The sequence below is a fragment of the Amia ocellicauda genome, chromosome 5 (genome assembly GCF_036373705.1).
Source record: "Amia ocellicauda isolate fAmiCal2 chromosome 5, fAmiCal2.hap1, whole genome shotgun sequence".
NCBI lineage: Eukaryota > Metazoa > Chordata > Actinopteri > Amiiformes > Amiidae > Amia > Amia ocellicauda.
Window position 1 is genome coordinate 21878427 of NC_089854.1, and position 72089 is coordinate 21950515.

The window sequence follows — 72089 nt, forward strand, 5'->3', positions numbered from 1 at the left end:
TCCCGTAATATTCTTTTCCTCGAACTTCAGAAAAACGAAATGTCTGTAAACGATAGGTGGCCTTTGCAAATCAAAAACAAACAAAAAAAACAAACAAAAAACAAATGTAGGCACCTCTGAAATGAGTCTCGTTCATCGAACTCCAGTCCCGACTCGTTTGCTTCTTCACCTCCGGCCAAACGCAACAGAGAGCTCTTGTCCTTCTAAGCAAATCTATGGCCACAGTTCTTCGAAAATCCTTTTTTTTTTGTCTTTTCTGTTTTTTTCTGTCTTTTTTTTGTCCATTTTTGTATTTTGTTTTCTGTTTATAATCCGAGAGAAAAAAAATGGTGCAATACTCATAATTATAATCCTTTTTCTTGGATTATTCCACAATAAAAGCCACTATAAGGTAGATAAACATCTTACAGATTCAGGAAAAAAAAAAACACACACACCGTTATTTTTTTTCGTTAAGTCCTTGAGTAAACATTTACACGTGAATTGCCCAGGCCTCCCCTCTGTACTTTGTGTCGTCGTGTACGATTAGCTAATTGAGGGGGTGCCGACACTCAGTGCAACGTTAGAAGCTAGTAACAACAATAACAATATCCATCATTATAGATTTTTCTGATGAGCAAAAAGAAAAATTCAAAAAAAGAAAACATACTTGAAAAAAAATAAAATACATATACGTACATCCCAAATGTTCACAAACACACTTTTGTTTTAACCCACACACACTCTCATACATACATTTTGTGCAAACTCACATACAACAGATGTAATTTTTGCCATGTTGTAGACTTTTTTTTTTTTTTTTTTAAACATTTTCTATATATATAAGTTTTGTTTTTCTCTATTTTTTTTTACTTATTTCATTTCACTTTGAACTGGTGTCATTGAAAGCTCGGAAGTGTATGAGTGAGACAAAATAATTACAAAAAAAAGTTCACATTTCATTATTGGCGCTTCTTTTGATTCAAGTATTTGTATTTTTTATTTTATTTATTTTTTATGTTTTTGTTTTGATATGTTTATGATCTTTTATTCTTCTGGGAGAGGGATGGAGAGAGAAAACAACTCAAAAAATAAAAGAGGGTGGGGTTGGGGTCGAAGAGGAGGGGTGGGATTTAGATGTTAAAATATATATATAAATATATATATTTGATCAGCACGTGCATATTCAACCCAGGCCCTTACAAAATAAAATAAAAATGTAGCGTTTGATAACAACTCATCAAGTTTCAGAGACGGCCCACACCCCAGATCCCCTCCCCCAACCCCTGCTCAATATACATGGGGAAAATACATGTGTTGAAACTGCGGTTGCATCAACTTACAGATGTTGGAAAAGCCCCAGAACTCGGACAGTGAGTTTCCGTGATGTGCTACTAGACTTACTCCCCGTATTGTCTTCCTCAGACAGCCAAGACAGTTTATCAGTGCTGGTGCAGCCAGTCAGAGTCCTGGAGACAAAACAGGACACAATCCCAAGCCCCACCCACCCTCAGAAACACAAAAATGAACACAAATAAAAACCAAACACCTGCGCCCCCCAATAAAGAGTACAATCCACGGAGTCCGAGAGCGACGGGCCGAGTTGGGATCAAAGGCAGTTTTAAAGACACAGGCAATAGTGATTCGCTCTAGTGTCACTCGGGATAACAGCCCTGGGGGGGGGGCGGTTCCCCTGCTTTTTTTAAGACTGTGAACCAATTAAAATGCGTCCCCAACTGAAATTAAATCGTCTGCTGATCAAGTCCTTCTGCGGACCTGTGTTTTAGTAAAAGCGCAGTTTCTGCAACCCCTCTCGGAACTGGGGGGGGGCAAAGTGAATACGGTTAATACAGCATCCCCAAAGACATCTCCATCTGCTCCCCCCCTCCGTGGAGAGGAAGAGATCGCTGCTTCGGGAAGAGAAAAGGCTTCAGACCAGGAAATTCAGCTGGAAGTGCAGAGCTGAAACATACATAGATTTATATATATTTTTATATATATATATTTTTCTCAAAACCTCATAAAAATGACAATAAATGTTTTTGGTATAAAAAAATATGTACCCGGGATAGTCCATCTACAGTGCACCTAAGCATACTGGAATCCCCACATTGGAAACAAAAAAACACAACCTTTATCAAGGGTCTTCCCCATGAATATCTTTCAGTCACTGGGACGAGTTACCCGTCCATCTCAGGCCACCTTCCTCCCCCCCCGTCCATAGTGTCAACCTAAGTGCCACCCGCCACAGGAACTGGAACTAAAAGTGCAGCGAAAACAAAACCTAAAAAGAGCTAACAGCTTAACTAAGCTTAAGATCAAATCTGTAATAAGTCGTGGGGCCGGAGAGAACTGCAGATCAGGGGTGTCTGTTGGCATCCAGGGTCAAGAGGGACAAGAGGCCAGAAGTCACAAACAAGAGCTTGCCCCTCAAAGGCAGCCCGTCAGACAGTGTGCAAAACGTCCAGCGAGGCGTCAACAAGCGGTCAGGAGTCATGAGGGGAACAGCTCGGTGGAGAAGAGCAGTCTGTGCGGTGTAGTTTTATTTAATTCTGAAGCTGCTTTCCATCTGGGAGTTTGAAAAGAAGGGCCACCCTCCCCTGGGTTGTTTGTCTTTCCCTTTAGAAAGGGGCAGTAAGCACCCTGCCAGCCGTGTCTCCTGCCTCTATCACTTAGGCCTCTTCCCCATTCGGCATCTAACACTTAGGCTCCTCCACCACCCTGCCTCTAGTAGCCAGGCTGCTCCCCCACCATGCCAGTTTGCCTTTAGTGTACTCTGTAATTCAGAATGGTGTAAAAACAGGAAGCTGCATTTGCCAATTTCTTCCGTGTCTTTTTGACACAGCTGAAAGTGTAAATTGAAGTCATAACCCTCCCCTGAGATTAGTTCAGTTTCTATTTTTTTTTGTTTGTCTTTAAGATATTGTTCGGCAAGTAAACAGTACAGACCCCACCATTGCAACACCTGATTTAAATAAAACAAAACGTTTTTACAGTTTGTTGCCAACCCCAGTTTTAAAAACTAGTTATATAAGACATCAACATCACATTGAACACTACTGAACATGAGCCCAGGGCCGTGTTCAGCACGAAGAGCAACAGGAGCTGCTCGGAGAAGCTGCCATCCCACACTGGCATTGGCACTGATCACAGGGAGGCAGTGTTTAGGAACATTTGCGCCATTGCATAGAAACCGATGTCTGTCAGTTTGTGATTTTAACATATATGTATTTACTATTTCTCCAGACTGAGCACAATCTACAGCCGGCACACTGCCCTTAATGTTGTCCAAACCTTCTGAAGCACCAACTAGATTTATCTAGTCCAATATAAAGGTTTGTCTCTATTCCTCTGACAGCACGGCTCGGCTGTGGCTTGGCGGGGGGCGCGGTGGCCGGAGACGGAGGCAGGAAAGAGGGCTTGAGCAGGGGATTCATTTGAGCAGCTGTGGAGACTGTAGACTTGACCAAGGGAGTGTGGCCCACTGATCTGACCTCTATAGTTTAGTTTCCTCTTGTCCCTCCATCAAGGTGCCTCGTGATACAGCCAGGAGGATTTCAGAAACACTTTTTAAAAACAATATATCAGCAAAAAACTAAAACAAAAATCACACATTGGAGTTTTAACCCCATTCCTTCCCCATCCTGCCCACCCGCCCTCTGATACCGAGCGAGCAAACTGCCCTTCCCCAGGGCAACCGCTTGGCCGAGCGTTTCTGCTCGACAGCAGTCGTGGACTAGCAAGCAGCCACCCTGAAAAACAGAGCGCGAAAACCAACAAAAAAGACGACAAAAACACTGGCGATTCCTGAAAACTGACCGTCTGAACTTCAAGCTAAAGTGATCTTCGCACGAGCGATAGAAAAGATAAAAAGAACAACAACACTCAGTCGAGGGCCGGGGCAGCCCTCCGCTCTGCCCAGCCCCGACACAACCACACCCACCCACCCCAGAGTCCAGTCTCAGTATGCAGAAGGATGCATAGGCGACACGTCGGCTTCGAGAGGGAGCGCTGGACACCGAGCGGCTCCAGATTAGGCACTCAATGGCCAAACTATTATACAAGTCGTGGGGCCCGGAGGAGGGGCCCCGCTTTTTTCTATGTAACATTGCATGTCTAGCATCTCAAAACACAAAAGGCTAAACATTTTGGAGTAACAGTGATATTTACTTTGATATACTTAAAGCGTGACGCTTCTTTTTCTTCTTCACCCCAATTCAGTCTTTTTTCCCCCTTCAACCTGCTGGTTTCCCTCCTCCCCCACCCCATCCACACTGCTTGTTCCGGTCCCCAGATCATGGAGGGACAAGAAAAAGGGAAAAACAAAATACAAATACAGTACAAAAAAAGAGCAAGGAGAAGCCATCAGATAATCCATTTCGCGCTCAGCTCGTGAGTCTACAGAAGTGCCCGTCATTTCGGATGTGTTGGCTTAGTAGAGAGGGAGCGTCGTGCTCTCGTAAGTGCTATGATAATTCACCCCTTAAAAACAGGTCTTCATTCCATACTTTTGTACCAAAAACCACAAAACAAATACACTTTGTCTACTGCATTGTAAGAAACACTTCTCATTTGGTATAACAGCAGATTTCACCCACGCCGGCCGTGTAGTCTCTCTTGCGTGAGGCGGGGTGTGAACGGGCGAGCCGTCGCGGTCTCGGCCGTGTAGTTAGCAACCCGACAGAGGCAGGGGCGGGCTGTGAGGTGAGGGGGCGGTTCTGACCCGGTAGAGGCAGTGAGGTGGGGTGCGGTTCTTTTCGGTATCTGGCGAGCGTGACAGTGGACGGAAGAGTCTGTCAATGAAGCACATTGCACATCATCTGCAGATTGTTTTCGTTGGTTTGTTTTTCTCGAAACTGGCAGCCGGTGTCGAACTGGGGTCTCCCAGCATAATGACTTCAGGAAAACAAAACGAACACAATGCACCCAAAAAACAACATTAACAACAAAAAAAAACAACAGCAGATCTCAGATAAGCTGCAGTGATAAAACATTTTCAAGAAGTGTTTCTTACAGATGGGTAGATCAGTGGTACTTGGATTAATACGCATTCACACACACACGCGCACACACACACAATCAGTTCATCCACACAACTCCTCGAATCATTTCCTCTCAGCTTATTTTGCGATAGATATAGAGACGGCTTGAATGTGCGAGACAAACAGCAGTGTAAATGCCTTTCAGAAAAGACTCGTCAGGTCGGTTTGACAGACCCCCAACAGAGCGGATTGTTCAGACGTGTTCTCTGTTCCGTGTGCTGGCTCAGAAACGGGACTGTGCAATTTTAAAAACAAATTTCTTCAATAAGTAAAAAGCAAGTGTAGGACCTGGGCTGGAGAGCAGTTAAGGCTAATATTAGTGCTGAAAAAACAACAACAACGAGGACGACAAACAAAGAAACAAAAAAAAAGTACTTGAACCATTCCTACTGGGCATGCTCGGAATGATGTAGTTTTGGAGGGGAGGGGCTTGGAGGAGCAGGGTCATGAGGTGGGCGGGGCCAACATGAAAGGTTAAAATGGCAGCTTGTTTGTGTCTATTCTCCTAGAAACATGGTTTTCACACTGAACGTCAAAACTAGAAAAAAGTCATTAATAAAGGTTCTCTTTCCTTTTGTTTGATTCATCCTCTTCTTCACTCTTCTTCGTCTTCAAAAGTTTTGAATACTTTAAAACCCTTCCCCCCGCCCACCCCATCCCAAATAAAAATAAAAAATGAAATAAAAAGGTGGTGGTCAGCAGCCTGTAGACGAGTTTCACCCCCAAACCTTCCATTTATAATTCCAAGGTGAGACTGAGCACGCTCCAACACATCATGGTTCATTGTGTCTACTGATTATCTCCACATGATTAGCTTGGTTTTTGCTCCTGTTTTTAGATATATATGAATACATATATGTTATATATATATATATATATATATATATATATATATATATATATATATATATATATATATATATACGTTTTGTAATCCTACATGGACTCTCCGCTCAGCAGGTCCCCAGGCAGCAGCGTGTTGATGGGGGTGGGGCTCCCGATGACCCGGGCGTCCTCTCCACTGGGCGGGCCCCACAAGCTCGAGTACTGCGGGACCCCCCCCCACAGCAGGTCGCTGCCGGCCTTGGCGCCCCCCAGCCCGCTGCTGTTCCAGTGGCCCATGCCGTGCGATGCCCCCGCCCCCCCCAGCCGGGTCTGATTGGTGCCTGGGTTGGCCTGCCAGCTGGTGGTGGGCGTCAGAGACTGACCTTGTGCAAAGAATCGGTTCACTTCCTCCTCCCCGGCAAACTCGGCGAGGATGGTCGTGTTACCCAGCACACACCTGAGGGGGGGGAAGGAAGGGAGGTTACCAACGGGGAGAGGTGAACGTGTCGGTTATGTCGGTCAGTGATTCAATGCAGTATGTTTTGTCAGTCACCCTAAAATCGCTAATTTCAACAGACTGGGACCACATGGAAGTTATTGATCAATTAAGGAATTCTGGTCATTGAGGGCTGAAAAGGGTAGTTATTTTTCTTTATACCAAATCTCTACATCTCTAATCTCTAATTGATCACATTGAAATGGTTCCAGGTGTTCAGAAATTAATCATTAAAGGTTACCTATAAAAGCTGTTGGATAAGGGCCCTCGAGCATTGGGTTTGGGCAGCACTGTTATAGGGCAGTGGTTTTCAACCCGTGTGAGGACTCCCCAAGTGTGCCGTGAGATTTTTATCCCCTCAAAAATATTATGCAATTTTGTTTTTGGCAACTTCATACATCTTTTATCAAATCAATGTTATTCAAAGTTGTGAAAATGTAACATCCACTGTATACTTTATTATATTATATATCCAACTGAAGTCAATGTCTAAATAGAAAGGGAGAGCTGCGGCAGTCGGTGGCGCTGGTTTGTTACTGAATGCGCTCCTGCGCTGAGCTGCAGCGCTATCAGTGGTACTGAAACGCAGTTGATTGAATGGACAGATGTTGAATTCGATTTTATCTTACACTCTTGCTTGTCCTTTTTCTAGGTTGGACTTGTGAATTAAATAGATTTTATAAATATCATTTAATGTTTGTCCTTTTCGTAGGCTTATTTATTTGAGATGAAACTGCTTAAATTAACTGTAGATATATTTTTATCGTGCTCAGCTCAGGTGTGCATTCAGTCCGCAAACAAAACATTTCAGTTCAAATAGAATAAAACAGAGAGGACGCCATGTTTGATCCGTGTGCTATTGTTTTTCAACAATTGTAATGCACTTTTACATTTAATGACTTAGTTGAATTAACTTGTTATAAGATATTATGAACTGAACATATTTTGCTATTAATTTATATTTACTGAGAATAGTTTTTAGTGTCTGGTCTTGGTCTGCCTGCACTAAATACATTATTTGCATTAATTACAAGTAATTATTTAGTATGTCTGTTTCCTTTCTTACCATACCACTAAAGGCCACTCCTTGCACTTCACACATTTGCCCTTTTAATGACTATTCTACTGACATATGTGTGTGTGATAATAGTTTTAACAACCCGTTGCCATTCAGGTAAGACAATACCTAGTAAATTCCGTTTTTTTTTTATGTTGGTGTGCCGCAAGGTTTTTGGTCTTAGCAAAGTGTGCCGTGGCATTAAACAGGTTGGGAACCACCGGTATAGGGCATGCTAATAATAAACTATCGTTTATGTAGAACCTAACAAATCAATAACTGGATGACATCAGTGTTTCCAGAGTGAGGGCAACCCGGTCAATATCCATCAGGAGGAGTTACACATCTATAAACCAGCTACACTCGTGCCAGTTATCCATCAACCACTCATTTGCGCTCACAGTTTGCCTACACTGAGCTGAACTTCCAAAAAGCTTCCCAGAATATAAATAGTTTTTTTTCCTGCCGTACATGTGCAAGGACTTCTGGGCTTTGGCCGCCTCCTCCTTGGAGCTGTAGCGTACGACGGCATTGCCTTGGGTCAGGTTCAGGTGGAATGTAATGAGAGGCCCGTGCTGCATGCACAGCGTCCGCAGCGTCGAACCGTCGATCTGCAACAGAGGCAAAGCAAGATCCATGTCATGTGGGGGGGGGATAAGCATCTGACCATCACTCAGGTTCTCATTGGGTTTGCAAGTGATAAAACAACACAGGGGAAAGTAGTTTTGGGGTCCTATGTACAGACAAACTGAAAACAAAACTAAAAAACTCTCTCAACAAACAAAACAATAAAAATTCTGACACCGCATTGTCAATTTTTGACGCTAGACATCAAAGTATATTTATAAATGTGCGTGTAAACACAGGGGAATGTATTTCATGGGGAATTTTGCATGTAGACCACAATACAAACTGAAAATGAAGTTAAAATCTTTCACACAGAAAAAAAAAAAACATCTCCTCACACCACGCTGTCAACTTTTGTTGCTAGGTGAAACAGAAGAAAAATATTTGTATCATTGTGCGTGTGAAGCATTCTCATGCCAAAAAGTATTGGCACAGATTTCCTTCCTTTTATCATCAATCACTAACGGTGCACGTTGAACATACGGGACCAAAACAGGGAAGACAGGCCATCCGTAGTAGGGATCTGGGTCGCCACTTAGCAGATGTTTCATCCACAGTGACTCATCTGAAGAGAGGAATTGAGGAAGTCAACCTCGTTGCCCAAGCAGCCGTAACAGCGTTGCCGTCTCGTTTCCTCCTCTGTGCGGCCCGGGACTCTCAGTGTCACCATTGTGTTTTTCTGTAGTTAGAATCTTTTGTTTCATTTTGAAACTCAGAAGCCAAGGGCCAGTTCTTGAAGGAGGACCGGTATCAATGAGTGGCTACAGCTCAGTGGGGACACAAAGTAAGTCAAGAGATTGTCGATGTTCAGTACCTGGGGGGTGAGGTTCCTCAGCACCAGCCAGCTGCTCGTCCTGGCCGAGCTGTCCGTGCTCCAGGTGGTACCTGGGAAAGGCAGTGAACATCAGCACACATCAAACAAACCCTCACCCAGCTGCGAAAACACACAGTGGTTTGCATACCAATACAAAAGATGACATGCCAGTTAAGTGAAGAGAAGAGGAGACCATTTGCCTTCTAGGTCTTTTAAAACTTGATGGTTCAGGCAACCGTGATGTACTAAGAGACACATAAATGTTTCAAATCTGAACACAAACGCATATTTTGAGGAGAGAAGGACGTTTTAACCAAGGTCACGTTCGAAGGAGGGAGCTGAACCCTTTACCTTCACCTCAAAATTTCAGTTGATCATATTTCAAACACAGGGCGTTGACTTCACAGACAGCACAACGTCTTTGATTTCCCCGTGTGTGTAGACCACACCGAGGCTTCCACAACAGTGTCAGGGGTGTAACCAACCGTGTAACCTGTTCTAGACCCTTTAAAGTGTCAAACTACACTAATCACACTTTTAACTGAAAATATTACTTTCTGTATTATGAAAAAGGGTCACTGTTACCCTACAATTGTTCTGCTCACTACACAACAGGACTTATATCACTTTTGTTTTGTTATCCTGATTAAAACGTGGAGCTCAGCATCAACACAAAAGGTGACGCATTCATTAGGTAACTTGACTTAAATACAACAGGTACTGAATAACCAAACACTGTTGGACCGGGACCTGCAAATCCTCTCAGAGCCGAGGCAAGGGTCAGGCATACCCGAGTAAGAGCTGCTCCAGCCGGGCACCAGGCCCAGCGCGCTGCCGCCCCACGTCGAGGACGGCTTGGTGTTGGTAAGGCCAGGAGGGGGCCGGGTGGGAGCCGTAGTGTTTCGGGGGCCTTGCGGCACTTTCCACAGCTCGTGAGATAGCGAGGCCTGGGTGTGGGAGATGGGGCCGGGAGACCAGGTGGACTTCATGTCCGAGAGTTTACCTGCGGGGGAGCGAGAGAGAGAGATGGACACCATTAATGCAAGACTAAGATTCCCATCCCTGAGACAAGCACTGAGGAGTCTGTGCAAAGAGAGATACGGCGCAGTAAGTTACCGCACTCACTACTGTAGTTCTGTACTACTCACAGTGCAGAATGTTCAGTGAGAGAAGGACCTGGAGTCATGCGTTTACACAGTGTCGTCCTGAGATTTATTTACGGCACACACTGTATTAGCTCCAACTGTGCGTTATATCGGGGTAGAGGTGTACTATTTGGGGTCAATTCTGTCAAGTGTGAAGTGGAAGACACTGGGATCTGACACGGAGAACACACAGATGCTCACACGCAAAGGGAGACGAGGAGGACTCGCACTGAGGGACTGTACTGCTGGAGGACAGGTTAGTGTTTTGGGTGTCAGTCCCAGAATTCAGTATGGTGTGAGAGAGGGTTCAAGGGTCAAGGGTCAGGACCACACACGGTCAATAGTGTTCACATCCCAGTCCAGTAAATTCTCCTTATCTCATGAACCGTACAGCAAAATGCCAACATACAAAACATCTAAACCAACTACAGTTAAAATCAGAATAATCTCTTCATTCCTGAACCTAGAAACAAAACACACAACAAGAAAAGGGAAGCAAACATCACAATGCACAGACAGGCAGGGTTGACAGGGGGACTGTGCACAGCCCTGTGGGAAACGGATCGACACGCAACGATGGGCAACACCTGCAGCAAACTCAATGCAACCTACGTGAGACTTCTACTGGGGTGGGGGGATTGGGGCAGGGGCAGGGGCTGGAGCTGGGGCTTGGTACCTGCAGTATTAGTCGCTGATGATGGCATATTGAAAGAGCTAGTGTAGGCACTGACTGGCCAGGCGTCGGAGGGAGGCAGCGCGCCGTTCTGAGAAGACGTTGGGGATGAGCCTACGATATTGGCAAAGATTAAAAAATAAAAAATAAAAATAGAAGTGATATAGTAGTGAAAGGGTGGGGGGTGTTATCTATACCACTGGCTGGGGGAGAAGGGAAGCGGATTTAAATAATCTGCAGAAATGTCAAAACCTCACGTTTTCCACCGAAAGATAAGCTACTGCTTGGCACTGAGACATAGCTAGCTGGTTTCAAAACACTTCCACTCAAACAATGTCGGTTCCCCCCGTTACAAATTTTGCAACTCAAGTTTGTTCACCACTTAGGAAAGAAAAAAAGATTTGCGGTGATCTAGAAATGGGGATGTGTGCAACATGGAGCAAGCTATCGCAAATTTCAAGCTATTTAAAAAGCTAACACAAATTTGTGATCAACACTGAAATTAATAATTGTATTAAAGCTGAAACATTTCAAAGTGGGCTTTAAACAATGTCTCTCTCTTAATCAATCAAAATTAGGTAAATGACCTAAAACTATTGATTAAGATGTTCCGCGGATACATAAATACCTTCCACTGACTAACGTTTTTCCATTAAGAAAAAAAATAAACAACGCTGTCTGAAATCACATGCTACGAGTTTCTCGGAAGACATCGAGTCGGAGGCCAAGCTCTTACCTCCACTGCGGTCTCTGAGCAGATAGCGGTTCACGTCCTGGATGTTGGTGTTGATGGTGGGGCCGCTGGGGACACTTCCCGGAGTCACGTTGGGATCCGTTTCTGGGTCGATGTTTTGCAGTCCTTTCCAGGGCACTCCAGGGCAAAACTCTGCAACGCAGCCACAAGGACCACTTCAGAAACTACCCTCAACAATCAAAACAAGCCGACTCACAAGGGCAACACTCATGCCTCGCTAGTACTGAGGCTTTCTGGTTGGAGCAGGGACTGAACCTACCTGGTGGCCAGTTGATGTTGGTGCCGTTGGAGATCTTGTCGTTGGAGGATTTGCCTTGGGCCCAGCTGTCCGGAGCCACAAGCGGGCTGGCGGGAGAATCGGAGCTGGAGATCAGATTGTAGTGGCTGTAGGAGTCCTCCATGGAGGGCTTCCCCGGGGGGCCAAGGCTGGAACCTGCCGAGAAAACGCCTGGGAGTCAGGACATAGACACTGGCGTTATCACTGCAGCTCAGAGAGGGACACAGACACTGGTCAACCATTCATCAAAACAGAATTGGAAACAATCGATTTCTAGCCTTGATAGTTTTGTTAATGTAGTAAATTCAGAGATTATTCAAGCGCCCAAACAGTCCTCCACCTAGAGGACGAGGTTTCCCATGGCGGTTCCCCTTACCGTGCTTGCTGAGGTTGGCTTCCAGTGGCGAGGAGTTGCCCGAGAGATTCTCCATGGAGTTGGGGTGTGTCCACTGCGGCAGGCGGGACTGAGACTGAGACGTGTCCTTCATGGACAGACCACCACTCACATCCATACTGTTTACATTCATGTTTGGATTCAGTCCAGCTGAGAGAAATGAGACACGACAGAGTGAACATGAGATTAACCTAAAGCTTTAAACTATCCAGCCTTGTCTATTGACCTTCTACAAACAGTGTCCAAAGACCAGCTCTCTGGCCATGATCCAGAGCTGGAGGTTAATGGATTCAAGGCCCAGTACGCTTTCCCACACCAGAGGGCAAGACTACTTACAGAGAGGGTACGGAGAGTAGGAGTTGGGAGAAGACTGCTGCTCTTTGGTCTGCAGGTCACTGAGGCCTTGGGCCTGGGGGTGGGGTGGGTAGCTGTCCAGGGCTGATTTGCCGGCGCCGGGGTGCAGGCTGGGGTGAGGAGGCGGCTGCTGCTGCTTCATAAGCAGGGCCTGGGCCAGCTGGCGCTGGTGCTGTTGGATTTGCTGCTGCATGTTATTGATTGTACGTGCAACCTGCGAAAAGAGCATCTTGTCAAGGGTGGGGTATTCGTTTAGGTTTAAACAACTGAGAACTGAATGAGCCTTATTGTGTATAAATCATGAATTTATTGACTCTTGACACTGTTCAGCCTGTGCACTAACAGCATAGGTGTCCACTTTTTTCAAGTTTCCACCGGGATGCAACACGCAGGCAGGTAGACCATGTGAAACGCACGACTGTTGTGTTGTGACTGAGTCAGCTTTAACCACTTCCTCTCTGAAGTAACGAGACACGGGAGGGATGCTTTTACAACACACAGATTGCGGCACAGAAAAGGCATAATATAATCTGAATAATAGTAAGGTACAGATCTAGGAAAACCATATATTATATGATATATACAGCAGCGTGACAAACTATTGTCCCCGTGTCTGACTCCGCTTTCTTGCACGTTTTTGACAGTGAAAGTTATCTGATCTTCAACCAAAGCTTCATATTAGATAAAAGGGAACGAAACACAAAATTATACTAATTAAGGAACGCTATGCAAAACCCAGTGCCCCCGTGTGAAGAAGTAATCACCTTCTTAGACTCAACCAGTTATGCCATCACAAAAACAAAAGATGTACTTTGGCGTGTTACTTTATGAAGAGATACTGCTCTTTATATGACTTTGTGGCAGCATGATATTGTCAAAGTAAGAGTTTGTTAATCCTTCCCTGGCTGGAGCATGGGTTCTTTTGACCATGGTGTGATGCAACCCTGTAACCTGTGCTGACAACTTCACTCTGACGGTAAGGGCCACAGTGAGTCAGATTGGTATTGGGCAGGGCATTGTTAACCACAGCACTCAATCAGCTAACCCTGAGTAAACTAGGGGGTATCTGACTACCCTGCAAATCAGAAAAATGAAAGCAGCACCAAAACTTTTTTCCACTCAGACTCCCTCTATATACGACAACAACCCACACAAAGATCTGATCAGATTCAACGTGAAAAATCACATGCTACGAGTTTCTCGGAAGACATCGAGTCGGAGGCCAAGCTCTTGGATGCAGAAAATCAATGCATTTTCAAGGTACTGTATACAGCTTCCATTTTATTGTAATATACCGAGAAGGTGAGAGCTAAAAAATCTAGTGCGTGTGTGCGTGTGTGTATGGTAGGCACCGAGAGGCACACACTTGCTGCTCTTGTTGTCTGATGGGGCCAGAAACGTTGCGCTGAGTTTGCAACATCTGCTGCTGGAGTTGTAAACGCTGGTACGCCTGCAGGAAGTGGAGGAGACAAGTCAGTGCAGAACAAGACAGGGCAGGGAAAAAGACAGGTTGGGCTTCGAAAGTACTTCCTCTAGCATGGAGAAAGGGATTGTATTGTTTTATACATAACTTACAGGTGTTAATAAGATTAAAAAAAAAAAAAAAAAAAACTAAAATAATTACAAGATGGGAGAGATTCTAATACTGTATCTTTCTCCTACTTCCTCCCCCTCTCTGAATCGTCTGAACACACATCCTGACCAAAGAGAACACGTGGGGGCGACCACACGCGGATGGAGACGCCCAAGGGAGCCGCGGCGCTGGAGACGCTGACCCGGGTTCTCCCGCTGTCCCACCCTCCGGCAGGTTAGCGGTGTAGGTCGGGGCGGTGACTCACCAGTTGCAGTTGGTAGAGTTGGTTCAACAGGGTCATGTGTTGAGGGTTTATTGGTGAGGTTAAAAGTGCAGGGTTCAGACCAATGTTTTTTGCTGCAAACTGCAAGAGCTGTGCTTGAACCTGAAGGCAAACCACAACAAACAGCAACAATTAACACTGAGATTGACTACCGTAAACAGGACATATCCAGTCGGGTGCAAATACTGGAAATGCTAAACTAATGACCACAGTCAAATGAGGTGCCGGTATCTAATTTCTACTCATGTACTGGACTTTTGTGTGTGTGCGTGTGTGCGTGCATCTGTGTCTGTCAGGTGTCTCACCTGAGGGGAGAGAAACTGAGGCACTTGAGCACGAAGACTAGGCTGGGAGGAGTTGAGAGGCGGCACTGATGGCTGGGGGGGAGGTGGCTGCTGCTGCCCGGCCCTGGCTTGTGCTGCTCCGCTACTGCCGAACATTGCGCTCTGCATCTGGGGGGCACAGGGGTGGGGGGAGAGCGTCAGAGCAGAGAGGAGGGGCCCACAGAGGCAGGGCTGGAGTCCCCTTCAACAACCCCACGCAAACAGGCACACAGGCATCCGAGCGCTGTCCATGGAGGAACGACCCTCGGGCAGGGGTTCTCACCCTGCTGGTTTTTGTTCCAACAGAGTTCTCAATTACTTACTGAAACCCTTAATTGAAGTGATAATTCCCCAAATCAGAGCCCTTTCATTCTTTTTAACAGTAAGGGGTGTAAGTTAAGTGTAAAATTGTACAAATACCTCCTTATTAAGGAACCAACTTTTTATCAGTTACACAAGTTGTTAAGTAAAATTTAACCGAATTATTAGTTCAATTAAGGGTTCAATTAAGTAATTGAGAGCTCTGCTGGAACAAAAACCAGCAGGGTGGGGGCTCCTGAAGGGTAGTAGACATCTGAAGTGCCGGCCTTGCGGCTAAAGATACTCCATGATATGAAACCCTTCATAGAACAAGACCTGCAGCTCCTGAAGTTGTGTGAGTAATAATAATCATAATACAAAATAAGAATAGACAACCAATGACTCATTATTAATTATAATACATTAAAACTGGATTTCTTTACATGTGAAGGTTCACACACTGGCAACACCACAAACATCTGACTGTCCACAGAGCAGGACCACGTGGAGAATTGGGATTTTTCCACAGTCACCGACAGACCGCCTGCCCACCCAGACAACCGACTCCACCGGCCTGTGCTTTCTGTCCCCCTTGGCATCATCTTATTTGTTTTTTATCTTTTTTTTTTTTTTCCTCAATAGAAGGATTTGGAAGATTGAAATACAGAGCACTGCCACATTATAATGAGCAAACACCCCGGAAAATGGTCAAGATGTCAAGACTGGTAAAGATTTGGCTCCTTAACCCATTGCAGTCCAATTATCTTGCAGCTGTCAGGCTGCTCAGGTCCAATTTAATTTTGTGTAGAAAAAAACAATTCAGACTACGTTTTTGCACAAAGCAGTATTATTCCAAAGGACACCTTCAAATTTGAAAATAGTGCCAACATTTTGCCTGTTATTAGTCACTTTTGGACTATTCCAGGCGCAAATTAATTTAAAAAAAGTGATAAATTAACTTTAGAAAAGCTACTAAACTTACAGCACTTCACATACCTCTAACAAAGGTAACCAGCAAAAAACATTAAAAAAGTTTTACATCAATGTTTAAAACTATTTACATGTGGCAAGGTTTGAAAACAAAAAATAAAATCTGCAGTGAGAGCCGCATCTCTCTCTCTCACTTCCTGACTCCAGACTCTCGCAAGGGGGGCGAAGCCCACAAGTTTAGAGTGTTTTCCAAGTGTGTTTCAAAGGCTGCTGAAGGCTGTGCTTGGCTTTTTCCAGAAGAGAATAAGCTTTTTCAATGCAAAACATTTGTTTAAAGAGATGTCGGACTATGTCCGACACAGGACCGCAACCGTATTTTTACAATGTTGGACTATGTCCGACACAGGACGGCAAAGGGTTAAGGATCAAACTGCAGAATTACAGCGGAGAGTGTTGGATAGAATGTGATTTTTGGTGACAGGGTCTCCTTCGAAAACAAATCCAAAAAGAAGGGGAAAGACAGTTGAAAAGGGGAGATGGAAAATAAATTGATGAAAATTCCCAGTCAAATTATAAAAATGGATAAATAAGAAGCACAAGAAACCAGTGTAGTGAATTTGGAGAGCGTGCGCCAGTGATTCTCACGGCCGGTCCTGGGGGCTCTACAGGTGACAAACTCCTTGATCGCTAGTGGACTGAGTGGCACTTTTGATCAATTAAGTCAATAATCAACCGCTCGAGAAGGTCAATAAGAGCTCAGATGGGAGCCCACAGCTCCCCAGGACCGGGAGTGGGCATCACTGGCCCGCGCGGTGTTACTGGCGCTGGTGTCGCCTGTGTGCTGGCCGGGCCGCGGGGGTGCATTACTTGTATCGAGTGCTGTAACTTTGAAAGGTCCTCTGTGTTGGCTGCGCTCCGGGGACGATCGTGGAAACGAAACGATCTCATCTCACTGAGTCTCTCCTAGCAGGATTATTGTAATGGAAGATAAATGAACACTAGTCAGGCAACAAGCAAGGATTCATTGGCTTAAACACACGTGATGCAATTTGCTGGCTTCATTCTCGCACCCTCTAACCTACCCCACCCTCTGTACGGTTTGCTTTCAAGAGTCTCTGTATTAACTGCACAGAGAAAACTGCTGAGGCTGTTGATGTTGAGACCCTTATTGTCCTGTAACCCCTAGTGACAGCGAGCTCCACACAACGTCACTGCTCTGTATCAGTAGATGCATCACAACCAAACCACACTCATCTCGTTACTCTGCCGGGAAAACCATCACGCACGTCTAAAACCACCGACACCGCGGGCAGGTGGCGGGGGCAGACATCGGCAGCTAAACCCGCTTCAGAGCAGATGGTTGAAATGTTGGCGTGGCCCTGAAACTCAGCCCCACCCCAACCCACAGGCATTTGCGGACACCCACCTGCCTGTTGGAGTTCAAGTTTTGCATGGCCAGCCCCGAAGAGACCCCCCCCAGGGCCTGGTTGGGGAGGGCACTGCTGGACAGGGGGAGCTTCAGGCTGGGAGAAGGCAAAAACGGTGAGGTTGGGGCGTCTTCCACCAGGCCGCCGTCCTGAGAGGTAGGGGAAACAGAATAGGGACCATAGTTACCGGTGAGTGCGAAGAGTGCGTTGAAGTTTCACGCTTTCCTAAGAGCTGACTGTCTGTTGACACTGTCCTTCTACGAGACCCTGGATAAGAGCTGTGTGGGTGTGTGCGTGTGCGTGTGCGTGTGTCTGTATCTGTGCTGCCACCAGCTGGGCAGAGAGGGAAGTCCACCGAGCACAGCAGACAAAGACACGTGGTCTGGATGTCTCTTGCCACGGTGAGGACAGAGCTGGCTCCACTTCAGACAGTACCGCTCCATAAATTGCTGGCCCAGTGCCTACCTTGTCCAGGTAGGAGGGGCGGTCTGAGGAAGACTCTTTGGAGATTGCCGGGGGTCGACAGCCCAGCGGTTTGGAGACCAGGCCGTTGTTATAGTCGGAAATTCCCATCCCCCGCTTGTCCAGTTCTGTCTTCTTTTCCAACAGGGCGCCTGGAGGAGGAGGATGTGGGTGTTACGACACGGACAGCCTGAACAACAACAGAGAGCCGGCTTTCTGCTCAGAGCTGCACCAGTAGGTGCTTCTCCAATTCCTGGATGCTGTTAGATAGATCACTGGAAGATTATCGGACGCTGCGGTTTATAAAGAGTCGTTTTTACTCACTCATCGCCTGGTCCAGGTTCATGTTGTTGCTCTTCAGAGCCTCCTCAGCAGGATCTCGCTGCAGACACACAATAAGCATGGTCAGCAGGCCGGCACAGTAAACAACTCACAGCTCAATCTTTCTGAAGCTTCAAAACGCTTACCTACATTGGGAACTGTTTCAACAATAACAGAAGATTTAAAAAAATAAAATAAGGAAAGTATGGAATTCACACACACCAGAAATATAAATATGAAGCCAAGTAGAATCTTATCTGCTGAATAAGAGACATTTTTACTCGTACGGGTACTTGACATCATTGTATATACACGACTGCAGACACCCACCGGAAAGCCCATATCGGTGAGCTGTTTGATCAGACGGCTCATGATCCAGGCATCGTCCTGCTTGCTGGGCACCTTCATAGTCTGGGCGGAGAGGAGAGAAGAGAGAGCGAGAGAGAGAGAGAGGCTCACCGTTAACGCCAACGTTTAGAAACTCAATAAGCACAATGATCAATTTTCATCAGCCATTTCTGTGACCAAGACCATGAGAAAACATGCTCTACATCAGTTTTCAGAAGATAAAATATATTTATCATCAATATACAATCTAAACATTGGTTTCGAGCATTTCTCGTGGTTGGACGAGACTAAGAGTTCCCACCCCTGCCCTGCGTTTCGGTGTATCGGAGCCCCCGGCCCTCAGCCACCTTTTGCTGTCCCTTCTTGGGCGCGTTGCCCCAGGAGTTGCAGGACGAGTTGCTCTCCTGCGAGGCGGCGCTGTTCCACATGTCCCCCTCCTCCTGCTCCCACTGCCCTGCAGACATGCTCATCTCGTCCGCACTGCCTCCCCAACCATCTTGCATAGATTTGGAGGCTAGGAGAGGAACAACACAACCATGGAGAGGACTTCAATGAAACACAGATTATGCATGATTTTCTCCAACAAAAGCATTGGATTTAGATTTTCCTTTGCATGAGCTGTGGGAGAGGAAGTACCTGGCATGTTTTGGGTTAAATCACAAACGTAAAAGAGAGAAATGGAGGTGGGTTTAACCCCAAACATGCCATGGATAGAAAAAAAAACATTTCTTAGCACCCAATGTGTGTCGTCTGCAGTTACAACTCTACGCCACCAGACGTCAGCCTTGTAAAACAAATGAAGGTTTCTAAGATGAAAGCTGACTGCAAAAACGTATCTGATGGATGGGGGGCACTATTCAGGCTGCCACAATATAGCAAAATAAAAGCCTGGATGAATCTGAGGAGAAGAACTAAAATGATCTTTCACACAAAACAAGTACTGCACACTGAATGTCAGGATGTAGAAGCAGGGAGGGGTTACCTGGCTTGCAGGGGGCAGTTCCTGGAGGACCATTGCCCCTGCCGTAGGGCCCTGCGGGATCAGATGAGTTGTCCCCCCAGCCCCCGCAGCTGCCCGGGGGCTTTCCCCAGGCAGAGGTGCCGTTGTCCACGTTGGGGGCGGGAGAGGCCGGCTCGCCCCACGATGGCTCAGGTTTGGAGTGGACGCTGGGCAGCTCTCCCCAAGCTGCCAGAGAGAAGTCAGTTAATTAGATGTGTGACTAGATTGCTAATTAGTTAATTGCTATCCTGTGCGCCTGGTCCTGCCACTTTGGACCGACAGCAGAGCGAGCGGACGTTGGAACTGTAGTCCGCACACTTCTAGATGACACTAATCAATCTAAGTAAATAAAACAATGTTATTTATTTAATAACTGGTTGATTAGTGTCATCTAGAAGTGTGAGGTCTACAGTACCATCGTCCGCATCTACTGCCCCCGTGAACAGATCGTTGCACTGATCTCATCGCCACTAACGAGTGGAGATCTCTACTCCAGAGGGTTTGCCGCTCGTTGGGCATCCTGAACCTCACACTAAGCCCTCGACGGGTTGACACACTGCCAAATGAAATGCTGTAATGACCATTTAATGTCTGGCCCGTCTCCCTGGCAGTTGGCTGGTCGTGGCGTTGCTGTGAGTGTGATGTTTAATCCTTCCTTGGCTGGACCGTACACTTGGGCTGTCAGCAGGGGGAGCCTGACCACTCCAGTTGCACCACTCATAACCACCTACAGATGGCAGGTTCCCATAATGACAGATTGCCTTAAAGGGAAACCAAACTCTTTGGTAATTTGCTATTTTCACTACGTGTTTGTAAACGGCATTCCTTGGCTCACTCAGCCATCCCGATATTCACATCACCCTCATAACACGTAGATTCGAGGGGCATGCATTTCCTCAGGACCTTACTGGCTGGAAGGCTCCTACTGAGACCTTCTCAAAGCCACCCACTCTGACAGCAGGAACAACAGTGTTCACCATGCACTGCAGCTGGCATCAAGTCAAGACTCTGATCTGAGCAGATTTCAGAGATCTTCAGATCCAGACCCATTTCACTGACCAGCAGTGATTACAAAATGCTGAACATAACCAGGCAGTGTAACAACTGACATGAGGTACATAAGAGGACACCGTTATAATAATTATTGTGATTAATATACATTTCTTTGCAGACACCCATATCTTAATTACAATTGTTACATTATACAATTATTTTTACTTCCAATTAACCATCTATACAGCTGGGTTTGCAATGGAGTATTCTGGGTATGTGCATTGCTGAAGCAAAGCTGCTCATAAGGGGACAAACAGGCAGTAGGGCTGGGTGATATGACTTAAAAATAATAATCTATTTTTAGAAGTTTGGGCAATAAATGATATATATCTCGATATTTCTTGTTTTTATCCAATCAAGCTACAAAATAAGACGAAAGACATTAAAGCTACAAGTATTTCGTTAATCATTAACTATGCAAAACTAACAAATACCACATAAAGGCTGTCATGGTAAATATATGCAGAATGCAACACATTACAGCGCAAGTGTTGTGTGATTACTATTACGTGTGTTATGTTGTTATGGGATATATACACACAGTATGATTTACTGTCACATACCAATAACACAAGTAGTAGTGATCACGCAACACATGCGCTGTATAATGGTACAGATTCAGGTAGATTTACCACATCCGGGTTTATAGTGGCACATTTAACATCTGCTAGACAGGGACATTTCTTCTCTGACTGTCGCGTTTCAATTCTATTTACAGCACGTGTTAATAGAAAATAATGATAGTAATAATAATAATAATATTATAATAATATAAACTGTTGTACCACTTCACCATATTAACGAAACTTTCTGCATCTGTTTGCATTGCTTTCCAATTTATTAAAATGCAAACAAAACTTTATTATTCTATAATTGTATATATATATATATATATATATATATATTATATACATCTAAATTAGCGGGGGTGGGGGGTGCGATCGCGTATTGTCGGGAGTGCTTGCAGATTGAGTTTAGGAACGTGTACCTTTTGTCTAATTTGGTTATTCTGTGTCAGTTCACTCTCCTCCATGTCTGTTTGTGTTTCTGAATACAAATTTCTTGCCTGCACCCGGCACGTGTGGAAGAACCAGGAAGAACGCAAAGCGTCGTCCAAATGACGAAACATACTGCTGTAAAGAGTGGGATTTGCGACACCACAAAATAAATGATAGAGCATAATATGAAAAAATTAGACGTTTTTCTATCGTCACACAATATATATCGTCATATCACACAGCCCTAACAGCCACTGCCTGTGTTATTATTAATTATGATTCAAAACTTTTAAAAGAATAACTTGATAAAGCAATTCAAACAGCACACAGTCAGAAAGCTCAGAATCTTTTGCCGCTTTCTGTATGTAAGCAAACTGCCTCAGCCAATGCAAGTCTACATGCTTTTCATCTGCAGTTCCCTCTCAGGAGTTTCCCCAAGCACTTCCCCCCTGGCTCTGTGCGCAGCTGTTGAGCTGGGAGTATGCCGACTTAAAGGGCTACAATCTCAACAATGAAGCAGAGCTCCAGGCACACAAATGTGTGTAGTTAACACGACACGCAGGCCCTGCTTCTGCTGTGTCTCTGCAACTTGTGCAGGAGGTGGCAGCTCACACAAACCCACTCACAACTCACTGTCCTCCTAAAGAGGACCAACACAGGACCCCTGCCAACCGGATTTCACTGGTGATGATTAGAAGTCTTACCTGGCCCGACGAGGGGGGACCGGTTCTGCGGGGCACTTGTTTGGTGAGGTGCTGCCGCCTCGGACGCGCTGTTGTTGTTGGCATTGTTGGCGGCCGTGTGGCCATGGTTCTGGCCTGGAGGCTGGCCGTGGTGCGGGTGGTGGTGATGGTGGTGGTGGTGATGGTGGTGGTGGTTGCTGTTGTTGTTGCTGGGGGCAGCGGGGTTGTTGTTGCTGCTGCTGCTGCTGTTGTTGGGTGCCGGGCTGCTCTGGACCACAGGGTTGTTCCTGTCCCACATGTTGACAGTCTTGTTGCAGGAGCTCGGGTCACCCCAAGCTGAGGTACCGTCGTCAATCTCCATCTTGCGCCGGATCGAGGGAGGGGAGGGCTCTTCCCACCCGGTGGGCTCCCCTCCAGGCTCCTGTTTTACTGGCCCTCCTGCTCCTCCAGGTCCTCCAGGTCCTCCTCCCCCTCCTCCTACCACTCCTCCCCCACTACCCCCTCCTCCAACTCCTCCTCCTCCTCCCCCACCACCCCCTCCCCAGCCCGAGCCACTCTGCTTGACCGAGCCAGCGCCGCCCCAGTTTCCCACGCCACCTCCTGTGCCGCTGCTATTAGCGGTGTTGGCATCCTGGGGCTTGCCCCCCCACCCCTGCCCCAACGGAGCACTGGGTCGCTGTGCCTCCCCCCAGCCACCGCCCACCCCGGGGTTGGGCTTCCCCCAGTTGCGCTGGTTCTCCTTCCACCCTCCTTCCCCTTCCCAGGGAGTGGTAGTGGGGCCGTTCTTCTTCCCTTCACCGTGCTCCCCCCCCCAGTCTCCTCCAGCTCCGCCACCCCCAGCTCCTCCACTCCCGCCCCAGCCACCGTGGGAAGGTTTGGGCGCCTCTCCCCAGTTCTGAGATTTGGGCTTGGCAGGGGGCTCGTCCCAGCTGGGGGACTTCTCCTCAGACCCCCAGGACAGCCCAGTCTTGGGGATGTTGGCATTGTTGCCGCCGGCGGGGGCATCTCCCCAGCCTCCAGAACCGTTAGGGGCTTTCTTGACACTGGGCTGCTCACCCCAGCCGGAGCTGGACTGGCCCGGCGCTGGTGTGATGTGGCTGGGGGTGGGGTTCCCCCAGCCCGGAGCCGCCGAGGTATTGGACCCTTCGCCTTTGCCACCTGAGTTTGACATCTGAGCAGCGCTGGGGTTTGGGTTGGCAGCTCCAGGGGCCAGCTGGGCTCCGGCCGAGGAGGACGAGGCGGAGGTCGAGCTCCAGGCTTCGGTGCCGGTGTCGTTCTTGCGGTCGGCCCGCGCAACCTCTTCGATCTCCCACATGGTGTGCTGTCGGACCGGGGTCTGGCCCCAGCCAGTGTTGCACAGGACTCGGGGGTCCAGGTCTTGCCTGGGCAGGGGAGGGGCCGCTTCATGCTCGCTGGACGACCGCTCCCTCCGGCGGGACCGCCCCTCCAGACTGTCGTTGCTGCCCTCACTGGCTGGGGCGTTGGTTGCACGAGTCCAGGAGGGAAGCTGCTCCTGGGGGGGGGTGCCCGCCGCATCCCACCCTTTGGCCTCGCTGGAATGCTTGCCCCAATCTCCACCACCGGCCCGTACCCAGGCCCCCGCACCCCCCCCACCGCCGCCTCCGTTCCCGGGGCGGCCCCAGGCAGAGAGGAGGCCCGGACTGCTGGGTGGCCCCGAATCCCAGGCGGAATCCTTGGAGCACCCTGACTTGGCATCTCCGCTGCCCCAAACCGAGCCCCCCTCCCCGTTGACCTGCGAGGCTCCAGTGGGGGGCTGCACGAGGGACCCCATGCCGACAGAGACAGCACCCCAGCTGGGGAGGCCATGGATGGGGCTGAGGGGCTCCTGTTTAGTGTTATTTGGTCCGTCAGTGTTAAGGTTCTGAGGTTCGACGCTGAAAGACACATTCGTGGACGGGGAGGGGCGGGACTCGGTGGCGTCGGGGGGGAGCAGACCCCCCCAGGCGCTGCTGCCCCCGCCCCCTGCAAGGTTTCCATTGGCGCTGCCCATATTGCCACCGCTGCTGCTGCCCTGGGCCGGCGGGGCACCCGCTGGGGTGCAGAGGTTGGGGGGAGGAGGAGGGTTATTACCCCCTGGGCCCCCGCCCCCCATGCCAGTCCCCTCGTGGCCCAACACAGGCCAGGCAGCGGGGTTGGCGTTAGGGTTCAGGTTCAAGTTAAAGTTGGGGGTGCTCCAGCAGGGCTGGCCCCTCCCTCCCACTGACATGCTGTCGGTCTTCCCCTCTCCTCCGATGGCAGAGGGGCAGTGGGTGGGGCCGGAGCCCCAGCCCCGGCTGGCCCCGCCCTGGTTGGAAACCATGTTTCCCGAGTGGTTGGCGCTGGTTTTGCTGCTGGGGTGGTGGCCCTGGAAGTGGCCCTGCTGGCCCCCCGTGGCCATGCTCATGCTGCTACTGCTGCTGCTGCTGATCTCGGTGGCACAGTCAGTGTCCGTGGTGCATTCTGGGGGGGCGTGGCTGTCGCTGCGGGAAATGGAAGGCCACGCCTCGGTGTCGCTCTCGTCGATGATCACTTGATCCCAGCTGCTGCTGTTCGATTCACTCCGACTGGTGGGCTGGGGTCCCCAGTGGGGATTCTCATACTGGGTTCCCAGGCCACTCTGGTGGGGCGGCTCTGTGAGAGAAAGAGAGAGAGAGAGAGAGAGAGAGAGGACCAGGGCGTGAGACAACATAAACAAAAAGGAAACATGACAGGAAAACATTCTGCCCAGGGTTCCCCCAGAAATTGGCATCGGCATTACGGTCTGTTTAGATTTCTTGACTCGGGGGGGGGGGGGGGGTTGTTGGCATAGCGAACGAGACCGGAGGGGGGAGGGGGGTGGGGGGTGGTAGAAGGCGTAGCGAACAAGAGTAGGGGGCAGAGACAGAGTGCTTGAATTTCAAAACAGTTTTCTTTTATTTTGAGGTTCACAGATGTTCATGGAAAGGCTGTCCGTCTGGACCAAATACAGTTGCGGGAAAAACCCCGATTCTGCCCATTAAGATTGTCTAGCAGACAATTGGGTTAAAATATAACTCAGGTGTTTCTTCAACGCACCCAGAGCATCAACTTCTAATTTGGACATTAGAAGTTTGCACTAATGTCGGACTGGTCAATACAGAAAGACAAATGGAAAAAAGGAGGTTCGGGGGTCTCGATTGGGGGAACAGTCACATCCATCATCATTATCAGCCAAACCCAAAACACACAAAATCGTCCAATCTTCCAACAACATCAAAAAGTCAGGGCCTAAAGGTTTGTGTTGACGGGAAATGGGGGGATTCTCTTCTCTTGATGTTAACCTGGATATCACAGTAAACAAGGGACATGTCACTGGGTGCGGGGATCCACTTAACGGGTTCCTACAGTGCACCTGCACGGTGGAGATCAGTGCAGGTCCAGGGGAGGCCAGTGCATTCCAGCCCCATCCCACCGCCTGCAGAAGTCCATTAGTCTCCATTCCTCCTCCCTGAACGCGGACAGAGAGGGGGTGTTGGAGTGGAACGTCACTCATTTAGTGGAATCAAACCAAGATGGGCCCTCAATCCATCATCCCCACGACGCCAGGGCCGCAGCTGGAGCATGTGACACGGCAGGCACGTGGCTTGCCCCCCCAACTCTCGGATATTTAGGTAGCTTTCCACTGGCCTCATTCCCGAATGATACATGCCGATTATTATGGGAGATTTAACCCTTCAGTATCTCAATTAAAAGGAATAAAAACAGTTCTCATTTTTAACCGCCGCAATGTTAAGTACGAGAACGGAAGGCAGGTTTTCTAAAGCCAAGGCTTGCTTTAGAAAACCTGCCTTCCCTTCTGTTTGGAGAAACCGTGCTCATACTTGGCTCAACCCAAAAAAAGAAAAAAGCTGATAAAAGAACGACACAGAGCTGTAATCAAAAGATCAATTGTGTTTAAAGACCATGCATTTATATACATGCATTTCCCAACTACAGGTGTATGTTTTATAATAATAAAAGCGGCAACGTTCAGCCATTTTAAATGCCGAATCTAGAAACTCCAACGTGCCGTGTACTGGTGTGAGATAAGAGCCGGTAAAGCCGCCCCAGCCAATCAGAGCCCACGAGGTGCATCTGCAGGCGTGTGGCTTCCCTCTCTCTTCTTCAGAATCTCAGAGTCACCGCCACGGCTTCCTGTGAGGATGCGACCAATTTTTCCACTGTGCCTATGCAATATTATAATTATTGTTAATCAAATGCAGAGAACAACACTTATGGATGCTTCGTCACTGCGGAGCTGGATTGTTAAAGTAGCTTTTTCCATGTATACAATTGATTAAAACTGGACTATAAATGTTTTTATGCATTAGAAGTGGATGAAGTGCCGAAAAATTAAGCAGCTGTGAGGGACAATTAATGAATAATTTTAAAATAAATAGTAAATCAAAAAACCTTGAAGCTACACTGGTTTCAAAACATTCAAATATATTTTATTTTAGTACTTCAGGATGCAAACTTCCTAAAGATACAAACAGAATGTACTTCAGATAACTCGACAAACAGTATGTAATTCAGATAACTCGTCCCTTATCTCTCCTGCCCAGGGTGCGCTCTCTCTCTCGGCCCTTGGCGGGGGCACCGCGTGACACACGCAATGCAGGGACGCAGCGTCACTCCGCTGCCCCGTATTCCTCTCCTCTAGACAACATGCCAGTCCCCTCCGGCTGTCAGAACCACAGAGTGGAGCCGACTCCGGGTCACTGGGCTGAAAAAAGTATGCATTGCTGCTGGAGAACTGGTGCCAGTAAGGTAACAGCTCCTGCCTTATATCAACCAAATCCTCTCAAGAGGGCATCCCTTGAACCCGATACACAACAGCCCCTGCAGCCACTGGACTTCCAGTAACTCTGCATTCCTGAGCTGGGAATCCCACTACCCCCCACTTCCTCAGTTGGCACAGCAGATCAAAAACTACCTCGCATGGTCGCATAAAAATGTAAAAATAAAAGATGCCCTTGTATCAGGACAGAGAACAAGTGCAATTCGGTTTCCTGCAGAGTTAATCGCTTGGCAAGCATCTCCCTGGCACGCTTTCAACTCCTGTTTGTTATTGTTGTTGTTGTGGGTACAGGTGCATGTGCACAGGGCATCTCATGCAAAATCCTCACAGCAGCGACAGCACGCGTGTGCCAGCCGGCATCTTGACACCTCTGCAAGAATGAAAGAAATGCAGGAGCAAGAGCGAGAGAGATGGGGGAGGAAAAAAACGCTTCTGACACAGCACTGTCCTCTCCCCAGCGCAGTCCTGCTTTAAAGGACGCCATTTTATCAAACCTGAACTGCAGCCAAAAGCTTAGAGCTGCCGTGTCTCTGTCTCACTCGCTCTCGCTCTCTCGCTCTGTACTCTAAAAAAGGCAGAGCAATAAATTAATCATACAACCGAAAGCAGGCAGCTGTTTCTGTTTTTATATCATTCGAACTGTACCTCAGGAAAAGTGGGGAGGAAAAAAAAAAAAAACACAACTGAGAGAGAAAAAAAAAAAAAAGGGGCAAAAAACTAAAAAAACAAAGCGCTAACAGCAGGAAGAGGGGCTGCGGCAGACGCGTGAAATACCTGAGGAGAGGTGGCGCCCGACCATCCTGAGAGAGGCTAGGTTGTGTGTGAAGCCGTGGCCATCCCTGTTTCAATATGTCTGCTGCAAGACATCTGAGCCTCATTTTGAAAGGCTGCCAAGAAACGGCTGCTCTGCACGAACGACCGCCCCTCGGTCCCAGACTGGCTCGGCTTCATGCGACCTCTGGAGTGCTCTCTTTCTTTATTTATACATCTCCTCCCACCTTATATATATATATATATTTTTTTAATCATGCAAGGTTTTAAAAGCATGAAGGTATCTCCGTTCGGTGTGAATCGGGACACCCCGGTAAACTGAGGGGTGGAATAAGGAAAGACATAATGGAGAAAAACTACAACAACAACACAAACAGCTGCTTTATCTTCTGCCTCTACTTCAAACTGTCACACAATATTTAGCCTACACCACTCTGGCTGCAATTAGAAATGCGTCTCTCTCTCTCTCTCTCTCTCTCTCAGCCAAAAACAAAGCCACTGCAAGTTCTCCTATTGGCTGTCGGGGTAATGGGACTCTGCTTTATTCGTCTGCCTGCTGAAATGCTCTCCCTCTTGCACGCTCTCGCTCTCGAAAGTGGGTTTCTGTATTTATATCACAACAGTAAATCCTTGAATGCTCTGCATACCAGCATCCTCCCCCCATCCCCCCCACCTCTTAAAACACACACTCCAACACTTACATAAAACAAAGAGATCAATACGTTAAACGAAGCTCACATGGATGGATGTGGGCATGGAGCCAAACTCTAAATGTCTTTCCACACAGTGCTCAAGATAAAATAGAGTGAGAGAGAGAGAGAGAGAGGGAGGGGGGGAGTGAGAGGGAATACTAGCATGAAGGATCGCATTGTTTTTACTCGGTCCGAATGCCTCCTGAAAAAATATGTCTGAGGAGAACAGACCTCCATTATCGTGCGTTCACTCAGAGCCAGCTTTTTCTCAGGTCAATCAGGCCGTGATGTCATCAAAACTGCTTTGATTAAGGCTGAATTTTTAAACATCCCTTAACACAAACTCCAGAGTCTCAAATCAGAGGGCCGGCTTGGTTTCCCCTCCAACTCCAACTCTTCCTAAGGAGCCCAGCTTTCTGTCACACTTGGCATCAGACAGACAAGTCCGAAGGGTCCCAGCTGGGGAAACCAAGGGCTGATTAAGTCTCCGGGCCAGGGCCATGCTTGTGGAGATGGGGTCTGCGTTTCTGCGGCTCGGCAGGGCCTTGTAGAGCTGAGTTTTCACCTTGGCCACTTTGAGCCAACTATGGGGGGGTACAGGCAGTCATCCGTAATAATAATACAATTATAATAATGGAACATGACAAGGCTACCTTAGAACAAAGTACACTAATAATCCATCTTCATCATCTCTGTAGCTCCACAGGTCTCTACCTAAGCTCAGGGACACCACCTGGACCAACATGGCGGACGTCTGAGGACAAAATGGCCCACTTCCAGATCGTCACCGGCCAGCCGAGGGGGGGGGGGCTCTGCTGACACAGCTCAGGAACGGCCACAGATGGGGAGGAGAAATCCGCAGTGATTAGAAGCTGGGATCACACGGCACCATCTTGCCCCGGCCAGCTCACAGTCACATGACGGAAATCGAAGACAACAACATAATAAGAACAGACGGGGGCAGGGCAGTGCGCGGGTCCCATCGGGGAGGAGACCCCTAGCTCTCTCTCTCTCTCTCTCGCTCCTGGGATGCAGTGAAGCGCGTGACGACACGGAAGCGATCTAAGCGAGGTTCTGTCTGCGGTCGGAGCCCTGTGTTGTGGGGAGAATGATCTCGGAGACGCAGACGGCAGCTCCCAGCGCCGGGGAATGGGATAAAGGCTGTGCCGCAAGTCCTCACCGCAGGAGAGCCTGTTCCTCCAGCGCCAGAGCACTGAAACGCATCCATCCATCCCCAATCTAAACTCCTTGCCTAATCGGTGCTGGTGGGGAAGGAAAGCGCCAATGCGGTGCATTTTGTCACCAGAAAAGATCTTACAGATAAATAATCATTTCAGTCACAGGAGGGTTTTCAGTCATTTATAATCTGTTCTGTTTTTAAATATCCGTGGCATTTCTCTTTATTTGGGGATTTCTAAAAGCCTCTGACAGAAATATTAATATTTGATCCACAGTAAAGACACAAAAGCTGCAGTGATCTCTTGAAACATGTCGGACTTAAAATATGTCTGCGCTTCTTCAGTTGTATTGCCTGGGCTGCAAATCGGAGCTATTGTTTGCGTTTCAGCTGCAGGGACAGGTCTGGAGAAAGCAGCAGTGAATAAAATGCCCCCCTAAGTTTTGCCCATGTGTGCTTATTAAAGCCCGGAGCACAAAACAACTTTGGCACAATGGGAGATTTAAAAAACAAAAAGCGACCGAAAGTGTTTTAAAATGTCCTTCCTGGAGGAGGCTCATGCTCATGTCAGTCTATGGACAGCACCCTATGTTATAAAGATTGTAAAATCTGTAATCCCAGTGTCAGGGCAAGAGGGACTCTCCATAAAGCTGGTATTGCTAGGCTTCACGTCATAGTCAGCCAAGCAAAAGACTAAGCGGTTAATGTGCCTTTAAGGGCAATGACACAATCGGTAAGGCCCTGTCTGTGTGGGTGTGTGTGTGCGTGCGTGTGTAAGGCACACCTGCCCTGTCAATCAAGGCCACTTCTTTTTAAAGAAACAAACAAGCTCGTCGGACAGGAGGGCCCACCAGCACCCCCACCGTCCGGGGGTGGGCTTTCTGGCGACAGGAATGTTAATCAATTACAATATGAATTTAGAGAAGACGAGAACAAGACGCCAAACACCCACAACTGTCCCTTTAAAGCAGGGGTGGGGAACGTCCGGCCCCCGGGCCATATACGGCACAGAGGCTGTTTGCTCCGGCCCTAGAGTCCATTTGAAAAAATAATCTCTGTGACATACACTTAACACTAGAAGCGCAGAGCTTATGTAATAAACCTCTCTACTGCGTATTAACTGCATAAACATGAAAATAAATAAGTTATAAACACATTTACCTTGAATAGCCAAAATCTAGTTATTTTCACTGGTCATTAAAATACATAATGACTCAAATATAACCCATAATCCTGTCTGCCCTTTACAATAGAGTGAGTCTGGCGCTCCAGTGGCGATCTCTACCCGTCTAGTTTTTCATGTGCTTGAAAAACATGCATTGTACAGCATTACAGGTGTATTCTTACATCTGTATTCAGATTGAGTGGATACAGTGATTACAGTTTTGGACATGCCGTGTATATGAACATGACTGATTCAGGGGCATCAGTGACACTGGCAATGACAGATCATTCATGGGTTTGTGCCAGTGCTGTGAAAACAAATGGCAAATGGTCCAAATGGCACCGAGTGCTTTTACTCTACTGATCAATACACAATTGCTACTGCACGTAGTACAGAGTGCAATAGCGCAGGCACATCGCATGCAAAATAATGATTTATTATCAGCAGAGGAGCATTTATTGCGATGCTATATATTCGTGGAGTAAAAGTGTCACCCAAAGAGGGCTGTCACAATGCAGTGTGAGGTACGAGCTCATGCAGGGAAAGTGCAGAAACATGTCCTGTGTGACTGTACGAGCTGTCAGGTATGCAGGCTAAATATATAGTAAATAGTTTATTGAAATACACTGATTTTATTCAATGTAGCTTTGTATGTTGAAAACAAAGTTTACACAGTGTTGAAAATGTTTACTTTAGTGTACAATTATGTTTTGATAAATGCAATATTAATTTTTTAAACTATAAAATATTGCTTTTGAGCATTATTACAATATTTACGTTTACATTTGTTTCATTACCTTATTGTATGCCTTTTTTGAGCTTTTTGCTTATTGTAGGCTATATAGTTATTTATGTTTTGACTGCAGTGTGTGCGTTTAGAAAAACATGATTTGTTCTTGCATTAGAATGTAAATTTCATCTATATTAATGTTTTGATGTAGGTGTATTAATTAAGGTTGCGGCCCATGAATACATTTGTGAACACTCGAATGGCCCTTGATAGGAAAAAGGTTCCCCACCCCCGCTTTAAAGCCTGTAAAGCAATATTGACCAGGCCATCTAATTCATACAATGAATTCTCCTTTAATCTGCAGACAGGCACCCATCTTAACCAAGGTTTTGTTTGATTAGTTTCTCTTGACAGTAAAGCTTAAAATGCGGTTACTTCTGTTGGCGTTCCTCTTTCAGCCTCAGAGTGACATGAATTTTTAAATTTCATCTGAGATAACTGCTAATGTGAACATTAATACCAGATTGGGACTAAAACACTTCAATAACCGATCAGAAGGAGCGAACCCTGATGTGCCACTGAAGGTTCTGCGATGTTTGTTTACAGTAATCCATCGATGAGTGATACCCAGCTGCCACTGGGGAGCCGTAATCACAGACCAAAGCATTTTCCCCACAGACAGCCATTACAGCCCAGACAACAGCAGTATTATTAATACATCGCAGACCCAATTGAGTATCCCCGTTTACTCTTAATCCTATATATCTGTGAGTTATCCAGTTTCGGCTCTATTACTGAGGTAGCGCCGGGCCATCAATCTTACTGCTGTATAATGAAGAGATAATCCCTGCGCAGTCAATGACCGCCCCCCCCCACCCAAAAAAAAAAAATGTAAATAAACCAAAGTAATCACAGCGTTATCCAGGGGAAGCAGAATGAGACGACTTCCACCCAACGTCCCGTTAAATCAGTCTGGTATTGCGTACAAACACTGTGCAGGCGAGAGGCAGGTTCGTTTCTCCACAGAAATAAACGGGTTAAAGACACGCAAAACAATGCATCTATCAGGTTTGGTTTCTCTCTCTCGCACCCTGGGCACACAGGGAGTTGTCGCACAACGCCGCTCATGTTCAGGGCGGGGCAGACGAGGCGGCCGAGGGGCTTGGCTTCGCAGCGGCAGAGAACAGAGACCCCTTTGTGTCGACTCTCTGGCTCCCTCGGCACCCAGCGGCCGGCCCCTGCAGCCAAGGTTTTCTCAGCGTGTCGGTCAGCTGTTTGTCACTGTGTGTCCTCCTCTGCCCAGAGGGGGGAGTGTGTGAGTGTGTGTGTGTGTGCGCGTGTGTGCGTGTGTGTGTGTGTGGGGGGGGACTGCACAGAGCTTTCTGAGGTCTGGAGGCCCTGCTGGAGGATCTCTTTAAAACAAAAATCCTTTAACGTCAACTCTAACAGGGAGAGACAAGTCGCAGAGGCGCAGAGCAGCGAGGCCCGGATGAGTCACGCGCCTTTACTGTAAGCTCTGAGTCATAAAACCCAGAGCGCTGGTGCCGTGCCACGGCCGCTCGCTGCTCTGTCCACAGCTCCTCCGCAGAGCTGCTGAAACAAGGGTTTCCTCTGGAGGGAGAGGACAGGAGCGAGGAACCACAGCACAAAAAGGCCTCCCTCCGCAAGAACCGTCTCAACACCTCTCACGGCATCATACGTCACCGTGGCAGCTTCGCACAGTGAAATAAGTGAGAGGTATCACTCTGCATTACTATTAAAACAACTACTACTACTGCAAAGCTACTCCCTGGCTGCTCCTCCTAAGGGTGGTTCAGAGAGATTTTCAGCAACAGTTCCACGCATCAGTGTCCCGTAGGCTAGAGAAGCAACGCTTTCACACAGTCTCACCCCGAGACGCATCGATCCACATTAATCTACCGTGGGCCACCAGACGTATCAGACCCTTGCAAATACCTGGCGCGCCAAGCAGCGTTCAATAATAAATGGTTTACTCGGGATTGCGAAAGAGACAGGAACGCCAGCGGAACTGTAAAGGTCACCCCGGCATGTGTGGCACGGGTTCATTAACTTCCAATCATACACATGTGTGTTGACCTTCAACGCAGTGGAGGCTTTAGTTTCGCAAAAACAACAGCGTGTTTATTTAAAGCCCCTTCGTCAATTAATATGAAATTATAGAGAGGGGAGAAATACCACAGATGGAAACACCTGGTTTTCTAGAGTCAACAACATCCATGCAATCAAGAAAATTATTTTATTATTTTACTGCACTTTTCAGTAGTTCCCACTCAGATCCAAATAAAAACATTATGTAAAGGTTATAATTACAATGAGTATAAAATGATTAAAAGCTTCAGTAATGCTGTGTCTCGAATATTCGAAAAAAAGGTACAGATTATCTATATAATTATTTTAATCGTAGAAAGCTGCTGAATCACTCGGCTCTGAACCCACGAGAGCAACACATATTCCTAAGGAAGAAAACACGCCACAAACATACTAAAACACATGATTACATGCAATGAAGGAAGGTACACGATCAGAGAAATCGGTACAGCTCATTGTAAGAGTGTAAATCATGACCCACAGTTGTAGGCACATATGCTGTCCACGGTTTGCTAAGCCATGCCAATCATAAAACCCACATTACTGTTAACAACAACAACAATGCCGGTGAAGAGGCTCACCTGTGTGCGGTTTGCTGGGCGGGGGCTGCGGGAGGCTGCCGGCGCTGCGGGGGGGAGAGTGCGCCCCCGGCTGGCCCGGGCTGAGGGGGAGGGTGCCGGTGGGCAGTGGCTGTCCCCTTTTCAGTAGCTGCTTGTGCTCGTGCTGGCGGAATCGCGGGGGCACCTCGCGGGGAGGGTAGCGCGGGGTGGCCGGCTGCTGCTGCTGGGCGCTGGGAAGAGCTCGCTTGCCATTGCCACCGTTGCTAACCGCGGGGATGGATGGAGTCACGCTGGGGTTGGCCGGGTGGGGAGGGCTGGGGCTGGCCTTGGCAGATTCTGGCACTGTGGAATAAGCAAACACACACAGAGGTTTGGGGTTTCTGTTGTCGAGCTAGTAAATAAGACTGAGCGTGTTCAGCAGTTTAAATCATGTTAAAATCAATCACATTTCACAAATCTGGAAGGAAAAGCACAAAATACATTATTCACCAGGCAGGGAAAAGGTGAAACACACACATGTGCTTTGTGCAACTGATATACTACACAACCACAAGTGCAAAGAGAGGACGCTTCATTCGCTCACAACGAGAATTAAGTGCTGTGATTTGAGAGAGTTACAAAGTTTGGTTTTTTGTTTTACATTTTTTGCTGCATCTTGTACCTTTTCTGCCTCTCAATGTCTTTTCTGTGCAACTTGGATAGTTCTTCGTGAACCGAAAAGCCAGGGCCCGAACACACAACACACACGCCCAATGGTACGTATGCTACAAACGCATGTCAAAGCTAATAAGTGGCTTCATTGGAAACTACATTGTCTCTTACAGTAAGTGTAGATTAAAAAGCCCCCCCCCAACCTTAAAAGACTGCACAACACAGGACTTTCATCTCGGCTCGCCTGGGGCTACAGGAGACTGACAGCGAGAGGCGCTGGGGAAAATTAATTTCAAAGAGCCAGGGCCGTCTTCTCAGTCTTCTCAACTCAAGAGCGGCCTGGACAATATTCTTCCACCGCGTGACGGTAAGAACAAGAATAAAAACACAAACAAGAAGGTCTGAGGATGAGTGGGAGAACATATTGCATCCTAGTCTTTCTTTCCTGCGATCTTTCGTGGGTCACCTGATCGTGAGCAGCCGGAACCGCTTACTCTAATTCACGAATTTGTCAACACTTTCCCCGTCAACTATTACAAGTCAAATAAAATAACTATAAAGCCAATGTTGCAGTGACAACAAGATCTGGAGTGCGATCAGGTGAGATATGAAACTGACACGTGGGAAAAAGGGGGAGAAAAAAAATGTAAAAATGTAGACCATGTATGTTACGCAAGTTGTCTTTTGCTGTCGAACAATCGTGGATTATTTAACTACGTTCGAGTAAAGGAAACCGATCTACGGTGGCTTGCAAGGTATCAGGGTCGGGTTTATTCCAGGAGGGGTTTTAAAATGCAGAGCAAGACGGTGGCGCTGTAAAGCAGGTGTTCACAGACTGGAAAAACAAGCAGTCCGCTGGGGGAGAGCAAAGGAAGTGGGTCAGGAAGCCAATTATACCGACGCTTCCCCCGAGAGAACCTTATTGGCAACCGAACATGAGACACCCTGCCTTTCACACCAACATGACGGAGGGGAACGCCACACCCTGGGAGGAGCAGCCGGGTCAGTCCTTTCCCACACCGGCAACCTCAGATAGCTGGAGCGACTGTGAGGGGCAGATTGGAAAGTCCGAGGTATGCCGAACACATCTGGAGGGAAAAGGGTGAAGAAAACATCAGGGACCATCACCTCCCCAACACGGCACTTGGTGAAGGATCAGAGCGAGGCAGCACGACGCCAAGTGGCAGTTTGTAAACACGGCAGGAAAACTTTTTAACGGTTCAATAAAAATGTACCAAAAAAAACAAACAAATCAACCATATCATGTGTTAATATGGTGGAAGTCTTAGCAGTTCCTGGACAGAAGTAACGACTGAGAGATTCAGCTCTAAGAGAAACAGTCTGATCTGAGGAAATCGCCACCTGTCATACACTTAAAATGCCTAGTGACCTAACGGTGATACTACTTAACTGCTTAAACCTAATACACACACACACACGTGTACACATACACACCATCTGAACAAATCTACTGGTCTGGCATTAAGGGGAAAGTAAGTGTCCTCAGCCCACGCATGCTCGGTTGGTGCCAAAACCTCCCTCTCAGGAAGGAATTATAAAAACAGACACCTACCTATTGCCTAACGGGACACAGCGTCTGCGCAGGACACACAGACATGCACACACACACACACACACACACACACACACACACACACACCCCCCTCCCCGTCACAGCGGAGAGATTAACAGGCCGTCCCCCTTGCGCAGCCTCCCTGCAGCCTGTGACGCCAATGCCTGATTAAGACCAGGCCGCCCCTCTCTCTCGCTCTCTCTCTGGGTGAAGCAGGAGAGGAGACTGTGTTTTCACTCCTTTTTTTCTCCCCCTCCCCCTCTCCTCCTCCACCACCCTCCCCCCTCCTCTATCCCTCTCTCCCTCCCTCCCTGTTCATCTATTTCAATCACCTCATTGTTCACTGCCGGTTTGAATATATTACAGGAAGCAGATGGACCACATAATTCGGTGCTGTTTTCTCGGCCAACCTGCGACGTGATTTCTCTTCGGCTTTTATTTTAGCATTACGTATGTGTGTGTGTGTGTGTGTGTGTGTGTGTGTGTGTGTGTGTGTGTGTATATATATATACACACTCACATTCATATATTATTCTACATTAAAAATAATCTTGGCACCGATAGCAATACTTTAAATCTGGTCTCTGACGTAGATCCTTCTGGAAGCTTTCGGTGTAGCAGCCTGCCTTGTACTGCACTGGCCACGGTGTTGTAGGGGCAGGGAATCAAAGACAGGGAATAGTCGGATGGGTGGGGGGATTGGACACAGAAACACTGGTTCTCCCACGGTCCTCTGCTCCTCCACCAGCCAGGACGGCCCGCTAGGACCCACTATTCTCATCTTCCTGCGATTTTTGGTCCATTTTCCATCAGGCAATTAAGACAAACAACCCACTCATATTTCCCATTTCAAATGAGTCACTTTTATATCTCAACGAATGTAAAAAAACAATCGTTCCTCTTATTACAGCAGAACAGATCAGACGGCACACTCAAAATTTAAATCTAGCCAATGTGAAATACTTAATTGGCAAACAAGAAAAACTCTCAGTCCATAAGATTAGATAGAAGGTCAGCCCTTCAGATCAACTGTGATTGTAACAAAAACAAACGAATGGGTAAATAAATGATTTGGCTCAATGAGATATCATCTTATATTTTGCTACAGCAAGGAAAAAAAAAATCTAGTTAACCATAAATAGCAGTGAATCTGCTTGTCATCGGATTTAACTTAAGATCTCTATGGCCTGTTTTAATTTCCACACTAAATTGCACGTCTTTTATCCAGCCAGTGAGACTTATCAGGACAGAGAGAGAGAAAGCAATTGGCAATCAGGAAATCCAATCACTAATACACACCTTCCTGGTCAGCCCAAATCAACATAGTAGAATTTGAATAAATCTGGCTCTTAAAATCTTAAATCAAATATTTGAAAAAGCAGCTATAAAATCAAAACTGATCAAAATTGAAAATCAAAAACACAAAGAGGAGAACTGGTTTGATAAGGACTGCAATACAATAAGGAAGGAAATTATCAAACCAAAAACACAGAGAACCAGATAACCCAGATTTACACCTTAGTTACTGTGAAACACTCAAACATTAAAAAAAAAGAGTCCATTAACACAAACAGATTCTGGGAAAACTTGAAAATAAATCAAAACCTGAAGAATTGGCCATCCAAAATGGAGATATTTGGAAAGACCACTTTGAAATACTTTATGAAAACATTCACTACACTGAGAAATCAGTTCAGAATGATATCAGTGTGGAACTAAAAAGAATGGAATTGGCATTTAAAGACACCCAGAAACCCCATCACTGAGCAGGAACTGCAGGAGAAGCTGTGCGCCCTGCCGCCCAGGAAACCCTGCGGGCCTGAGGGCATCTCTGAAACACAGCAGCCCCTGCTACGGCTGTTCAACCTGGTGCTCGGTGTGGGCCACTTCCCTGACATCTGGAATAAAGGACTGATCACCCCGATTCATAAGAGTGGAGACAAATTGGACCCTAATAACTACCGGGGCATCTGTGTGAGCAGCAACCTGGGGAAGGTGTTCTGCAGTATCATTAACGCCTGGATACAGCCCTTACTGAGCACAGTGTCCTGAATCAGATTGGCTTCCTACCAAAACACCACACAACTGATCATATTTACACCCTACACACCCTCATAGACAAACACGTCCACCAAAATAAAAATAAAATATTTGCTTGTTTCATAGATTTAAAAAGAAGCATTTGATTCAATCTGGCACGAAGGTTTATTTTACTAACTTCTCCAAAGTGGTGTTGGCGGTAAAGCATATGACATCAAATCAATGTATACAGGAAACGAATGCAGAGTTAAAAATGGGCACAAAAGAACAGAGTTCTTCACTCAGGGGGGAGGAGTGAGGCAGGGCTGCAGTCTGAGCCCAACACTGTTCAACATCTACATCAACGAATTGGCAATGGGCTCACCCTACATGACACAGAACTCAAGTTCCTGCTCTATGCAGATGACCTGGCCCTGCTAGAGGAGCACTGTCAGACCTGGGCCCTGGCAGTAAACATGAAGAAGACAAATATTATGATATTCCAGAAAGGTACCACTTCACTTAAGGAAACAGCACCATCGAACACTGCACCTACCTAGGCCTCACACTCAGACTGCTATCGGGCCCTAAAAAGACACTACACATTGGCAGAATCTTAGTTTAATAACGAACAAAAAACACAAAAGGATCATGACCAAATACAGGCTCAGTGAGCACATCCTGGCAATCAAGACGGGCCGACACAGGCAGACCTGGCTGCCCAGAGAGGACAGGCTGTGTCCCTACTGCCAACGCAGAGAAGTTGAGACAGAGCTGCACTTTATTCTAAAATGTGAAAAATATGAACATTTACAAGCACAATTTTCCTCCACAATAGCAGATCTCTATATGAGATTTCCAGACCTGCCAGACTCACAGAAAGTGCCAGTCCTTCTAGGAGAGACCAGCTGCATATTACTGGCAGCCCAGTATACAGCTGCCCGCCACAGCCTGAGGGACACAGTGGACACTCAGTCCACTCACACAGGGGACACCCCTGGACACAGGCAATGACACCTATGCTACACCTAAGTATTATTATCATCAGTATTCATTTTATGTCTCTCTGAATTATTGTTCAAATTTACTAATTTAAATGAACCGGTTAATTGTTTACCATACATATGTGTATTTATGTATGTATGGAAATGTACATGTATATGTTTTGAAACTGTTTGTTCTGTCACCATTGCTTTGGCAATACTTATTTCTAATCATGCCAATAAAGCACCTTGAATCTGAATTTTGAATTTGAATTTGAGAGAGACAGACAGAGAGAGACAGAGACAGACAGGGAGAGAGGGATACTACCTGGCTGAACCAAAAAATATCCAGAAATTAAAATTTCTCCTATTGAATAGATTACATGAGACCCCCACACTCGAAGCTTTAGAGAGTGCTTTTCATGTTCAAACTACAGAAAGGAGGGAGAGAGCAAGAGAACGGGGCACCAGAAAGAAAGAGAAATAAAAACATTCCTCCCTTTTAGGTAAACCAAAGGAATTTAATTGAAGTTGAAGGGTGGCAATTAGCTCATTTATTAGAACACACGAACGGGAAATTCCATTAAACTATCTAACTGAAGCACTCTCTGCGTGCTCACCTTCCGAACCCCTGATCATAGTCTTCAAAGATGAATAGTTAATTAAACAGCAGAGCGATGAATGCGGAGAAGAAAACCCTTTCTAAACATGGCGAGGTATTACTCACTCGGCAATTAAAAAGGTTACGGTGGCTCGGCTTGTTGTGAATGCGTCTCTCTCTCTCTCTAGCGAAATTGTCCGACGGTCAGGTGTGTGGCATCTTTCACGAGGAGGGGAGAGACGGTCAAGAGAGCGCAGTCAGAGAGCTCCTTTACTAGCGCTGTACGTTCATAACAAAGAAATCTGCTCGATAGGAGTGAAACGCAGGAGAGATACAGACACCTGACGCTGTCTCTGCAAAACTGCGGCCCCCCGGCCCCTCTGAAGAACGGCTCCTGTCTGGGGGGGGCACGCAGGGCCCATCTGTCTGTGGGGGACGCAGGGAGCCGCTGGTTGTTATGTAGGACGAGCCCGTTATCCAGATACCGGGCTGTCGTCATGCAGATGCCAGCTGTATGATGCACAATCCCCCCCCCTCACTCCACGGACTGCATCCCTAATGCCCGCTCTCCATCCCCACCATCCTAACATTTAAGAGCTCTCTTAATGGGCTCTGGAGAACATCTCCACCCATCACAATCAAACATACAATTAATAATAAATATACACACATTTTATTTATCTGTATACACACACACATTACAGACGACCCCTGTAGTTAAGGTCTAATTGGTTCCTGGAGAGCCATGGTAAGTTGAGCTGTATTTCCCAGAGGTCATGTGTTATTAATGATGGTTCTGTTCCTGGAAACCCGTTTTGTACCCTAAAAATTCCCAAACGGACTACGGAATAGGAGGAAAGCTGCACAAAACAGTAATAAAAGTCTTTCAAAACATGTATTTTTTCAAAACAAAACATCTAGATCTATATATAAACAAACAAATCTACAGAGGTGGTTGTAAGTCGGCGTTGCCTGTATGTATGTATGTATGTGTGGGTGTGTGTATATATAAAAAAACATGCACTATCCTTATGCACATTCATCCCTTTCACGTCCGCCGCAATAATTAAAAAAGCCAAACGATTCAATCTGTCTTCATTTACTCCGCATCGATGAGCGGTGCCGTCGCACTCAGAGGCTCCAGACGCCCGTGAGCCGCAGCGATCCGTCGACACACTTTTATCAAGACATATAGACTGAAGACAGAAATACTGAAGGGGTCTTTGCCCATTTGGAATTTTAACCTTACCCAAACATTTACATTGTGCCTCCACCACACCTCCTCTTTGTTTTCATTGCAATGAAAATGCATCTTAATCCATGCAATTCCCATTAAAACCTCAACAAAGTGTACCGCCAACAATTCAGTACCACAGGGGTCACACTCGCCGACGTGGTGCAGTCCACGGCACTTGACTCGCACTTCCGTTTCAAGCCTAGCAATTCACGTTTAACCTCAAAGGAGATTCCTATGACAGTGCACAGATTATGGAGATTAATTAGAGATACTTAAATAAGATGCAGTAGTTAAAAGCAATGACTCTCCAAGGCACGTTTCTGCATTTCCATCCTTCCCCCGTCTGATGTGGGAATACGGGTGGACGGGAAATGCCAGCCCCTGCCATCCTGCTAAGCGATTAAAGATACTACCGGCTATTACCAGCTTTACTCACCGAGGGGTTGATAAGCAAAGGCTACCGAACTTCACTCATAAAGGGGGGTTCTATTGCCTATTGCAAGACCGATGCATCATTTACAAAGGTGGAAGGAGCTGGGGGACAGAGCCCACCGAGTCTTTCTGGAAACACCGTCCACCGATGACCGGGAACACTCTCCGTGCAATGCCAAACAGCACCAGTTAAGTGGGACAACCACAAACTAAATAACTATACATTTAAATGAAATGCAATGAACTGGTAGAAAAATCCCACCCTCGGACAAAACAATGCAGCGTTCACTGATCTCTCCCGCTGTGCCACCGCCGCTCACCAGACCGATAAACACGGGGCAGTGACCAAACTAGTCCGACGAAGGAACAGAGGAACAAGATGGCGCGAGGCAGCCACACCCCAGGACACTATAAATACCGGGGACAAGGCCGGGGACACATATGGTCAGAGCTGGGCTACACTACATGCATGTACAAACACACAGAAGCACAGCTGTCTTCTCAGTTAAGTTCCTTATTACATAAATGCCTATTGCCACATTCGCTGCTCATGATGGTCTTATAATTACAAATATGAACATCTACTCCTTAATGGACTGAGCAACGTCACAGTAACCCGATGGGTTTGGTTAACCAAAAGAATGTAATAAATAAAATCTCTCTCTCTATATAAATATGTTTGAGATGTGTGTGGCTGTTTTAAAAGCTATCCAGAGCCTTAGGGCTTCTGTAACCAACTGCAGCATCTAACGGTATCCAAACACTGTAATTAGAGGTTTCTTATATAATCAAGGTGGCAAACACTTCTCTTCTTTGGTTGCACAATTATCAACAAATGAGTTTCTCAACTGTTTGCTAGCAATGATATTAACACATATAATAATAATAATAATAATAATAACACTGATGCAGCTGGGGGAAAAACATCCACCACGTCAGTGCAGCAGTAGACCAGAAGCACAGAGAGAATGAAACAACTCAGATTTGAGATGGCACTAACCAATCAGTGCCACACGTTTCGCATACACACACAAAAGAAAGCATAATTGCTACACACACTAATCAGTCTGCACAACCCAACTTGTCCTTTATACAATATTAATTTATAGCGCGTTTGTAAACGTTACTGCTACTAAGGACATACGAAAGTAAATTAGCTTTTAATTAGATTGCAATTCATGAAATCCGACGCAAAGTGTTGATGTAATTAATTGAATGTGAAATTGCAAATTAATCCGATGCGAAATTACAATGCGGCAAGCTATGGAATAATGTTATCTGACATGACACTGTGTAAATACGATGCACTTTATGGATGTGCACGAGGGAAAGAGAATAAAAGTGAATGAAAAAAGCAAAACAGACGTGAATTAATTAATTTCCTTAACCCATTAAAGAGCATCAGGCGGACATGTTGCCTTTCAGCCCATTTCTTCAAGTCCAGAATAAAAAGCAGATTTTAAAAATGTGGAAATTCATCTAATGTAGTTAGGGTTTGGCGTCGTGTTTTCTGTATGCGTCTCATGGCTGCCGAGGCTGAAAAGTTAACCATATGCTTCCCACCATGTTGTGAGAAAGCCTTATTCATTGACAATGTGCGTGAAAACAAGTCTAGACTTAGTGGTCAATCCCTGCAGCATGACAAGGCAGTTTGAAACATATTTCAGAGAAGCCTGCTTTGTTTTAGACTGACCACAGGAAGGACAGCAATAATACACAGACAGGAAAGCACAATCTACAAAATCTACCACCAGCAGTCTAACAATTGCCCACCCAGCTTCATACAAAATTTCTCTGCCTTCACGACGACATATTCCATAAAAAGGCATCAGTTTGCTCTTGCAGTGGCTGTTGCCGAAGGATACATTCCTCCTTGCTGGCCGTTCTGTTGTCAAGATCCATTTTGCCAAGGCAACGAAAATAAATAAGCCCTCCTCTGCCCAGCCAAACGTTCTGCGGGAATCCCACCCCCTCCACAGCCTTCCCGATTGAAGCATCCAAGACCTCGTGGCCCCCGAGTTAATGGATGCTCCGGCTCGCGTCTGCCAAATGAGTTCCTTCTCCGCGAGGCCGTCTGGAAATCGCTGTAAGTCACGGCCCTGTAATGCGGAAAAGCGGACGGCTGGACCCAGGCTGTTTCAATGCATGCAAATCGGGGGCATGGGAGTTAATTCGGCGGCACCCAGGTCTTTCTCATTTTCATACATATACATATTCCGATGGCTGACTTAACCCATTGCAGATCGGAGCCTTGGCACTTTTTTAAATCAACACTTGAGTGGTTGTAGTGACTGGACTAAAAATCACAGAATATACAAATTTAGGAGACGTAGTTAAAGAGTGCCAAGGCCACGGATCGTCACATAGCGTTTTGGCAACTGTGGGGGCAACGTGGTCCCCTCGGCAGCCGAATACACAACATCTCTATCGCAATACGACAGCTGACAGTTGAAGGGAAATTCTGGCAAATACACTTTGATTGCCTGTCCTTTTGATCCTGATAAACAAACTGTTCGGCGGGCGCAGCGCAAGCTCAAGCTGTTGTGAAGTAACACAGCGCGGAGCTGCCGAGGAGAGCTTATGGGAAAAACTTCAGCTTGGTATCCGTTTGAGGTTAACGATGAACATTTATCTGCAGTCAATACCAGGGCACTCGATAGAGAAATTTCGGAAGTGGATCGTGTAATACAATGATACATCTCCTAAAGCTTTAATGAATGTACTTTTTGTTGCGGGTTTTATTTCGGATATTGTGCTGCATTCGCAAGACACTGGGTGGGGGAAGGTGGCGCAGACACGGGAGCTTGTTTTATCAGCAGACGGGGAAATCTTCAGAGGCCCCTGAGCAACACTTCACTGCAGCCAACACAGAGCATTTAATCAGACAGGAAACCCGATGCATGTTCTCGCTCGCTCTTTCACACATCCCTCTCTCTCTTCATGCCTGATTATCTCTCCTTCACCATCCTCCTTTCTGGTCTCCTTTCTCTCCCCTTTTCAGACGATCATTTCTACCTCTGGCCTTGTTCACGGCTCTGTTTAACAAGCTCCGGTTCCTGTTTCAGAGGCATCTGTACCCAGCTGCACTCCTGGTACATTTCTTTCTACCTAATCTCTCCCTCTCCCTCTCCCTCTCCCTCTCCCTCTCTCTCCCCATGGTGGGCCTCCTCGGCACAGCAGTCAGAAGGCCAGTGTTGCTTACACTGCCGAGTCCAGCACAAAGTCACGTACTTTCCTCTTCGTAGAGAGGGGGGGCAAACGATATGAAACGGAATATACAAGTATTTAAAAAACAAAAAATAAAGCATCAGCTTAACTTAAGGTAATGGCATGTGTAATGCCAACTCAAAGAGAAGAAAACGGGCTGTTCGAAGTTAGAAGTTCACGACACGCTCACTGCTTGATTAAATCGACATGCTGCTGTAGATTACAATTTTAAACCAAGATTCTTGTCAAACAAAATGCTGCTTAGTGCACATACATGTCAAGAACAGGACGTTAAGCCCTCGTCACTGGGATTCAGCCAGACACCTCCTGACCGGACTCATTCAGAACCGATCCGAGGTGCACGCTGTAGGGTCACCCATGGGGGGAACCACGTTGACCCCAATTAAAGGGGATAACAGTTCAGAAAATGGCGTCAGTTTCGACTTCATTGCTTAACTGGCACACTGAAAAAAGCCATCACCACCACCTGAGCCAACAGAAACGCTGCCATTTACCAGCCTTGGCCCGAAGAGGCCCATTCGCCTATGCTGCCGGGCCTGGGGGGATCACCGCCCCTTCAAGAGAGAAGAGCCCGGTGCAGTGTCATTAGCAGATGCTCTAATGAGATTTATATCAGCCTGCCCTTCACAAGACATAAGCCTTGGACCCATCTGCTCCCCCAATTGCACCAGTGAGAGATCGACCCGTTCTTCCCCGAGGAGATTAATGGCCCTCCAGTGGAAAATTCCCCCATTAAAGGCTTTACCTGCCGCCCCTGTTCTTACATGCCCCCAGATTTCGACAATACCACACTCTCTCACACAACAAGCGCGCACACGCACGCTCATGTCTTCAAAACACGTCATGTCCAAAATTCGGAAAATAAATAACAAACAGGACAATATGTACTCTGTCGTGTTTTCCATTTCCCAGGTTGGCCCAGGTCTACGAACTGCGATTAATGAATAACTGACTCTCTTCCCATTGCGATGAAGCACAGAGACAGAGGCCGGATAAAGCCTCCAATCTCATCGTTACCTGAACCGCAATAAACGCTGAATCTAAATTTTGCTTTCAAGTAAGGTTGTGAAGCTCACTGTGGCTGTTTTGTGTCTTTATTGAATAATTCGTTGCATCGAGTCCAGTTAGAGTTAAAATGGAGGAAGCACCAGTCCTCTTGCTGTCACTGAGCACAGCCTAGTGGACACGGTGGGCAGGAAGTGACCTCGCGACACAGCTGGAGGAGAGCGACTCAGTGTTGCTCAAGGCCAACAGACACTTGACAAAGTCACAGTAGACTGAGTGGGAGCAGCTCCAAAACATGAGGGCTGCGGCGTCTGGCCAGCCATCGAAAACCGAACTGCGTCGGGCCCAAACTCAATTAGCTCTTTTGGATTGAGTTAACACTTCTCTGATGATGTGCTAACCCAATCAGCACTGGTATTGCGCTCACATATCGCATCTCTCTCTGTGGATTACCCCAGGGTAGAGAAAAGGATAAAAGAGTCAGACAGGCCAAACAAAAAGGTGTGTGTGTGTGTGTGTGTGTGTGTGTGTTGCCACGAACACAGACAACTTAATAAATGTGAAATAGATACTTCTCAAATATTTCACAGCTCTTTATCTCCATATACACACAGCACAAACAGGACACACACAGGAATTGCAGCACTCACCTTTGGTTTTCTGTTCAGCAGCCTGCAAAGCAAAGCAAAAAACAATTAGCATTCACATTCCTTATGGAAATTCGTCGCCATCTAAAAACTCCTATGCGAGGTTAAAGGTGGATCGATCCACATCGGCAGAGTCTAAAACCCATTAAAGGTGTGAAGAAGTCCACACTTAAACTGTATTACGGTTACAGCCACTACACACAATCCGGTTAGCCGGTAATATACCTCGCGCTGCTAATGCAGTTGTTATTGTGAAGTAGGTGAGAAACAATTGGCTTTCACAACGCGCTATTACACTTTCCCAACTCCGGGACTTGGGGCTACACCTGCCCCGACAGTAAAAACATTAATAAACATGGCATCTGAAATAAAGAGCACTGGCCTCGTAATCACTGCGAAACAGATTACATTAGCGCTGCGCTAAGAGAGAAAATAAAAAAGCACAATGGCTGCGCTGGTACCACACTCCGCTTAACGTACTAATCTGAGAGTAATAAAGTGCGAGAGCCCAGCCGCGTAGAAGTCCAGTAACTAATGCGCTGGTTAATTTAATAACCCCAGGGCTGTAAACAATCAGCTTCACCTGGACCACCATACCCCTCGCCCTCGCTCCATTAACTGAAGGGGATTTCCATCGGGAGGAAACTGAATTCCTGAAGCGGCAATCGACTCGAGAGGTAGCAAAGGAAAAGCAGAGGTACCACATTGAGCAGACAGAGAAGAAAGTGAATGCAAGAGAGAGGGGGAGGGAGTGGGAGAGAGAGAGAGAGAGAGAGAGACCCTGACCTTTTTCTGAGCAGCTTCCTTCTTTTTCTTTTCTTCTTGCTTTTTCTTTTTCTTTTCTTCCATCAAATGGTTCTCTCCTTGTGTTTCTTGCTTCTTCTCTCTACTGAAATCGAAACGGACGGGAGTTAAAACACACCAGGGAGACGAACCGATAAAACACCTGCGAATTCCCTTCCCACCCCGTTCACAGCTTGGTCTCCTGCCAGAGAGGTCCTTCGCACTTGAGTCTACAGTGGAGGAACAGGGTAATCTCAAACATGCTGCCTGCACTCTGTTTCTGGAGGTCACATCACCAAAAACAAACACAAACAAAACATGCCAGTACATTCTGCAGCTGGATAAAATTCATTAGAAATAGTAGGTCTTAGTCAGCATTGTCAGAAGGGCTAGAGAAACCAAGTAGCGGAGGATGACAGATGGGGACCATTACGGTTCAGCCTTCGAACGGACTAGGCACGTATGGTTACCCCACTGTGGACCCAGTGGAACCAGTCCCAGCCCGTGGACAACCAGTTCCATCATGAACCACACCCCTGTCTTGGAGTGGCAGGTTTGTCTAGGAACGCACTGCACTACTATTTACATAATTAATACTCTGCAGCATAGAAATAGATCTCAAAATAAATAAATACATACTTTTAGCATGACTACACATCTATAAACCGACTAAGGGCACCGAAGGGATCCCGGCACTGAAGAGACAGTGCCATTGTGTCAGGAAGGCAGTGCTATGCGCTCACCCTCATTGAGTTGAGGGTGATATTTCCAGAGGTCACAGCCCGGGCTTGGCATTTTACAGAGCGTGTGCAGAAGGTGTCCACGCTTGCGAAAGCATCACACACTGCCAGCCCCAGCCAATGCAAAGACATGCCAATACGATCAGGGGCATTTTTAGCAGCAGGGCTACATAAGCAAACAAGTCAGAGTCTGTACATTTTCAAAAAAGGAGTTCAATTGAGACACTGGGTGTAATTTATGTGCTTTTGGAGGATAGGTTTTCATATCAGGAGCGGTTTAAGTCTCTCGCCTTTTAAGATATTATGTTTACGGGGCATAATTACGGAGTTTCTTTTAAAAGGGGGATTTCCAACGGAAACATTTAAAAGAAAAGAAAGTGCTAAAAGACTATTGCATCTCTCAGGAACGAGCCAAAACACACATTAAAAATAACTTGTGTCACTATTATTTAAAACCAGTATTTTGATTATAATTACAATTTCACTATCAGCACATTTAGACAGAGGTCACAGCGAACACACAGAGAGAAAGAGAGATAGGAGAGAGGAGAGAGATAGAGAGGAGAGAGGAGAGAGAGAAGGCCAGGGGCCGGTGTTGGGATGCGAATAGAGAGAGAGAGGGCCAGGGACCTGTGTCTTGCGGTGCGTCAGCCCCTCTGTACCAGGCACCACAGCCCCGACCCACAGAAAGCATCGTTCCCAGTGGCCCGATGCGCTGCACATCATCACAGGAATTGCTGCCTATTGTTCAGGCCAGTCTGTAAAGCGAGGCCCATGCCTGCCCGCTACAATAGGGCCCATTGTGCCATCTCCCCCGCTGGGCAAGGAAGCGGCCCGATCCCAGTTAAACGTGCCTCACCCACAAGACAATGGGACTGGCTGACACTGAGGCATTGTACGAGTGAGGGGGGGACAAACAACAACAACAACAACAAAATGGTGTGAGTGCAGCAAACCTGTGCTGGCAGGAATGACAAACGAACCTCAGCATTCAGGTTGACAGAGTGCGGCGGAGGGGCTCAGTGAGGACGTGTCGGACCCCGAGTGATAGACAGCTCATTATCTACCCTTGTGTCCCCTAGGCTGCTTAATACACTGCCCCAGCCAGGCACCGTCACACAGGAACTCACTGGCCACGCACTTACTGTCGGAGTAAACTCACACACGCTCAATTCACAGAGCCCTCCTGTGCAGGGGCATCACAACACCACCCTGCCTCTGTGTGGGGTAATAGGGTATCTACTGTCGGCTCTGCGGTCTGGATCCGATCGGCCTTTTTTTATGTTTACGATTTACAAGCTAGAATGTTTCCAAACTATAGAGAGCTTTCAGTCATAAAGGTTACATCCCTGTTGTGGTTGTGTACCTTTACTGTAATCAAGGTAGAAAGGTTCAAAATCTCAACTAATGGGAGAGAGATGTCGTAGAAGGTAGTTTATAATAAATATATATATATTCATACATGTTAATTGGCTGCAGTATAGCAGACCCAGGCAGAGGTAATTTCAGGTAACATCTAAGATAAAAATAAAAAATAAAAAAAAGACTGTGTTCACTCCCTCAGCTGTGTGAACTATCAGGGACAGAAGAATTGCTTTTGAATTATCCTTACATCTAGCAGCAGGCAGAGAACGGCGCGGCTAATAAAACGCACGCCATATCTTCCACGCATCTCATCACAAAGGAGCAGATATTAAACAGCTGGATTAGCTCCCCAGCTCGCTCTCTCTCTCTCTCTCTCTCTCTCTCTCTCTTTTTAATGGAATGGGTAAATGAGACAATCTCAATGATTAAGCTGGAGAGATCATCATATTGCTCAGAAGATAAATTACGTGAATTTATCTGTACACGGAGGACCCATTCAAAACTTCATTCATCATCCGGCTCCGTCGGAGGAGTGACATGGGCAGGAAATGTGCCGAATTACATCGCACCGGGGGAAGCGCATGATCTCTACATTCAGAGCACCGTGCAACGTCTTTCGGGTGTTGTAGTTTACATAACACCATACACTAGAGCTTTAAATATTCATATGATTCACACTCTCTCTTGCACTGGTTAAAATCAAGGTGAACTGATCTAAGCCCCTGAGGAAGTGAAATTATACATCGAAGCTGGCAGTCTATATTATGGAACCTACACAGAAAAACAAACAGGTTGTCAGTTGCCTACGGAAACAAAACTGGAAGTGTGTCCTCAGATGACTTGCACTTGCTTTAACACCTTTTACGAGGATGATAGTTTCAGGACTGACACAGCGGGATCTGAAAGGGGGAAAATGACATCTGTTACTAGAATCTTCTCAACGTCCAACTGGGCGATTCATCACCTTGCGGTTTTGGGTGAACGGTTATTCTTAGACCACAGCCTGCTTTCCAGTGAAACATGGAGTTGGCGTGTGTGCAGTTCAGATATCTTGACCAAGATGCTCGGATTATATTTGTAGGGAAGATGACTGAGATGACCGTGAAAGAAACTGGCATAGGGGTTCCCGGGTCGAGCACGGTCTACGCTAGCCGTTAGAGAAAACCTCCTCTTGCCTGATCCCTCAGTGAAGACGTACACAGCCACGGTGCTGTAAAAACGACTTGGCAGCAGCAGCTGTCCATGCATTGTTCAACCCCGAAGTCTGTGCCAGGATGCCTGCTAAATGCAGTGATGTGGGAGACACGAGGGCTCTGGGTTACGTGAGGTTGACATGTCAACACCGAAGGCCATCGGCTCACTTCACGGCTGCGGGGGAAAGACACTGGCAGCCCGAGGCATGTGTCAGTCTAGGCTGACCCTCATTTGCCAAAACTAAAAAAAACAGCAATTAGACAGCAGCCTTGACTGGCACACACACCGAGTCGCCCACAAAAGACAGAAACAAAGAACGCGGCACGGTCTCTAATGGAGGGCAGGAATAAAAAGAGCAGGCGACCGGAGCTGGAAAACGAAGATGGTGGAGTGAGAGGAGAGGAGCAAGGGGGAGGCACAGCGGCGAGCTCGTTTGTGAGGAGCTCATGCCACCTTTAGTCATGGAATACGTATGTGCATTTCTCCGCGTCTCGGAGAGGAGGGGAGGGGGGGAGACGAATGAAACGAGCGGGCCGTGTGCAGAGCTAGACGCTCTGGGCAGCGGGCCAAAAATGCCAGCGCTGCAAGACAGACGGAGCACCGCATTCCCCCCCGAGCCCTCCGGGTAGCAACAGCACAGAGAGGAGGTCTGCGGCCACCGTCAGTGTCACCCCGGCTCTCCTGTTAGAGAGATTTCCAGAGCTATCACGTACACAACAAATCCGGGGTATCCAGTGACCCGGCACATGAACCCGGAACAGGCGGGATGAGAGAAAACAGAAGAGGGGGAAAAAAAGGACAGAACAAAACAAAAAACAGTAGAGGTACCGAAGTCAGTCTGTGAATAAAGCAATCCAGAGCCAGTCATTTCAAAATCCTTTCTGGATCAGAAAACTGCACTGTCCAAAAATATTTAACCCCTTTCTCAACGGTACTGCTTGGTATCCACCGCGCTCTTTAACCAACACAATGACAAACAAGGGGAAACAATGTTTCAAATCTGCTTCCTGGCACCCAAAACAAAAATATTTCTAAAAATAGGACCGTCGCTAATAAGTCATCATTACTAAATCATTCAGCAAAGAATTTATTTCTCTGAAACTTAAAGTATGTGTAAACGAAAATCACTTTCCTTTACTGTATTGGTAACACTTATTTTGGTTAAAATTCTGTAAGATCTAAAACACTCAATGCTTTTTTAGGATACTCCAATATTAGTCACACAAGGCCTGATTCATGTAATTTAGACGCAAAAGTGGAAAATTACAGAACTTAAAAGCAGATCCTGTATGATCTAATAGTAAATGCTGCAATACAGTATTTTTAAAAATGACTTCATTTTTTTTTTTTCTTTCAATGAATGACGACACAAAATCCTATCCCATCCTACATCCAATGTAGATGTATGTGGCATGAGATAGATATACCGCACAAGAGAGGACTATGTGACTTGACATCTCCTTTGACAGGTTCAGGCAGAAGGTACTTTCTCTTCACCACGTCTGGGGGAAAACGATGCACAGATCTCAGACACACACAGTTAATCTGCACACTAAACCACAAGCACGGTGACATTATAGGTCTGTCCGTCTTAAATCTGAGATGTATCAGACTGTACAAGCTGTGAAAGTGTGACAGTATTACACTTATAAGACATAAAAGTTACTCATGCCTATAAAATTGAAAGCAAGTAGCAAAAAGGCCAGTATTCACAAAAGAGCCAACCTTTACTCAGTGAAAAAATAAGAAATCAGGACACTATGGAAGCACACAAGGGCTGAAGTGCCAAAGGACCAGCCAGGAGACCAGCAGTCCACTTCAAGACACAAGGATACTTCATCCACTACAGACATCTATAGCTCTGTGCTGGATGGAAGACAGTCTGACTTGGGAGAAACACACATTATGAGGCAGACGGAGGAGATCACTGGGGAATTTCCAAAAGCCTTTAAATCCTACTACTGACAAAAAAATATATAGGTCATTGTCTTGAAATTTCCCAAGTCTCACTTTGGCAGGGCTTCTGATCCTGAGAGAGAAGAATTGGTGTTTTATTCCTTCATGAAACAATTAATGCGCATTAAGGATAATAGTTGTTAAAAAAATTCAATAACTGAACTAATCGTTTAAAGAAATCAGTCTCCACAGGCTAAAAATATTCCAGCACGATCACTGCATCACTGATCATTTTTTCACTGAGCGCAGTTGATAAAAAAATAAATACACAACAACTAAATTAAATCAAGCCACTTAACGGAAACAAAACATTAAAACAATACTATAAATAAGAAGACTAATTAATATTGTAAAAAAGCAGCCGTCTGTAAGCAGCCTTTTCAACACAGGGACCTGTCAATCAAACCCACCAACAAAAGTGTTGCCTGACAAGAGGTAGAGCACGTGAAATACTGGGACAGGATTCTCTTTAAATCTCAAACAAAGCGGTAAAAAAGCTGAACAACTGGGAACTGTTTTAGTGGGGGGGAAAGTGCTGGAGAAGAATGATTCTCCTCGTGCGTACGTGCCTTCAAAGAGAAAAGCGCAGAAAAATAACAAAACAAAGGCGAGGGATACAACATTTTTCCAGCGATGCTAAATCCCGGGTGCAGGCAGCACAATGTACAAGGCCGGGACTGAAGGAAGTCCTCCCCTGCTGTTAGTTAAACCGATTATTATTTTTGCACCGCGTTAAACTAGACGCTGATTACAGGGAATTACGGATATACACACATGTGCAGAAACATACACCCCCCCCACCCCCTTACGCTCGGTGCTGTGTTGTGAGACGAGGTTATACAAAAAAAAAAAAAAAGGGGAATCACAAGAACAAAGTCAAATGAAAATAAACCAACTTGGCACACTAAAGAAAGGCCCACGGCTTCCCAAAATGCAACACCCAGAGGCAGAGCTGTGGCCGCCGTGGAGGAGAGGCCTGAGTGAGTGTGTAGCGAAGGGAGGGGGACGACAGCAACACAGCAACACAACAAGATGTGACACCCTAAATGGAAAATAGTAATTGCTGTTCAGTTTGCACCAGATCAACAGAAAGATACTAGTATTTATTTTATGTAAATCAACCACAAACATGCGTCTAATCAGATTAAAGTCATGTATAGTTCTTCACTTTTAAATGGACAAACTACTGTGTGTGTGTGTGTGTTCCACTGGACAATATACCATCATCTGGGGGGAGGAAGTAGTTCTTAAACAAGATAAGGTGCTAGACTAAATAAGAACTTTTGGCCGATCCGCAAACATCTTATGACAAACTTTCTCACAACTGTTTCTATTTATTGGTAGTAGGAAGTGGGCTGCAATAAAATAAGGTGCAATACAGCTGTCAAACAAATGTGTAATTTGCGAATCTTGGGTAGGTCGGGGGATTGATTGGTTCGAGGCCCTAGTCAGTTGCGAATCACTTTCCAACAGAGATCGGTCTCACTTAGACTTCAAGTATCATCTGTTCTCTGATTAACAATTTTGATTTGATATTTTTTAATTACAGCTTTGTTATTGGTTTCCTATCCCCCCATCCTGCCAGGGCAATCTGAAGCTCCTTCATGAACTCCTACAAGATCAGGGTAATCGACCGATCCAGTCAGCTGAGACAGCGCTGCTCTAAAGTGGTTGTTTGCTGTTGCTCTTTATTGATTACTGATCGTCATGCAATCCAAGACTGAGTTAATTTCTGCTCTCATGATTGAATTGACCTCCCCATTTTCTGCTGATGGATCAATATTTATACAGTACATCTTCGGTACTGACTTGAGACACGCAATTAAGATGCATTTGCCTAAATATGGATAAATAGAGGCTGTGCTGATGGGTTTCATGAGCAAAGTCCTTTCACATTGGAGGGCACAAAAACAGTCACAGGTGCCCAGTAAGACTGTAAGACTCCGCTGTTTTCTACTACAGCTCGGCTCCTTACAAATCAAATGAGTGTTCAGTCTGCAGCTAAATTTATTCACTGCGAGTGAAGACGGGAGATTTACAGCGGTCGGACCACCCACCCTTCTACTCAGGGTTGTCTGGGGGCACCGCGATCACACGGTTTGCCCTGTAAAACAGTGTTTCAGAAAGGGGGATTGGTATTCAGTTGTTAAAAATAAACAAATATAAACTCTAAACTATTCTGCAGTCCCAGAATAAAGCTAGTTGAATTTTACTTTGAATTAATCCTGAAGCTGTTTAGTGTCAATGAAGTATCTGCTAATTAAAATCTGGTTTCATCGAATGCATTCGCCACAAAGGAAATAAGTATGTGCTTTATCAGAAGCACAATGAGCTCAGTTATTCCAGCTCAATTTTTTTTTGGATAACTATCTTATTAAACAATTAATGTTTTAACGTACAAAGCCTCTGCAAAGAACTGTCACAGTGACCGAGGCCTGGACCAGTTCAGATGTTCAGCCCACCCACCAATCACAAATTAAAAACACTAGTGGATGGTTTGCCCCAGATAGAAGGAACAAGTCTTTCAAACTAAAAACTCATATCAAGGTTTTCTTTATTCTAATTAGTGATTGGCCCAAGTCTGGGTTTTAATTTAATCCAGGCCTTTAACTCAAAGCACTAAATCTTCTAAAGCATTCAAAGCTTAATACACAATAAGTCTGCAAACAAGATGACAAGCTATTTCTTTATTCAATCACATTTTCAATAGGAATCAAAAGTAGATTCAGATTTTAAGGAGAGGCCATCATCAACATTTCACACTGATAAATGTAAGGCAGACAAACTAAAGGACAGTGAAGCAGCCATTTAATATCCTAAGTGATCCCAAGACAGCAGGGATGCACTAGATTTACAGGACTGCCTGAACGCCTCCGACTCGGCTGCGTACTTCAGGGAATCAACCGTCAACATCACTGTGGGACACGGCAGACCTCAGCACAGCCACTAATTGGGTCAGGCCCTCAACTAAACTTGAGCAATGTTGTTGTCCCCCAACCTCAGTTTTCCACAAAAAAAAAATATAAAGCCTTACACTGGGTATCATTTTTACTAAGCAGCATCAAGTCCTTTTTCTCTTTTTATTGACCTCCACCCTCGAGTCAAAGTTCACAAGCAGCAGCATCAATCCTCCTGCTAATTACTTCTCTCTGGAGTTCAGAAAACCTGTCACACAAGAGCCCGCTGCCTCAGAAGAAGAAATACATTTACACAACCTTTTAAGATGCAGGTGCCACCTGTGAAAAGTCCACCATAACCACAAGTTGGCCGAGCGCGCCTCCTGTTGTACAACTAAACACATGGGCAATCACACACCATGCACAAACGTCTGAAACCACAATTTAATGCTCAACCTAGTAAAAGGCACTACACACAAAATGCTCCCCACATCAAGGGGTTTGTGCACAACTCCAAGAGAGGAGATCTGAATTTGTACATTAGGCAATTTGTTTTTCTCTCTCATTTTTTAAACCTACTGCACACAGACTGCTTTAAAGGCTTCAGTCCTGACAGGGGCCACTGACCCAGCGAAGGAAGCAGGACCCTGACAGCTGTGCGGTTCTCCGGAGGAGTCTTTGTAAAGCTGATTAATAACTGTAACACATTAACTAACCATGAGGCCGATAGGTTGACATAAATGTCACACTGGTGAATAAGCACGTTAGCACGCTGAACCAGATCTCGACAGATTTGATTGTGCCTGGCTTTGATGTGGAGATGGAGACAATGCCAGGGTGACAGGTATCACAATGCACTGTATATAGGGGCAGAAAATGATGTACTGTAGTTATGCAGAAAGAAAACATTTAAAAGAGCCCCATTTATGGATATGAGGAGAAGGGAATGTGATCTAAAGAGGCAGGCTTGTCCAATCAAAGCCCTTCTGAATCGCTCCAATGGCACGAGAGGGGTGATAGTCCAACTGCTCCACGGGACTAAACATCCACACCTTTGGGTTTGGTTTGGTGTGAGGTCTAAATTAAAAATCTCCTAGAAGAATGTGAAACCTAAACAATACTGCAAGTATTTGTTTATTTATTTGTGTTCAAACACCAAGAAGCAACACCATTTATGAGCCGGGCAAATAACCTTCATCTGCTAAAACCCCTATTTGGCCAAAACCTCAGTTTCCAAAGGGGCTGTTTTTACACAATCGCTTTTTCCCCAGCTGCAGGCTTTTCAAACCCCAATCGAGCACCACCATTCATTTCTGCCAGTACACATCACTTCCCTCCTAGTATGTGCCGACAGAGAGAAATACAGCTGGCAATAAATGAGCATTTAATAAGAGGAAGCTGTTGACCAACATCTGACCACAGGCGGGGAATGATGCCCCAGAGATGAAGGGAGAGTTCTGCAATTGCAAGAGGTCACATTTGTATTCGCAGGACTGCCTGGCAGACCACAGGGAAAGAGTCCCCATACTAACTAGTGGTGTGATGTTATTAATGTGATTGATTGAATGGTTTGTTTGTATGTGCGCTTGCTTTTGGCTCTTGTTGACACAACCCCTGCAGCAGATGTTCTTCAAATGCAGCCACTATGCAATTATGAATCAGGTAAATCGCACACTGACAGAACACATTTTTTTTTAAAGGATCCATTGATTGTGTGCTGGGTATTATTAGGATGTGAGGTTTTCCTGCATTTTCCAAAGTTCAATCAGGGATTCATAAACTTCATGTACATAATGAATGCTAAGTGACTTCTGTCCAATTAATACGGCTCTGTGGATTGGCACGGATTTCCTTCAAGGGGCTGCATCCTGATCAGAGCCGTGTTAGTGTTCAAATGTTCATTTGAGCAACATCTCGCTCCGACAGGGCTAGTTTACATTCTGGACTGTATTTATTCATATTATTTTAGTTGGATATCTCACATGCAACATTTACACCAATCGATCGATAGTATTGGCGACGGACGGCAGCATTTTGTTTCTGTCCACCAAATATACAGTGGTTGCATCTGAAGGTCACCGTCTGCAGGGCTTCACGCCGTGAGTCTGTGCGTTTCAGCTGTGCTTGGCTGTTTTTGTAAAGATGCCCCAACTAAAAAGGTCTACTTTAAAATAACAGTGTGGACGTTGCATTGCTGAGAGAGCGACCAGAAGGTCCTGCCCTCGACTGGCTGCCTGTATGCGGGGGCTGGAGAGAGAGAGAGAGAGAGAGAGAGAGAGAGAGAGAGAGAGAGAAGAGAGAGAGAGAGAGAGAGAGAGATGGGGTTTGCAAGGAATTTTCCGCCTCAAAATGGAGCTGTAAAGCGAACCGATTCCCAGATTTCATGGCCAGGAGAGCCGGTTATTTGTGCCTCGTCTTTAAAGTCGTCATTTCAACAGCGCAGGTCAATTCTTATATATGCACACGCACACACATGCATATGTTTTGATCAATCGCAGACATGCAACCAAGACTGCCCAACAACGACGGGCTCCACCACAATGAAAATCCCTCGAATGAGCAGCACTGAGCCGCCTGGGCACATCCAGTCATGTCAGGGGCATCGCTGTGCGATACGACCGTATAAACAGCAACGTCCCGCTGTCTTACAGTACAACCACATTCACACATACAACTTGGAAGCCATCACCACACGAACAGGGCTGCGATGAGATTTCGTAGCCCCCGTGTACGCATGTAGTAAGCATGTATCCATGTCAGTAACACTGCCCAGAAACAGAAACAACGGGGCGTGCGGAGCGAAAGTCGTGGCTGGAGGCAGACGGAGTTACACAACCCCAACACAAGCCCACACCAGCACAGAAACAGCCCGCCTCCTGCAGCAGCACAGACATGTTTTCCGGGCATCCAAGCGGGGAAAGGCTCTTACCTTTTCAGTCACTGCTCGCCTAGCTTGGGCAGCTCGGGGTTGAGAAGACGAGCGCAGGAAAGCCGTCCTTTCGGAAAAGTACCCGTAATGTGACAGCAGGACTCGCGTAGCTCAGCGCCGTGCGGCCGCCCGGGACTAAACAGCAGCGAAGCGAGTGGATCCAGACTGGACGCGGTCGTAGTTGTGGTTTTCAATTCGCAAAATCCAGAGAGGGGTGCAGTGACACGAAAACAGCAGGAGACAGAAGAGAAAAACACACACAATCCCAACAAATGTTTATTTCTGAAAGCAAATCCACTGTAGCTACACTGGAGAAGGGAGAGCAACGGACAGGCAGTTTCTCAGCTGTTTGTCTACTGAATGCACGTCGAGACACCGACAACGACGCTGGTTTCTTTCTTTTTTTTTTAAAGTGCAAAAAAAGGAAATGTTTTGTTTTTGTGTATTGGCTTTTCAGGCGCAAAACGCGACTCTTATATCCGAGAGAGGGGATTCGTGCGCAGTCCGATTCGTGCAGCAGGACGTCTCTCCCAGATCCCCATGGACAAGAGCAGTATTATGAACAGTAATCACAACAACAGCGCAGCGCTCAGTGAGGTCTCGGTAACGGTGCTCCAGCAGCCATTTTGTAGTAACTGACAACAGCGGCTCGCCTCGCAGCCCGCCTCGCACCGGAAGTGGCCCCCCGGCCCCCGGCTGCGGGCCACGTGACCCCTCCGAGCGCGGGCTGCCTCGCGCCGGCCCCGCCCCGCCGTTGCCGGGACAACCGCGGCCCGGGCCAGCCTCGCTCTCGCTCTCTCCCGGCCGCGGAAAGGGAGTTTAGTCGGCGGCGAGCGGCGTGCGGTGTGCGCTCAGGTGGAGGAGGGGGTGTTTTCCCGGAGTGCGACCCACGCATTGCAAAGAACAAGTATTCCTATGCACCTCCCTCCCTGGAAAGAAATAAAGGAAAGTGTCTATTTAACATATAGCGTCACAGATCTCTCTTATCTAGCGCTTTGGGCTCTTTACCCATCCCCCCAAATATGTTACGTATATATATATTTTTTAAAACGACCTTGCAAAACGGCTTTTGTTTCTGGAGCTGTTCAGAGCATGCACAGGTGATGGTTCATTTCATCCCACAGCTAATACGAGTCCAAAGCCTCCAGCGTTGACTGCATGCGCGCGCTGCTACAGCACGATGCAATAGCACGTGCTCACCAAAAGGGGGCACACCTATAGTTTCCAGAAAATCCAATTTGGGAGCATCAGTTATGTATACAAAATATTGCATACACACACACACACACACACACAAAAGTACTGTCAGACTTAAATACGAATTATCTGTGTGTTGTCTTTTGATCGCTTCATAGTGTCAGTGTAATCTAGATTTTAATACAATATTCACACAACTGGAATACATCTTTTTTGTTTGTATTTTAAGGTGTTTTTTTTTTTTTTTTTTACTTAAACCCAAACACACGCAAAGTTCTATAAACACAGCAATCAGAACCCACTTCTCCCGATCCCCTTGAACAGAATGAGGTGACTGCACCCCTCTGGGTCCCCCGGACGTGCCGGACACTGAGGCCCCTTTCATTCAGCGCCATCCTTTCTTATGGAAATGACTGCACGTTCGGAGGAAGTAGCTCAATCCAGCTGTAAGACAAGGGATGGAAGTATCTGTCCACTTTACAGACACCTCCTGCAGACCTGATGGGGCTGAAGTGGCATTAGAGTGTGTTCTGTGCCCAGGGCAGGGATATATGATCTACAGTGAGGGAAAAAAAGTATTTGATCCCCTGCTGATTGTGTACGTTTGCCCACTGACAAAGAAATGATCAGTCTATAATTTTAATGGTAGGTGTATTTTAACAGTGAGAGACAGAATAACAACAAACAAATCCAGAAAAACACATTTCAAAAAAGTTATGAATTGATTTGCATGTTAATGAGGGAAAGAAGTATTTGACCCCTTCGACTTAGTACTTGGTGGCAAAACCCTTGTTGGCAATCACAGAGGTCACACGTTTCTTGTAGTTGGCCACCAGGGTTGCACACATCTCAGGAGGGATTTTGTCCCACTCCTCTTTGCAGATCCTCTCCAAGTCATTAAGGTTTCGAGGCTGACGTTTGGCAACTCGAACCTTCAGCTCCCTCCACAGATTTTCTGTGGGATTAAGGTCTGGAGACTGGCTAGGCCACTCCAGGACCTTAATGTGCTTCTTCTTGAGCCACTCCTTTGTTGCCTTGGCTGTGTGTTTTGGGTCATTGTCATGCTGGAATACCCATCCACGACCCATTTTCAATGCCCTGGCTGAGGGAAGGAGGTTCTCACCCAAGATTTGACGGTACATGGCCCCGTCCATCGTCCCTTTGATGCGGTGCAGTTGTCCTGTCCCCTTAGCAGAAAAACACCCCCAAAGCATAATGTTTCCACCTCCATGTTTGACAGTGGGGATGGTGTTCTTGGGGTCATTCCTCCTCCTCCAAACACGGCGAGTTGAGTTGATGCCAAAGAGCTCAATTTTGGTCTCATCTGATCACAACACTTTCACCCAGTTCTCCTCTGAATCATTCAGATGTTCATTGGCAAACTTCAGACGGGCCTGTACATGTGCTTTCTTGAGCAGGGGGACCTTGCGGGCGCTGCAGGATTTCAGTCCTTCACGGCGTAGTGTGTTACCAATTGTTTTCTTGGTGACTATGGTCCCAGCTGCCTTGAGATCATTAACAAGATCCTCCCGTGTAGTTCTGGGCTGATTCCTCACCGTTCTCATGATCATTGAAACTCCACGATGTGAGATCTTGCATGGAGTCCCAGACCGAGGGAGACGACAGTTATTTTGTGTTTCTTCCATTTGCGAATAATCGCACCAACTGTTGTCACCTTCTCACCAAGCTGCTTGGCGATGGTCTTGTAGCCCATTCCAGCCTTGTGTAGGTCTACAATCTTGTCCCTGACATCCTTGGACAGCTCTTTGGTCTTGGCCATGGTGGAGAGTTTGGAATCTGATTGATTGATTGCTTCTGTGGACAGGTGTCTTTTATACAGGTAATGAGCTGAGATTAGGAGCAGTCCCTTTAAGAGAGTGCTCCTAATCTCAGCTCGTTACCCGTATAAAAGACACCTGGGAGCCAGAAATCTTGCTGATTGATAGGGGATCAAATACTTATTTCCCTCATTAACATGGAAATCAATTTATAACTTTTTTGAAATGCGTTTTTCTGGATTTTTTTGTTGTTATTCTGTCTTTCACTGTTAAAATACACCTACCATTAAAATTATAGACTGATCATTTCTTTGTCAGTGGGCAAATGTACAAAATCAGCAGGGGATCAAATACTTTTTTCCCTCACTGTATATACAGTTAGGCCCATAGATACTTAGACAGTGACACAATTGTCATCATTTTGTCTCTATACGCTACCAGAATGGATTTGAAAGGAAACAATCAATATGTGCTTTAACTGTAGACTTTCATCTTTAATTTGAGGGTAGTTACATCCAAATTGGGTGAGCGGTGTAGGAATTACACCCATTTTTATATGTGGTCCCCCCAATTTTAGGAGCTCAAAAGTATTTGGACAAACTAAAATAATCATTAATTAAATTGTGAGTTTCAATACTTGGTGGCAAATCCTTTGCAGTCAATGACTGGCTGAAGTCTGGAACCCATAGATATCACCAGATGCTGGGTTTGTTCCCTGGTGATGCTCTGCCAGTTCTTTAGTTCCTGCTTGTTCTTGGGGCGTTTTGCCTTCAGTTTTGCCTTCAGCAAGTGAAATGCCTCTCAATTGGATTCATGTCAGGTGATTGACTTGGCCATTGCAGAACATTCCACTTCTTCACCTTAAAAAAGTCTTGGGTTACTTTCGCTGTATGCTTCGGGTCATTGTCCATCTGTACTGTGAAGCGCCGTCCAATGAGTTTTTAAGTATTTTGCTGAATCGGAGCAGATAATATAGCCCTAATCACTTCAGAATTCATCCTGCTGCTTTCGTCAGCAGTCACATCATCAATAAATACAAGGGAACCAGTTCCCTTGGCAGCCATACATGCCCATGCCATAACATGCTTCACAGATGAGGTGGTATGCTTCGGATCATGAGCAGCTCCTTCCCTTCTCCATACTCTTCTCTTCCCATCATTCTGGTACAAGTTGATCTTTGTCTCATCTGTCCATAGGATGTTGTTCCAGAACTGTACAGGGTTCTTTAGATGTTTTTTGGCAAACTCTAATCTGGTCTTCCTGTTTCCTGTTTACATCTTGTGGTAAACCCTCTATATTTACTCTGGTGAAGTCTTCTCTTGATTGTTGACTTTGACACAGATACCTCCTGGAGGGTGTTCTTGATCTGGCCAACTGTTGTGGAGTTTCTCTTCACCAGGGAAAGAATTCTTCTGTCATCCACCACAGTTGTTTTCCTTGGTCCTCCGGGCCTTTTGGTGTTCCTGAGCTCACCAGTGCGTTCTTTCTTTTTAAGAATGTACCAAATAGTTGATTTGGCCACCTCATGTTTTTGCTATCTCTCTGATTGGTTTGTTTTGATTGCTAAGGCAAAACTGAAGGCACAACACCCCAAGAACAAGCAGGAACTGAAGACAGCTGCAGTGCAGGCCTGGCAGAGCATCACCAGGGAAGAAACACAGCATCTGGTGATGTCTATGGGTTCCAGGATTTGCAACCAAGTATTGAAACTCACAATTTAATTAATGATTATGTTAGTTTGTCCAAATACTTTTGAGCCCCTAAAATAGGGGAGACCACATATAAAAATGGGTGTAATTCCTACATCGGTCACACAATTTGGATGTAAATACGCTCAAATTAAAGATTAAAGTCTACACTTCAAAGCGCATATTTATTGTTTCATTTTAAATCAATTTTGGTGGCGTACAGAGCCAAAATGATGACAATTGTGTCACTATCCAAATATTTATGGACCTAACTGTATGTGAGTTTTTTGAGCTGTTTATGTCAAGAGTAAGACTGTGGTAGACTTGTTCGATTTTTTTATCACGTATATTTAAAAGGAATATTTTTAATGCGTAATTGTATTGTTGTCAAATGAGCTTGTACATAGATTCCATCAGATTTCATAAAAGTGTGGGATTGGAAGTGACTGCAAAGGAATCCTGCATTGGATACTTGGACACCTGAATTATCATAAACAAAAATCTGGAAAATATATATATATATAGGTGTGGTACCTGTATACCATAATGTATAAGATCTATAGATTGGAGAAAATGGTGCATTGCAATGAATTTTCAATCTCGATTGATCCGTCTCAGGCAGTAGACTGCCTTATTTTATTACTGAGCTATATTTATGCCAAAAACAGTGGAACGAGGGAATGCAGCTGTGCAGGGTTTTTATCGTCTGAGCGTCCCCACACTGACTGCAGTGCTCTGCCCCCCCTCCCCGTCTCAGGCTTTGTTGGAATAAACAAATAAAAAGGTTCTGTGGGGACACAGCATTACAGACACTCACTGCAATAGCAAGGGAGGCTGGGGAGGGAGGGGGCTGTAATTTAACATGACACTGCCGGTGCCAGTCAGAATTTGAAGCAGTGCTTTATTGTGTGGCATTCCGAGACACAGAGAGAGAGAGAGGGAGAGAGACAGAGAATATGCACCTTCTAGAAGGTAGACTGAGGCGATACCACGGCTGCCCGTACATAGGGAGTGGGATCGGAGAACAAAGAGATGAGGCAGAGTGCGTCTCCCCCCCATGCACTCCCACCCAAAGTCATCTTGGTTCTATCTGCCGAAGTGTCTCAGATGTTTCTTTGACTTTGCCAATTTTGTTAATTGCTTTCACATTTAGGCCGCTGGTGATGGAAGAGAGGCAGCGAAAGGTCTGGCTGACATTCTGATAAGAGGAAACGCAGACACGAGCTCACAGTGCACTGGCACTGGCTCAGTCAGATTCGGCTCTTATTATTGTCATCGTCTTGGTCTTTTGTTTCAATTCCAGTTCAGTCAAGCACAGCTCCACACCAGGTCCTGATTTAGGTTCTCCTGCAGGATTTCTCCGACTTTTCCCTGCACACGGATGCGCCACGCAGGTGCAGTCTTTTATTCTGTCATTTCTGCACATGTTTTAGAAGATGTGAAACCCGACATTTCACTTCATATGCAACTAATTACATAAAGTAATTGAACATGCGGATGTAAGGATCCCTAGTTTTCCAAGCAGAATCATTGCAAGAAAAGTGACAAAAACAAGTCTCCCGCTCCCTGACATGAAGTTTAATGTTTAAAACCATGCTCAGCATTTTTACTGCTGCTACTGTCAATACATGAGGTTTCCTCTTTCGTTCATGCAGTCCCTTAATTTAAATGTACAGAAATAAAAGAGTGCAGGGCAGCAGCCCAAAGTAGGACTCATTAAGAACTAATTAACCATAAGTTACGGCCTACAGATAACAACGATCATTGTACACTGCAGCTCTACACTGCAGATTCAAGTGAAGTGGGTCCATTGAAAGTTTCAGAACATAGAAGTATCAAGATGGGAAAATACACCTGTTTACATGTCTTTGATTACGCAATTAAACAACTTGTTCTTTTTAAAGTGACACTCTTTGATGCATTAAACACATGAATTCCTCCTTATTAATTCCTAATGATGCACCCCAGCACGGCACACCTGAGTGACGTTCAGCGCCAGTGCAAGAGCCCACGTCCTTCGACAAGCCAAAAAAAGAAAAGGAAAGGAAAGAGCAGAAATGGGAACAATCTGTGGAGATCTGCGAACTTTACAATATGAAACCACACGAATCCCAGCCAGGGATGAGTGTCACTTAACAGTTTGGAAGCTCTTGACTCAAACATATGAGAGAAAGGCAGTGCACGGCTCAGTAAAAGCCCCAAAGCGTTCATGTCCAACACAGGGAATATGTCGTATTTAATGGATACGTTTTCAATTTTAAAGACACACCACCTTAAAAGACAAACGTCTGTATGTCAGTGCCTGAAAGGTCTAGGCTGAGGTTTTGTATTTCAAGGCTCGTGTTAAACTATGTAAATATTAGCGTTAGATCAATGTCCGTCTTTTGTTTCTTCACAAATCAGTCTCGATGGGAGGATTTGTCATGGGTCGGGGACAAGGATTGACTTGAGGTTTATCTAGATCAGAGATCAGTCAACGCACGTCAAGTGCAGCCTAAGATTAGCCTGCTCCGGGTTTTTCATTAGGTGTTGTAAAGATTAGGCTTAAGTATTGTCATGGGCCCCACAGAGTAACCTATAACACTTACAGTTTACTAATATGTTGGACCTTGCCCACGCAACGACCGGGGGGCAGTGGATGCAGGAAAGAGGCAGATGAAATCAAAGTCAGGAGCGAGCTGAGGAACATGGTGACAGAGAGAGCATTAGTCAGTGAGCGGGTTGTAAGCAGAGAAGTGTAATTGGACAATGTCTCTCAGCAGCTGTAATTTCCCTAGAGAGAGATGGCGGAACGGGTCTAGAGGAGGAGGAAGGGGTTGGATGGTCAGGGGGCTGTTAGTATTCAAGAAAATGATCAGGAATCACTCTCTATTGTCACATCTATTCTAAAATATTCATACGGGATAGTTTTGAAAGCCTAGAATTAAAAGGGAAACATTTATATCAAATACTCCAAAGTATTTGGATGCCTCAGAGTTAACATATGAAGAGAAACCCAGTCGTTACGCAAGACGCCCCTGGAGTAAACGTGCAGCGTGTGGGCCAGCCCGATTCAGCAGGCCAACGAAGGACCGCGGTCCAATCTGAGCTACACCAGGGCTGGGAATTCTCTCTCAGAACATCCATGAAGCCGGTGGGATTTGTGTTTAATAGGGTAACTGAAAAGGGCATTGATTTTCTTCAGTGTGTTTTTTTTTTGGTACAAACATCCCTTTGAAATACAATATGTTTATATGTTTATCATTATTTTGTTGTTTTGAGTCCTGGAAATCGGAGAAAGGACATGTGTTCTGTATTCACTATGTTACTGGGTACTGAGCATCTGCATATTAGAATTTGTTATGCATTTAACACTATTTTTGTTTGTTTTCTGAACTGATGTATATAGCTGGGTATTTTTCACAGATCCAGAGCCGTGAGTTCATGTATGATCCCTGTATTATATATATGATATAAAGACTGATTGAACAACAAGTTTTCAGTTCCAAAAAAACAACATTTGAAAATTAATTGGAATTCACTATTTTTCTTTTGTGCAGTGCGGTCTGCTTCTACTACCACCCTTCCCCTGTGCACACACACTGTCACTCTCTCTCTCTCTCTCTCTCTCTCTCTCTCTCTCTCTCTCACACACACACACACACGCCCTACGTGAAATATTAGGCCTGTGTTGATCGTCTACCGTCTTGGGAGCTGACTGGTTAATCAGATTTATTACATACTTAAATTTAATTGGTTGTCTTTATGAATCTAAATTAATAATTAACCGCCAGCAAGGATTTTGAGAAAACTGCATCATATAGAACTGTGTGGGTATTTGTTCCAGTTACAGGACCCATGTGGGTAAACAGCAAATGCAAACGCTGATTTACCATCCAGTAGCTCTTACAGCAGCAGCTTCACACAAAGTTATCGCCTTACCTGCATAGAAGCCTGCAAACAATATTGTGGGTGTGAGTGAATGTGGGTTAAAGTTGGGGGTCTGCATGATTAGGATTCATACATCAGTTTAACTCCTGAGAATATGCTTTGATCAGAGCTGCTTGCACGTGCAAACATTTCAATTTAATTGCAAAAAAGAAAGGAAAGAAAACACTGCTGAATTAATCTCTTTATCCTCCTAAAGGGCAGGGATGTGCATGTGTCTGTCCTGAAGACATCCCGACGATGAGACGAGAATAAAGATAACATGTTTTGCCCTTCACTTTCATTACCAGATCAATAACTCAATCTCACCTAAGTTGTTTCCACAGATTAACCCTGCTGAAAATAACTTCAATCAAAGTCTTTCAGCCGGCCCTGAACCGAGCAGCTAATATTGACAGATCCGTAGCTTTTAAAGAATGCGGACTGATTTATTGCAATTTGAGCCGCATTAATTGAAAATACAAATCAGTCCCTTTTCAGATGTGGGTCTTTAAAAGCCCTTGCGAAGGAGGTGGGTTTCCTTTATTTCTCACAGACAAGTTTACTGGGTCATAAAGACCTGTAGGACAATTACTATATAGCGCCAAAACATTTGACTATGTTTTTTAAGACATGGATGAACACCGAATGCATTTCATGGAGCATCAATATAATCTTGCCAAAAAACAACCAGCTAAAGCCAGTGCAAGTGCCGGGGAAGCTGATTACCGGGGCTGTGTACAGTGTTCTTGTTAAGCTCGTGCCGTGACCACCGATGTTAATGATTAATAGCGTGTATGTCTTTGGCAGACGACAAAATTGTGAAAGGGCACCGTGACGGAAAAGCCCCGATTTACATAATTCACAGACTTGGCTCCGTCCACAAACAGCGACAAATTCTGCTGCCGATTTTCATTAGCGTTCGGTTTTGATTTATAAATACCCCTAATTCTGAACTGTGTGGCTGCATATGGAGATCATATGTCTTCAGCGTACGGTGCTGCATATTAATGCAGACATGCAGGCAAATTAAGAGACAGACAGACAGGAAGTGAGACAGGTGGACATAATTAGATCAGACAAAGACAAACAGACAGACAGACGGAGCGATGGATTGAAAAGATAGATTATTATTACTCCATTTTTTTAGCAGACATCATTATCCAGGGTGACTTACAATTGTGACATTATTCTTTTACATTTTACCCATTTATACAGCTGGGCAATTACTGGAGCAATCTAGGTAAAGTACCTATCTCAAATGCCCCCACATGGGACCGACCCCACAACCCTGTGCTCCAGTGTCCAGAGCCCTAACCACTACTCCACACTAGATTGTAATGTAGATTCTGTTTGGTCTTTTACTGTGCTACTGGAAATATAAATACAGCTACTAAAGGCAGAAGCAGAGAGGGGGGGGCACATGTTTAAATAGATGTGAATGCAGGTTGTGAACACAGCATGCTCTCGGTGTGAGGGGTCACAGACATGTTTATGCGCAGTGCTGGTGGTGAAACGTGTTGCTGTAGCGTGTTAGAGCAGTGTCGGGTTGTGTGGGGCTGTGTGGAGCTGTGTGTTGTTGTGTGTTGTTGTGTGGGGCTGTGTGTTGTTGTGTGTTGTTGTGTGGGGCTGTGTGTTGTTGTGTGTTGTTGTGTGGAGCTGTGTGTTGATGTGTGGAGCTGTGTGTTGTTGTGTGGGGCTGTGTGTTGTTGTGTGGGGCTGTGTGTTGTTGTGTGGGGCTGTGTGTTGTTGTGTGGGGTTGTGTGGAATTGTGTGTTGTTGTGTGGGGCTGTGTGTTGTTGTGTGGGGCTGTGTGTTGTTGTGTGGAGCTGTGTGTTGTTGTGTGTTGTTGTGTGGAGCAGTGTGTTGTTGTGTGTTGTTGTGTGGAGCTGTGTGTTGTTGTGTGGGGCTGTGTGTTGTTGTGTGAGGCTGTGTGTTGTTGTGTGTTGTTGTGTGGGGCTGTGTGTTGTTGTGTGGGGCTGTGTGTTGTGTGTTGTTGTGTGGGGCTGTGTGTTGTTGTGTGTTGTTGTGTGGAGCTGTGTGTTGTTGTGTGGGGCTGTGTGTTGTTGTGTGAGGCTGTGTGTTGTTGTGTGTTGTTGTGTGGGGCTGTGTGTTGTTGTGTGGGGCTGTGTGTTGTTGTGTGTTGTTGTGTGGGGCTGTGTGTTGTTGTGTGGGGCTGTGTGTTGTGTGTTGTTGTGTGGGGCTGTGTGTTGTTGTGTGTTGTTGTGTGGAGCTGTGTGTTGTTGTGTGGGGCTGTGTGTTGTTGTGTGAGGCTGTGTGTTGTTGTGTGTTGTTGTGTGGGGCTGTGTGTTGTTGTGTGGGGCTGTGTGTTGTTGTGTGTTGTTGTGTGGGGCTGTGTGTTGTTGTGTGGGGCTGTGTGGGGCTGTGTGTTGTTGTGTGGGGCTGTGTGTTGTTGTGTGGGGTTGTGTGGAGTTGTGTGGGGCTGTGTGTTGTTGTGTGTTGTTGTGTGGAGCTGTGTGTAGTTGTGTGTTGTGTGGGGCTGTGTGTTGTTGTGTGTTGTTGTGTGGGGCTGTGTGTTGTTGTGTGTTGTTGTGTGGGGCTGTGTGTTGTTGTGTGGGGCTATGTGTTGTTGTGTGGGGCTATGTGTTGTTGTGTGTTGTGTGGGGCTGTGTGTTGTTGTGTGTTGTTGTGTGGGGCTGTGTGTTGTTGTGTGTTGTTGTGTGGGGCTGTGTGTTGTTGTGTGGGGCTATGTGTTGTTGTGTGTTGTGTGGGGCTGTGTGTTGTTGTGTGTTGTTGTGTGGGGCTGTGTGTTGTTGTGTGGGGCTATGTGTTGTTGTGTGTTGTGTGGGGCTGTGTGTTGTTGTGTGTTGTTGTGTGGGGCTGTGTGTTGTTGTGTGTTGTTGTGTGGGGCTGTGTGTTGTTGTGTGTTGTGTGGGGCTGTGTGTTGTTGTGTGGGGCTGTGTGTTGTTGTGTGTTGTTGTGTGGGGCTGTGTGTTGTTGTGTGGGGCTGTGTGTTGTTGTGAGGGGCTGTGTGTTGTTGTGTGTTGTTGTGTGGGGCTGTGTGTTGTTGTGTGGGGCTGTGTGTTGTTGTGTGTTGTTGTGTGGAGCTGTGTGTTGTTGTGTGGGGCTGTGTGTTGTTGTGTGGGGCTGTGTGTTGTTGTGTGTTGTTGTGTGGAGCTGTGTGTTGTTGTGTGGGGCAGTGTGTTGTTGTGTGGAGCTGTGTGTTGTTGTGTGTTGTTGTGTGGAGCTGTGTGTTGTTGTGTGGGGCTGTGTGTTGTTGTGTGGAGCTGTGTGTTGTTGTGTGTTGTTGTGTGGAGCTGTGTGTTGTTGTGTGTTGTTGTGTGGAGCTGTGTGTTGTTGTGTGTTGTTGTGTGGGGCTGTGTGTTGTTGTGTGGGGCTGTGTGTTGTTGTGTGTTGTTGTGTGGGGCTGTGTGTTGTTGTGTGTTGTTGTGTGGGGCTGTGTGTTGTTGTGTGGGGTTGTGTGGAACTGTGTGTTGTTGTGTGGGGCTGTGTGTTGTTGTGTGGAACTGTGTGTTGTTGTGTGTTGTTGTGTGGAGCTGTGTGTAGTTGTGTGTTGTGTGGGGCTGTGTGTTGTTGTGTGTTGTTGTGTGGGGCTGTGTGTTGTTGTGTGTTGTTGTGTGGGGCTGTGTGTTGTTGTGTGGGGCTATGTGTTGTTGTGTGTTGTGTGGGGCTGTGTGTTGTTGTGTGTTGTTGTGTGGGGCTATGTGTTGTTGTGTGGGGCTGTGTGTTGTTGTGTGTTGTTGTGTGGGGCTGTGTGTTGTTGTGTGTTGTGTGGGGCTGTGTGTTGTTGTGTGGGGCTGTGTGTTGTTGTGTGTTGTTGTGTGGGGCTGTGTGTTGTTGTGTGTTGTGTGGGGCTGTGTGTTGTTGTGTGGGGCTGTGTGTTGTTGTGTGTTGTTGTGTGGGGCTGTGTGTTGTTGTGTGGGGCTGTGTGTTGTTGTGTGTTGTGTGGGGCTGTGTGTTGTTGTGAGGGGCTGTGTGTTGTTGTGTGTTGTTGTGTGGGGCTGTGTGTTGTTGTGTGGGGCTGTGTGTTGTTGTGTGTTGTTGTGTGGGGCTGTGTGTTGTTGTGTGGGGCTGTGTGTTGTTGTGTGTTGTGTGGGGCTGTGTGTTGTTGTGAGGGGCTGTGTGTTGTTGTGTGTTGTTGTGTGTTGTTGTGAGGGGCTGTGTGTTGTTGTGTGTTGTGTGGGGCTGTGTGTTGTTGTGTGGGGCTGTGTGTTGTTGTGAGGGGCTGTGTGTTGTTGTGTGTTGTTGTGTGGGGCTGTGTGTTGTTGTGAGGGGCTGTGTGTTGTTGTGTGTTGTTGTGTGGGGCTGTGTGTTGTTGTGTGGGGCTGTGTGTTGTTGTGTGTTGTTGTGTGGGGCTGTGTGTTGTTGTGTGGGGCTGTGTGTTGTTGTGTGTTGTTGTGTGGGGCTGTGTGTTGTTGTGTGTTGTTGTGTGGGGCTGTGTGTTGTTGTGTGGGGCTGTGTGTTGTTGTGTGTTGTTGTGTGGGGCTGTGTGTCACATGCCCTGCTCTCCACCGCCTGGGTGTCATTTTGATTAATGTTGCTTTCCTTTAAATGACCCCCAAGGTCACATGGATAGTGGGAATGCAGCCTCGCCGACTCCCCTGAACACCAGAGGGGGGAAACGGCCGCATAATTCACTCCCTAAAGGACTGGAGCTCTAATCTGAAATGTAATCAAACTCGCTGCTGCGCCAAGATCAGCGCCGACTGCAGAGCCGCTCCGGAGAGACTGGGTGGGGGGGGCAGATTACTCACAACTCCCCGATTCTCTTTAACCCCCCTGGCTGATAGAGTGTTCCCAACACACAACACACAACACACAACACACACGCACCTCCATACCAGGAATGGAGAGAGGGAATGCGGGGGCGGCGAGGGGTGAGGGTGAATTGATCTGAAAATCCCTCCATTGTTGCTCTCTCTCTCTCTCTCTCTGTTTTAAGTGTGTGTGCCCTGATGCAATCGCAGCACAATCACGTCACGTGCTGAAGACAGCAGCTCAGTCTCGTCCCCAGTTTTGGGGAGCTCCTTCCACACAATAGCCGTACATTTCTCAGAGATGGTCTGCACCTTCTGGCGCTCGGTGGATCTGTCTTTGCCAGGATCACAGGGTCGGCCGGGTCGCCAGCCCTCCCCAGCGGAGAGCAGTGAAGCGCGGC

General features: G+C 46.4%; 1 protein-coding gene across 1 annotated transcript; it reads right to left on the reverse strand.

The window, feature by feature from the left end:
- Positions 1-5909: 5909 nt before the first annotated feature.
- LOC136749779 (trinucleotide repeat-containing gene 6C protein) lies at positions 5910-59039 on the reverse strand. The gene is made up of 24 exons (XM_066704313.1): positions 58381-59039; positions 47303-47405; positions 46520-46541; positions 34162-34482; positions 22637-24769; positions 22160-22567; positions 19387-19590; positions 18752-18918; positions 18387-18467; positions 18060-18117; positions 17739-17887; positions 17273-17422; positions 14599-14745; positions 14276-14395; positions 13804-13887; positions 12420-12651; positions 12066-12233; positions 11672-11845; positions 11395-11544; positions 10662-10772; positions 9631-9843; positions 8841-8911; positions 7871-8010; positions 5910-6303 (listed from the first exon to the last, which is right to left on the reverse strand). Exons 2-24 carry the CDS (start codon positions 47363-47365, stop codon positions 5958-5960), a joined length of 5712 nt encoding a protein of 1903 aa, XP_066560410.1. The 5' UTR covers positions 47366-47405; positions 58381-59039; the 3' UTR covers positions 5910-5957.
- Positions 59040-72089: the final 13050 nt, after the last annotated feature.

Coding starts and splice junctions, on each gene's coding strand:
- LOC136749779 (XM_066704313.1), bottom strand. CDS start 47,365: ATGGAAGAAAAGAAAAAGAAAAAGCAAGAAGAAAAGAAAAAGAAGGAA. Junction 8,912..9,630: donor CTGGAGCAGCTCTTACTCGG/GTATGCCTGACC, acceptor TGCCTTTCCCAG/GTACCACCTGGAGCACGGAC. Junction 6,304..7,870: donor GCCCAGAAGTCCTTGCACAT/GTACGGCAGGAA, acceptor CCCCCCCCTCAG/GTGTGTGCTGGGTAACACGA.